General features: G+C 37.9%; 1 protein-coding gene across 1 annotated transcript; it reads left to right on the forward strand.

Annotated features, from left to right (window-relative positions):
* Positions 1-29,936: 29,936 nt before the first annotated feature.
* LOC140239206 (uncharacterized) lies at positions 29,937-47,617 on the forward strand. Its single transcript, XM_072319088.1, has 4 exons — positions 29,937-29,978; positions 34,636-34,728; positions 41,896-41,989; positions 46,650-47,617. Exons 1-4 carry the CDS (start codon positions 29,937-29,939, stop codon positions 47,609-47,611), a joined length of 1,191 nt encoding a protein of 396 aa, XP_072175189.1. The 3' UTR covers positions 47,612-47,617.
* The last annotated feature ends 13,331 nt before the right edge of the window (positions 47,618-60,948 follow it).

Raw genomic sequence — 60,948 nt, forward strand, 5'->3', positions numbered from 1 at the left:
TATAAGAGAGGAAGAGAGAGAGAGAGAGAGAGAGAGAGGGGGGGGGGGGGGTTAAGAGGAGAACCAGCACGCGATGTCAAAAGAAACTTGTTTACGAATCTAGTCCTCAAAAATCTATTTTTCTCCACAGACACACGTTCATAATATGGGTGAGGCGAAGGAGAAAAAAGAACAAAAATGCGTAGAAAAAGATCGTGCCGGCATTAGTGTAATTTTTCGCTCTATTGCCTATATCTATTGACAAATTTGGCTGACTTTTGTCGGATTTTGCATAGCGCGCATTCTTTCTAGTTAACCGTGGAGCGAGCCGGCATTGTCCGGCCCGGGCTCATCGCTAGAGTGAAGTCACGCCGGTGCGGCCGCGGTCTGAACTCGCGAGCGAGCGTGGGAACGGACTGCCACTGTGCCCCCAAGGAGAACAAGAGCGGCGACACGCGAATGCCAAACTCGGGTAATTTTCTGTATTCCTCGCGACAAACAATCATTTGCGGTTATTCATGAAGATATAGCTGAAGGTATTTTGCCGTTTTTCCTTTTGTCTGCAAGGATCTTCTTGATGCTAGGGCACAAATCAAAATCCCCTTGTGTCCGTCAGTTCCCCTTGTGAAATATTACTACTTCTCTTCTTTTTTTCTCCCTTGGAAGATTTTTTTTTGCTTTGCTTTGCTTTGTTTTGTTTTTGTTTGTCGGTGTTTTTTTCTGCAAGTTGCGAATCCTCATAAACAACCTATCCAAGAAAACTATAAATTGAGCCTTTTCAAGGATTTCTGCCTTTCTTTTTCTTAATCTTTTCATTTTTTTTTTTTTTTGGCAACGAGTAACCTGTTGTACAAAAGTGCTCATAAAGCTATGAGCCATATCAAATCTTACAGTGCACAATGTAGGAAAATTTAACATTCGATAAAATACGACAAATCAAAGCAAAATTCCTGCCCGAGTGTGTCCTTAACATCAATGTACCTACGAAAGCTACTGACCTACATAGTATATTCTCAGTTTTATGATCTTAATACTGTACAGAGATTACATTTCGTGAGCAAACCTGGCAAAGTTTTAAAGAAAGATAATAAACTTCATGTTTCAGAAGTATAATCGTCCAAGTAGACATTGCTGAGATTTCAAATTCGACCGAGAGCAACAAAGGGTGATTATGTGTCATTGTCGCCATCACTTTTACATTCTTATCATGGTTCCCATTCTCGTTTTATTGTTCCATGTTAGCACAGCTCTTGATTTTTCTTCGTCATGTAAATGTCAGTTTCTTTTTATAATATCCTATATACAGCGTGTACTTCTTGTATTTTGTTTAAGATTCAGGAAACAAAACAAAACAAACAAACAAATAAACAAATAAAAACTCGCACATGCTTGAAGTTGATATTTGGCGAGAAGACAAGGAATGGGGAACTATTAGAGGTATAGCATGATTTCCATACGACTGCAGAAACTGTCGATTTTTGCTCTAAAATGGAGGCATAATAGGGCATAAGAAATGTTTGAAAGAACGCTGTGTGGTGTAACTTGATTTTGACTTGAGTAACGACGAAAATGCGAAATATTAGCCAAAAAGTGCACGCCCACAGTATTGCAATCTGAGAGCATATCCGATGGTGGTTGCTACGTAATATTGTTTTATAATTGATTATCGATGAATCAACAGATCAGGTCATAGAAGTATATCCATCGATCTTTTATGCTAGAATGAATCGGATGCAGTTTGTTTGGAGATGCTTTTGCTATGGTACGATCGATCATCACGTAACCCACAACACAAGGCCTGGAGGGTCTCAGGAGTAAAATCTATATGCATACGATAGAAATTATCTTATACTCATAATCCGAAACAACTCATTATCCTTACAAATCGCGTCAGCCAGACAAGTTTCTTGGTAGACCCTTTCGATGTACTGCTAGCAAAGTCCAAAATGATGAAGAATGAATTTTGAGCCCTCTTCAGACAACTATGTTTTTCCTTTAAAGGTCCTGTTTACCTTTGGGGGCAGTGATTTTAAAAATGTTCGGGATATCACATTCGTTGATGCATATGTGTAGGTCAGTTGTATGACAAAACATCCTACCATATAAAAGTTTTGCAGTAAAACCTGAAGTATAAGGAGATATCACTGTTTTTCTCAACTGTAGACGGTTTAGTCTTGAAACATTTTTATCATAACTATTGTTCACATTTTTTATATTTAACAATACTTGACATCGATTATACTGATTCAAACTTTTACAATGGTTGTTTCTATCCCTAACTCACATTTTAGAACTTTTTTGAAGCACTAATGCTGGGTTTTTGTTTCATGTGCAAACGGTAAATTATGCTTTCAAGCCTTGATTGTTATGTATCATGACATTGTGTGTTCGCTACATGTGGTGATATGTCTCTTCTTCAAAACAAATGAATTATCCTACACAGTACGCAGCGTTGGTAGGAAGTACAAGTGTATATTCTGGTTCTTTGGTTCCACGCATCAGGTATAGTGAGATTGTCGATAAAGCCATGCCGCATACTGATGTCAGCACATCTACCGTAGACGTAAATGAAGGTACGTGTGTTTTGTGTGTGTTGTGTGTGTGTGTGTGTGTGTGTTTGCGCTGTGGTTGTTTCGCTCCATTTCTTCACGTGAGAAAAGTGCATGACAACGATCTAAAGTATGAGCTCCTCAAGAGGTGGAACGGGGGTCACAAAGTACAATTACGTTAGCATACAAACACACACACACGTACACACACACACACGCACACACACAAATAAAAGACTTATCTGTTCTTAGTCTGCTCAAAATCAGGAAACAAGTATGAATGTGATTCACTTTTATTATACACTATATTAACCCATCTTTGCACTAAACCTACGCATATCACCACAATATAATTATTATAAACATACATACATACATATGTAAACATATGATTATATATACACACACTCATATACATTATATATATATATATATATATATATATATATATATATATATATATATATACATATTATATATATATATATATATAATGATACTTGTAGTCCGCGTGTTGGTACCAGTACAAAAAAAAAATGACGAAGTAGGGTGGTAATGCATTTCAGTTCAACAGTGCTATTTTTTCAGAACAAATTTTCGACGAATACATTCGTCTTCCTCAGGGTCGACAATGACAATTCTGAAAGTAAACAAGATGACTATATAGAGAATAGAGTCATCTTATTTACTTTTTGGTCTGAAAAAAAAAATAGCACTGTTGGACTGAAATGCATTACCTCGCTACTTCGTCATCTTGTATATATATATATATATATATATATATATATATATATATAGTGAAAACTTTGAGCAAAGAAAATGGGTTTCCATCGGTATTCGAACCCGAGACCTCCGGATTACTATGGCACATGTAGAACGAACAAAAGTTAAATCAGTACGATATGGCTTGACTGATTAATTTTGACGATTATATAAAATGAAAAATTATCGGATTTGAGATAGAATACACATTTCATTTTCAAAATTCAACTTGAAAGAGTGACAGACCTGAGGGAAATAATCGGCGATGAACTTATATCATTCTATAAAAGTTGAAGTTCAGGAGCTGGATGGGATGGGACTGGGCTCGGCCTTTCTTGGTGGAATTTTGAATGTGTACACACCAAATATGAAGTAAAAAAAAAAAGAAGTTCACATATCGATTCAAAATTTAAAATTATGTGTGTATTTGATTTATTTTTGTCTGTCGGTTTGCTCGTTTGTTTGTTTTGTTTGTGTATGTCTGTTTTTATCTGTGTGTGTCTGTGTGTGTATGTAGTGTGTGTTATGCGAGACGTTCGAATACCGCAGGGTTTTACTTGTAAGAACAAAATTGAGTGCTTCTTTTCAGATTCAGCAGACACTATTTTCTCCACTAAAAGTAAAAAGCCACTCTGATAACTCGAGTCAGTGATCCGGTTAGGTTAGAAAGGAACCGTCACCTAATAGATTGTTGTCCAAGGCCGCTTGATTAGTGACAATAATTTGTATGTGTCAAGGTCAAATGAAAATGCTTTGCAGAGACAGATAACGTACAAAAAATAAAAAAAAAAATAGTTGGCAAGCTTTTGTTGTATCCTTCCTAATCAGCCTGGCATCCAGGTGATGACAAATATGCACTGGCGAACCAAATCCGGCCTTTTTGTGACAACAACTAATCTCACGTTCTAGAGGATTCCCAGACAGTAAACATTATTTGTAACAGTGCTTTTTCGTCTCTGATGACTGCGTACACATCCCAAGCACCTGGCAGCCATGTTGCCAAAATAAACAGGCGCAAGGATTCCCTATTATAAAACCACTTGTCCCTGTAAAACAAAAGCACAAAGCGACGTGTGAAGCGAAAGAGTGACGACAACAAGCAACAGCTAAACAGAGGTGCTGTCCCTTTGTCCACGTCACAGCTCAGTTCGCCTAGTTCCTGTTGACGAAACTTCGACTTGGTCGGCCCACGCGAAGAGCTTGCCGAAGCCACACGACTGGAATCCTTAAAGCGATCTTCGTCTGCTGAGAAACTCTTCCTCAAGTCTGGGTTCTTCTATATGGGAAAAGACAATTTTTCATCAGCATTCGTTAAGATGCGCGAAAGCCACAGCACAAATACACTACTTGCAAGTGATTGGTTTGCTACATGCGTAAAATTGTTGCCATTGGCGACGCTAGTGTTGTAAATTTTAAATCGTGAGTGGTTAAGAGGTTTTTCATTGTTGTGGACTTCAGTGCCTTGTGCTACCAGTGACACCAGTTGTGTGCATGAAGAAAGCGTCGCATTCTGAATCGTGCATCTCATATGTCACACGGGCTCAGGATGCACTGCTAAAAACAAACAAACAAACAAGCTAACTCCATTTTCGCTTAGTTCGTCTATAAACCGAGTCACTTTGAGTCACAATGGCCAAATGAATTATGGATGTCACTTTACGAAACTTAAAATAGACTGACTCACTTTATTTCTGGAATTGATTCCTTTTATGGCGAAACAAACACTCATTTCCGTTCAAAAAGAATGCTTTTCACGCCATTTAAACAAAAAACAACAAAAACTAAACCAAAAATACCCTCAAAGTGTAGTCAGTTCGAAAAGATGCTCCATGGATTAGATAATATACCAAGTAATATAAGTGACACACAACAATTAAGACATACTGGAGATATTTTTTCTTCAACGATATGTTTATCTTTACTGATTCATAATTCATTTCTTATATAAGCCTGAACCATCAAATCCAAATATATATGAGCATATTTCATACTATTCCCTTAACACTGTATACAATCGACACGATTCATTGATAGTTTTACCTCCACCAATGTGAATATCTCATCCGCTTGTTTACCTAAACGTCACAGTGCATAATTTTCTTTCAGAGATTCTTCTTATGTGTGCTTTGCTGATTTTTTAAAATATTTTTCTTGTTTTGCATGGATTCCCTTCGAGCGGCAGAGCAACAGCAACGCGGCTTGAAAACAATATTCCGAAGTCGCTTTCTTTTTGTACAGTGGAAACTCGATATAAAGAGATCAGCTATAACAAATACCTGATATAACGAAATTATATCTCCTGTCCCAATGAATTTATTTCCTTTGTTTTGTATTGTTTACTGACAACTGATATAACAAAATATCTGATATAAAAAACAAATTGTCTTGGTCCCAACGATCTCGTTATAGTGAGTGTCCACTGTACCTCGATAGCGCGGGATCCATAAGCTGTGACAGAGATCGTTAGCATCCGAGACCGGTGCTGCAGAATACATCGTGGCGTTTCTGATAGACACCCACGCGGTGGGTGCGCGGATAAATCCCCAAATACCGCCACCTCGATTGTTGCACGTGTCTCACCATGGACCCTACAAGGGTCCATGGTCTCACCAAACGTGGGCTTCCTTTGCTGCAAAAAAAGAAAAAAGAAAAAAAAAGAAAAAAAAGTTGTTTTGAATAACGACGACAACAATAACATCAGCAACAACATTAACCGATTTGAACAGATGTGTAACTTTAGCAACATGTTGGTCTCTTTGTAGCATGCTAGTGTTCTGAATGGTGACTGTATACCCGGTGGGTTGTATACCCGGTGGGAGCGCGGATAAATCCCAAAATACCGCCACCTCGATCGTTGCACGTGTCTCACTAAACGTGGACTTCCTTTGCTGCAAAAAAAGAAAAAGAAAAAAAAAGTTGTTTTGAATAATAACGACAACAATAACATCAGCAACAACATTAACCGATGTGAACAGATGTGTAACTTTAGCAACATGTTGGTCTCTTTGTAGCATGCTAGTGTTCTGACTGGTGACTGGTGACTGTATACCCGGTGGGTGCGCGGATATATCCCAAAATACCGCCAGCTCGATCGTTGCACGTGTCTCACCAAACATGGGCTTCCTTTGCTGAAAAAAAAAAATGCTTTGAATAATACGACAACAATAACATCAGCAACAAGATTAACCAATGTGAACAGATTGTAACCTTAGCAATATGTTGGTCTCTTTGTATAGCGTGTTAGTGTTCTTAAGTAAAACAAAGTAATCTTCGCAGTACAGCAGATAAAATGTAAAAATTTCCATCCAAAATTACAAAATTATGTCCCAGTGGGCGAGTCTATGAAGCCTTTAATGTATGATTGAGGTTGAAGCAAGACATGTCTAATGTTCAGAGATTATCTTTCTTGATGTCATTATTTTCAGAAACGTCATCATTTCTCACCAATATTGTTACCATCACTCCAACAAGGCTATACCCCTGAAACTTCATCATCACTATCGTGATTTATTCTTGCAATTGTAACACTCTCTTTTTAATGATTGGGTATAGCGTTCTTCACGTTGGTTAGCGTGGACTTTTGTAGGCGAGTGTTACTATAATATCTTACACAATAGTAGGCAACAAACTTTCCCACACAAGCGCTCAGTATACGCACTACACGTGCTCTTTATTCATTGTGAAGTGTAAGAATTACAAAACGGAATAATGTTATAAGAAATGATTATAAAACCCAGTGGAACATTATCAAAATGAAAAAGAAGATCTTGCAAAAAAGACTGTTTAGTAGTTTGCTATTAGTGGGACTCTCAAAAGAGGATATTCCAGCTTCATAAGATAAGTAAAGGATTTCTTAAATTACCAAAACATTACTACATTGTCCTCAGTGTTTATGTTGTGAGTATAATTATTTTATATTCTGGGCGTGAGTAAAATGTGTTATAATTTTGACATCATTGTGATAATAGACCCAAATTATAAGCTGTGCTTCTAGGGGCCATGGCCATCATTCAATCATTGTCTTGTAAACATACTTGTATTACAGTTAAGTACATCAAATTGTTACTCAGCACTGTTTATGATTGTTAATTTGTATTATCAATCAATTATTGATTTTGATAAATTAAATAGAAAGTAACTTTCACGTTAACACAAACTTGTATTCATGATAGCAACATTCATCCACCATTTTCATGCTTTTTATTACTACATAAGTCCTTCCGTATTTTCTTCATCCTTTTGTGGGAAAGAATACAATTGACATATCAGTTAAATAAAAAAAAAAGATGGAATTCAATGTAGTAATATTACCACGAAACTATGTGTGTACTACTTGTATGTTGGATCTGGGAAGACTATTTTCGGAAGGTTTTTTATCAACCAATTCTCTCTCTCTCTCTCCCTCTCTCTTTCCTTAACCCTTTATTACACGAGTATCATGTTGGACTCCCTTGTTTTCCCTTATTGTATTAATTTCATACATTATCGGTTGACAAACAGTCAATCTTTTTGCTTTTTCTTGGCAATGGTTCTGTATGGAAATTCAGATGTACCATATGTGATTATATTACAGCTTATACATGTATATGTTAATATATACAACGAAAACTTTTGAAATTGTCAAAAAAATAGCTATATTGCTGCGTATATACAGTGTTAAGGAAACTGCTGAAGCTTGATGTAATTATAAAAACAGACATCCAGAGAATAAATCAAATGAAATCAATTTAGTTCAAATCAAATCATATCAGGTCATTAAGATGATGTCCTCCAATATCAAAACGTCGTCACAGACTCGATGTTTCACACAGATGACGAGAAGAGTTTGACTTATTATTGCTTCTTTCAGTTTAATGACTGAGAAAAAAAAGTCTCCCAAATTTCTTGATCTTTATGTGCAATTGAATTATATGATGTGTGAAGCATAGTAATGAAATGTAGCAATCTTGATCAGTTTGGTCTGATTGACCAAGGGATTTTATATGATATTTCTTTTTAATTCAGTACTAAAGTTTTAAGAGCTTGAAAGGCTTTGTAATATCCAATTCAAATACAAAACGTACCTTAAAGAACTGCCGCGTTATTTTCCAACGATTAAATTTGTGCGCATCATTTTTGTTGTTGTGGGGTCGTCTGTTTTCAAGTACATCAAGTATTCAATTACCCTGTTTACAACCTTGAAACACCACCGCCTTTTTTATGTATTGTCTCGCCGACTTCCTAAACGATTGACACGAATGGAATGATACAAAAAGATAAGAAGGGGAGGGGGGTAAGCAGTAATCACAACTACACATTTAACAAAACAGCATCATCATTCGCTAGACCCTTTTGTTGTTGGTTTGTTATTGAAATATTTTTGCGCCTTAACGACACCGCGTCGGTTGTTAAAAGAGTCCAGTAGGTGTTGATCTATTAACATAGCTTACTCGCGGCTCGCTTAGAAGATGTGTTTTCGCCGTTCTGCTGGATGCACGCGCGGAAATTTTGTTTGGCGCTCAAATAAAGAAGAGTTACTTCAAAAGGCAACTCTCTAGACATCGTTTCTGGAGCGGTGACAAAAGCGAAGCAAGTGCTGTCGGAAAACAAATATAAAAAGGGATAATGATAGAGTTAAAATAACTATTACTATGAATATGTACGAGACAAACTAAAAACATTTTAGTTGTTTCGTAAATTCATCTGGCGGCAAATGTTCCCGCTCCGTTTGTAGCTTTTCTCTCTGTTTGTCTGTGAGACCGAACGGCGTGCTTTGATGTTCAAATATTCTTGTTTATGCCAATCAGACGAAGAAGTAGAAGTCCCCTTTGTGAGATCGTTAAAAGAACAATATCACCAGGAGCCAAACAAATCATGATCTGGGTTGCCATAATAATCACACCAATAACGATCAATAACGACCTTACACAAGAATTTGGAAAAGCCGAACCCCAAACACGCCACCGTTTCTTCAGTTTGAAAATCATTAAACAAAGATATCATATCGTAAACAGGTTGAACAGTACAAGCGTCCAGATAGGGTGACAATCCATCCGCTCTATTCAAATAAAATTTTCTCGTGATTATCTTATGAAGGAAATCAAAAGAATTCAAAACAGTCGGAATTCCCATTCTGTACAGTTGTTTTTAGGATGTGTTTTTGTAGATTGGCTAGATAACAGCTGGCCCGTCATAATCATTCCATATTGCATGATGATTCACAAGTTTGTACCATTCATTACACATCTTTGTTGTTTGTACCTCACGGCAATGTTTAAAATCGCAAGGCAATGGAAGACGATACCATCAATTATCATTGCAGCTTTACAGTTAGCATTCTTTTTGAAGGTGAGGAATTTCTTTCTTACATTGGAATGTGTAGAGGAGAAGCTTGTGACGCAAAGAATAAAGCTCCTTTTCTGTTTGACATGACAATATGAACTACGTGACATTTATCTTGTGATCCGACTTGGTGTTTCTCACGAGTAACCGTATGATGAGAGAATTAAAAGGCGTGTTTTCCATATTCACACGTATCTCCTCGGGAAAAGAAAGCTCAAAATGTATTCATGTGCTTACATATTTCCTGGCACAAACGTCTGGTGTTGAACCATTCATTCATTGATTCACTGCTTGATACATCGCATCTGTGCTGCTTGATATCCGTTATTCCTTCAAATTTGGAGTATGAAGTCAAGTACTCAATGACAATATGGAGAATAATTCATGACGAGAGGGAGAGAGAGGGGGAGAGAGAGAAGGGGGGAGATGAACGGGGAGGCAGAACTAAAAAGCACCAAGTTATGACTGATTATCCATTGGAACATCGCATATAACATCAGACTTGGAGGTAAGAACGTCTTAAAGAATACTTATACAGAAAAAAAAAAACAGAACGTGAACATTCTTGTTTATTTAAACGTCCGAGGAAACTTGTGCCTATTACTTAAACAAACTGCAGTCGGCAAATACAGTAAGCATCTTTTCTTTCCCCTTGAATCGGAGAATCTGGAATCAGTAAGTCTCGGAGAAATTGTCACGATCTCAGATAAATCCACTGTAAATCACAAAGTACTTTGGCATGAATATGACGGAACTTCAATTTGGTATTCACTCATTATTCCTTTCTCGTCATCTCATCATTGTGGAAATTGCCACCCACGTAGCTTCCTCTCTCACTTCAGTTCAGTTCATTTCAGTTTATTTTTTCCATCAAGCGAAAAGTGAAACAAAATATAATGTGGTATAAAGCATATATACGTAAAACAATCACATAACTGGAATTGGTTAATTTCAATCAAGGAAAACAAATACAGAACGAAAAGTGAATCGCATTTTATAGGATACATTAACATAATCAGATAAATGTAGTATAACTGAGAACACCTAGGCATGCTTTGAAGGATAACAAGTAAAGTAGGTATGAAAAAAGTAGTGGTCCACTAAAAAGCTATAAGCTTGTAATACATGGATCACTCAAAAACATGATCAATTTGTTATTGTGGAAAAGCTAATCGCGATATGCATCATGTAGCATGGCAATGAATAGACAGCGTAGGATTCTGCAGAGCAGTTCTTACAGGGATGATCAATTCACGAGTAGTCAACTCCAGTTGTTACACAGCACATTGACGAGAACTTTTCATGGAGCTGAGAACACATACTACATAAATCATAATGTATACCAAATTTTATTAATGTTTATATATATTGTATATAAGTAGAAGAAGGAGTCTCGAGTATGCCATTTGTAGTTCAAACAAGGTTTAAAAAACCTGTGTGACGAGCTACAAATGGCACTCTATAGGCTCCTTTTCTACTTATGATAATATTTGAAGTCCAACACGTGGAAAATTCCAAGATATATGTATATATATATATATATATATATATATATATATGAGTGTCTGTGTGTGTGTGTGTGTGTGTGTGCGTGTGTGTGTATGTGTGTATACACATGTTTATATACTACATAATCATTTAGTAATATATGAACTCATTATGGGATATGAGAGACAATATGATATATAATTTGTCAAAGGTATGTGACTTCATGTCAGAAACGAAACTTAATCACATTAACACAGATCACATATAGCCGTTGGAACTTCGGAGAGAGTAGATATCTTTGTATAAAATCTTACTTGTGTGGCTATCTATATTAGATATAAAAGGAGTGAGCAGCTCTGTAACAATTGGCCGGATGTTAAAATTCATTACCTCAATCTATCAATTGGTTCAAACCCTTTCGACTCGTTCCAATAGATTTTTTTTTTTCTGTCAGAGAGTCGATCATTTATTTCCATGGCACCGTGTCAATACAAAAATGTGTGTATTTGTCATACATCACTTCCTTTCCCGCGGTCGTGATATAGACGTATTGCACGGGGGCAGAATTGCCGAAAAGATATCACGTTTCCAAACCAACAACAAACAGAACTCCTTTTAGCGAAAGCTGTTTTTTTAGTCATATTTACTGAGCATGCATAACGTGTTGACCAAGATTTCATTTCCGTTCTCATCTGTTTGTACACGTTTTGCCCTTATCGTTCAGGCGTGTATATACCACGAGCGTTGCGCACATCAATCAAAACAGGGCGATATCGGCAACTGATCAGGTCTATTGACCTTTAGCTCATGTTTATCAATTTTTTTCTCTGTTTTTTTAAATGCGTGTTATATTCAATTTTTAAATGCGTGTTATATTCAAATCTTGCCAATCATTATACCAAATATACCAGACGAAAACTCCCGCTATAGATTAATCGTTTCCTGTTTATCATTCTTTTGAAGATATCGCTGCAGCTCATAATTATGATTGATTGCAATAATCAAATGAATATGATTTACTCTTCTTTTCACGTCGTATCCATAATGACGGCTTTCAGACTGGAAATATTGTAAAACCTGAATGTAAAAAGAATGCGTGATTGCATGGGAATTTGAATTGATATTGTTTTTGAAATACAGAACACGCAAACAGCAAATATGTATACACATTATTCTTTTTATCAAAACTATATTGTAAAGAGAGTACGTGGATCGCCTTTTTTTATTTTAGTAGAGAGAACGTAATTTAGCAACACAGATCAATGGGGCGGGGGGGGGGGAGGAGGAGGAAATAATGTCATGAAAGATTCTATTATGATTCCTTCATTGCTGTTCGGCTTTGATTAATTTTTGTTGTACATGCTTGAGGTGTTAAACACATTAACCAGACAGTGCAAATTTATATATCTTTCATTCCTTCTTTATTTGGGCCAATGTAATTTATTGCGCATTAATCAAAATCTTGAGTATCACTTGAAAATGTTGAAGGCTTTTAAGGAGCAGGTTTCGCCATTTCAAATGTTCTGAGCAGTAGGATCAAGATGAATATGAAAGCAGTCACATTCAAAATAATCAATGGGACTGGATGTAATCTAACTAATCATAACTTAAATTGAGTCAGGATGATCATGGACTGATCTAGGTGCAGGCGTATAAAGAGATGTCAAAAGCTGAAATGATAAAGAAAAAGAGATGACACAATAATAAAAACTGAAAAGACAGATATAGAGGAAGGGCAAAATACAAAAAGATGAACAGAGTAGGAAATGAGGGAATAAAGGTAAATCATTGAAGATAAATATTTGCAGAGATATCGACGAACTCTTAAGTACAATTGTTGTGAAGAGATACGAGATGCAGCAACACAAAATAAAAGTGAAAGAAGACACAATGATCCAAAGTGTTAAGGCCTCGTCACAAAGAAAAAATAATTGATAAGAAAGGGAACAGAAGATGGAAGAATGTTGAAATAGCAAGAGAAGAAAAAACAAGTGAGAAGAATAGCATGAATAGCTACTGATATCAGGAACCAACAACATCAGACAACAATTAAACGAACAGTAAGTACTATTTTCTGTCACTTGTACATTTACCACTCCATTCGTCCTCTCCTGACAATAACAAGGAGGCACATGTCACTGCCACACACCAACAGAATTTCTTCTTCGCGTCTATTTTCGTCCTCTCCCATTTTTCTCCTCCTTCAAACACCCCGGGACATGTGGACTATGCTCGGCCTCATATTGTAGCTGTATTTCATGGTTTTCAGTTGATCCTTACTAAATATAACACGTCTGCAAACAAAACGCAACCTTTACTATTTTGAGCTGTGCGACGGAACCAATCATAACAGTGCAGGAGCTGCGCACGCGCACAGGGCCAAAATCTCGGGCTGTCTACGGTGGGACGTGATAAATTCTGCAATGCGAACAAAATATTAAAACATTCACATGTAAGACATAAAATTCAGTTTTGAACATCTTCACTCTTGCTGCATGAAAACAATGAAACAGGCATTGTGTTGTCAAAAGAAGAAGCTTGCATTTTTCTCCCAAACAAAGTATGTTCTTCAACGAATTATCATCATCCAGGCACCGCAACGCCATGCATTCCTTCGCCCTGGCAGACGGCAAACTGTCCCGACACACTCGGCCCCCGCTACTGCGTGTCAGTGGGGTGCACTAATTCCGGTACATAGGGCAAACCCACGGGTGCGGGCGACGGCTCACATTTTGGTATTTGCTTTTCCCACGCTGCGACCATCGATAACACAGGAATTAAATAAAAAGTAAACTTCTCTCTTTCGAAACTTAGCTACGGTGCTCTTCGGCCACATCCCATTGTGAGTTTAAAAGGCAGATTTGCATTTGCACGCGTCCTCGACAACGCGAGAGATAATTCTAGGCCACGAGTAGCTCAGTTGGCCTCGGTGGTAGGACCGACCGAGTACCGCTCGTGCTGCCACGATGAGTGTCCGTGGTTAAAGATGTTTGACCATTTGGCAAGCCTCTTAATTTTCCAAAAGAAGAATTTCAAGTGGCAAATGGTAATCAGGATTAAACACCTTCTTTCTGTGTAGTATGAAGGATAATGACTTTTCATTAAAGAAAGAATTTTTCGTTATCTTTAACCTCCTTCGAGCTTAGATACCGTACATGAAACAAAACACTTTGACGCACTATGTTAAATGTGTTAATTGACGACTACAATACAAGCAATATCATCAACCAGGGTCACCTCCTTGCATCAGCTCAAACCTGTTTTACTTAACTGCAATACCGTTCCAAATATCCACAACTGCGTTGGGAAACATAATGGTCTTCCGCAATTTGCGTGTAAAATTATAGATTCGTTGACCTATATTATGCTTATAAATAGAGCATCTGAGAACTAAATTTGGACATACCTGTTCATTTGAAGGATCACACTTTTGCATCAACGAAAGTACACAAAACTTTTACATCAAGTAAATGACGGAGATCCCACTAGAATTGTCGAGTATTCCCTGCATGTGTGCTGGTTGAATGTTGCCTTTACAGAGTAGAACTTCTTCATTCTGTTTAATCAATCAATCACTTCTGTATGTACAGCTAAAAAAAAAACCAGAATATATACCTGATGTCTTGAACTGATTGTTTTAAAACAGAAGCAAGGGATGTCGGCTGAAATCACAATGCTTTAATTGATTGCAATGTTTGTTTCAAATCAGATGCAAATTATACATAGAAATAAGAATGTAAAACAGATATATGCTAAGCACAATTAAATTGTTAGGAAGCAAAATACCTGAAACATCTTTAAATTCGATGTACCATAATCATGACAAATTGTCTCTTTAAAAAAGAGAGCATTGACATACTTAAAAAAAATGTGAAATGCGTGAAATAAAGAATAGCTATTAGTATTATTTGTTATTATAATTAAAGGAGACCTCCGGACGATTTTCATATTTTTACATTTGAACAACTATAAATTAGTAATACTGAGGACAGAGTTTCAGAATTTGTGATAATTGGGATGAAGAATAAGAATATTTTCAAAATTTAGAACAAATTGCAATGAACAAGGATGATGACATGGCAGAGTCACCATAAGAATGCATGAGTTGGGGCTCAAGGAAGCAGAACAAAAGAAGAAGGCATACATAGATTATTCACAGGTGAACTCGCAAAGAAGCGGTATTGTAATGGAATTACACTGCTACATTTCTGAAATAATGTGAACCTCCTATGTCATCATCCTTGTTCAGTGTAATTTGTTTAAGGTTTTTCAAAGTATTTTTTCTCTGCTCAAGAACCGCAATAAATTCCACAAATCCATTCATGGAGTAGTCGATTTATGTACTACATGATGTGAAATTATGAAAACTGTCTGGAATGTCCCTTTAAATGAAACTCGATCGAGGGGAAAATTTTCAATATAGGGTTCAGTAGCAGACGACTATACAGACACTGAAGAGAAAATGATGACATGGACTTATGAAATATGCAGTAGAAAATGAGATATAAAAACGACATGAATTATATATACACACACGTGTGTGTGTGTGTGTGTGTGTGTGTGTGTGTGTGTGTGTGAACAGTTTGATCTGAACTGCACACCATTTCTTAACACTTTAAAGTATTAAAGTCTATAATGAAATAGAGCAAAATAAAAACTTACCTTATTATTGTTGCACAACAAGTGAGATTCTCAGAGATTTTATAAGAATATTCCAAATTTTCTTATTGTTTTAATTGTTTTTAAGCAGGTTTTATCGTCAATGTCTCAAATTGTATCTCCAAAAGTATGGAGTTAACTCATGTTGCCATTAAACTCTTCATGATGTATATATACAGAGGGAATGTAAGCCCGATCATTCATAGCATCTAACAATATCACATTGCACATGCACATACACTTTCATTAAGGTAATGATGCTATGAAAGTCACGCTTTAAAGGCATTATTTACCATTTGCAGATGAAACACAAACCCCGCTGTAGTGCTTCCAAACATTTCTTAAATGCGAGTTAGTGATATAAACAATGCAAAAATGTTCATCAGAATAATCAGCGTTAATTATTGTTAAATACATGTATACAAAATGTGAACAATAGTTATATCAAAATGCAATTACCTATACATATACAAATACCAGAAAAAAATGATCTATGACATGATTCCTTTTTGCAAAATTCAAGCGAATACAAATTATTTCACAGATAGAGAAAAGTAATACAAAAAGATCAAAGACCGTTCAGTTCACTGCGGCATCACTCTATTAATCCTGCGATTCCTCAGAAAATGTTATGTTGGTCGCACTTTGTGTCCAAACTTGTTGATAAAGACGAGATTATTGCTCGGATTTCAGTTACAAAATTATAAAGTACCTTTCATCTGAAGAAGTGGAAAACCCCACACAAAAACCCCAAATCATGCAGAATGAATGGGGAATCTCCCTACATGATGAGTAGTTGACGTCACGTTTAAGTCAGGCATCAGACAACTATCTGATTTGGTCGCAAGGTACGTTGTGAAGACGATGTTTATGAGCTATTTTCTTTTAGCCACGTGTAACCGCAATCAGAATCAACGACCCGTGTTTGCATTTTAGTCATGCATGCTGTTTATATTCTCCACTTCGACATTTTGTGTGTGTGTGTGTGTGTGTTTGTTTATTAATTTGCTTGTAGTCTTGTTGCAAGTTTCTATATACTGCACATCAGGACAGCATATACAAGCACTGCCATGAGACAATTTAACAGATTCAACAGATTGCTATCTGCTCTGCATTTGGTCAAATTAGCCTTATTTTTATCTGAAATCTTTGGAAACAAGATGCGACGAAATGCTATCAAAATTTGGCCGGTGCATTGACCTGCTGAGCAGAAGTTGACAGGGCATTCTCTTGGTAGAAAGAAAAGAATATGATCTCTCACGTATATGTTTTCCTGTTCATCTAAATCTCAGCATCCTTCTGGCGATGTCCCCCCCCCCCCCGCCGTTTAAATTTAAAAGTAACAAAAAAGAAGAAGAAAAGAAAAAAAGAGGGGGAAAGAACGCTCCTCCGTTACCCACTGAAGTCTGGTTTTCACGCTATTGTAGGTCCCCTTCTAAAGCGTATTGACATAATTATGATTTATGATGTTGACATAATTTCAGTCCGCGTATGTTCATTGACATGGCAGTCGCTGGTCGCTTGCCGATTTTTTTTTTTTTTTCATATCTGTCCTCCTTTGACGGGTATAGAACTAAATTGCCTTCCTACACCTTTATTTGAAAAATGAAATCAGCTTCTAGCTAGCTGGAGGTGGTCCATGCTCGAATTTAATGTCACGTTTGGTGACGTGAAGCGAGAACTCGTATGACCGCTTTTGATGGATGGGACTGTCGGAAAGGGCGTCGTTTTCTCGCGATGTTGCATCGATCCTTGAAGTCGACTACAAAACAAGCATTCGTCTGAGTACTCGTGAAGTTAAATTCTACTTAGTTTATCCCCCCCCCCCACCACCATGAAATATACAATTGATAAAACAATTGCTTCTTTGTCATTCGGAACGGTTTGTAGTCAATTCTGATCAAAGAATGAAGCCTGTATTGTTAAATGGGAAACAACACAAAATCATTGGAAGTGCTGCTATAGATCCAACTTATCATACATGATACTTATCTCTCATAAAGAGGCTATTGTTGCTATTGACACACTTCAGAACGAAGTACGATTGAGTTCCCAAAACTGTGTCGTTTGGAGAAACATTGACAACAATGACGAGGAAAGTGATGTCGAGTGGACTTCTGCTGCATGTTCGTGTCAAGCTGTCAGGTTGGAAAAACAAGTGAGGCATGAAATTGAGGAAAGAGTAACTCTGTTGTACTGAATGTCATAGGATTACAAAGTATGCAATGTCTTGGCGAAACCCTCTTGTATTTTATTATACTCTATTTTCATGTCAAAGCAAAAGGCACGGACATGGCTTTGTATTTCACACGCGATACTGAAATTGAAATATTTCAGAGGTGCCCTTCTATGTTTACGGGCCAAATTGCTACACACGTCAACCACCATTGACCCCCCCCCCCCAAAAAAAAAAAAAAAAAAAAAAAGAAGAAGTAAAAGAACTCCTGGAATTTTTGTCTTCCCTTTTGCTCTCGAGAAAATGTCCCGTAATGAATGGTGTGTCAACAGTTATAAATTGGGCTGGAAAGAGGGAAAAATTTGAGTTATTTCCTTTCGCTACTCTTGCAAATCGACGTATTTCAGCAATCATGTTTGTCATTCCCACGCTGGATTAGGATAGGATTTGTAAAAGATTAGCTTCAAAATGAATTCCCAAACCTCGAATCAATCAGTTTTTCCGTATTGGGTTCGTTTATACGAAACATTCCGACGTCAAACGCAAAGGAACCAACATCTCACCGGTTTCTGCTCAGCTGTTTCATTTTCTTTATCCTGACTAGTTATCGATTAACTTTCCATGAATACTGCCATTTCCTTCTTCCGTCCCAGCTCCTATAACCTTAGATCAAAGACAAATATTACCCTCAAAATTGATATGCTTTATTCCTTTTATGTTGGAATGAATTTGCGGGCCGTCAATTCCTGTGCTGTCAGACAAAGTTGACGTAATTAAAGAAACGTAGATGAAAGCATTTACACCTCAAAGAACGAAAAAGTAAGAATTATGTTAGTACGACTAGGACGACGATTACAATGAAGGTGATGTATGATTTCCAAAATCATAACTCACAAACCCCGCTTCAGTGCTTCCAAACATTTCTTAAATGCGAGTTAGGGATATAAACAATGCAAAAATGTTCATCAGAATAATCAACGTTAATTATTGTTAAATACATGTATACAAAATGTGAACAATAGTTATATCATAATGCAATGATCTTTGACATGATTTCTTTTTGTAAAATTCAAGCGAATACAAATTATTTCACAGATAGAGAAGAGTATTACGAAAAGATCAAAGGCCGTTCAGTTCAGTGCGGCATCACTTTATTAATCCTGCGATTCCTCAGAAAGTGTTATGTTGGTCGCACTTTGTGTCCAAACTCTCCAAATTTGTTGATAAAGACGAAATTATGGCTAGGATTTCAGTTACAAAAAAGTATCTTTTATCTGAATAATTGGAAAAACCCATACAATAACCCCAAAGTCAGGCAGAATGAATGGGGAATCTCCCTACATGGTGAATCTCCCTACATGGTGAGTAGTTGACGTCACATGGCATAAGATATGTTTCTACGTCTCAACGACTCAGTTAAGAACACCTTGAAGAATGTCTACAGCATGAGTCCATTAGTGCGATTTTATATACAGTTGTATTCCATGCATTGAAATATATTGAAGCAATTAACTGTTTATTTAGTGAAGAGCATAAAATCTAATATCGGCGAATAGAAGAATAACAAATTAACCGAATATGGGAATGTATTGAGGACCTTCATTAACATGATTATAGTCCTGCACTTGTATTTGAAAAGAGGTCACAGTGATCTGATCTGGGCCTGTTAAATCAAAGTAAACAGAAATAAACATGTATATCACAGAGATTTGTTAGTTACATGGCGATCTGTGATTACTTCCATAAGTTTATGTCGGTATTTTATGTTTGTTTCAACATAAAATTTCCTACATTATTTTGCATTCTTCTCATTTGCCGGTTTATTTCCCATGCAATGACAACACACTAATATGGTTATATCAACGAAATCCTAATTCTTCATCTTTCTTGTGTTCGAGTCTTATGTTGTGATCAGGATGTTTGCATCCTGACAATCACCTTTACTTGTAAATTTCAAACTATTGAATATTGTAAAGGAATGGTTTGTAATGTGCTTTGTTTAGAGCATCGGATTAAAAAAGGAAGACAGAACTTCCGTGTAACACATTCTTTAAAACAGTGGTGATAAATATAGTTAGGACTGCATGGACATTCTTGTGTGGTTTTATTACTCTCCACAACAATAATTCTTAAATGCTGTCGCTTGTGTTGATCGGTTTTTCTGATATTCGAAACAAAAGCAATCCCGTGTTTATTGCTTCCATTATTTGCAAGGAAGCTTTAATGAACATTATCGTCACTATCATGCTTGTGACCTTTCTTGAATCTGTATTATTATCATTACTACTAGTATTACTACTACTACTACTACTGCTACTACTACTGCTACTGCAGCAAACACAGGTGAGTTTTTTTTTTCCTCTGTTTTTTTTTTTCGAAGTAAATGCATACATCGAGCGTAGATTGGCAGACGACACCGTAAGTTGGCGCCTTTTTGGTTGGTGCACATCCACGCGCGGGACAATGTTTGTGGGCACGTTTCGACGGCGAAGCGAGACGTATGCCACAGAATTCAACCCCGCCGTGTGTCTCCATGTCTCTCAGGCGAACGCAGGTAAAAGAAGGGGGTGGTGCAGATTAAACGATCACCAAACAATATCGATCCTGCAACTGATTGACAAATTGCCCTACGTCGACGTAAATGTTATCGATGCTTTTATCAATCATAGAGTATTAGTTTGTTGTGACCTTTGTGATGCGCCTTGAACAAGGCTAATACCAATAAAGAGGTCCGCAGCAAGTTATCGCTCTCAGATCAAGACATGGCTTCCCAATCGTGGTCTTTTTGCAACGTTGTTGTGATGGTTTGGGTGCGATCTGCCAGGAATGGAGCGGAACATTTGATTGTCATGATGTGGTGATTGGGTTGAGTCGTGACAAATTGGGACCTTGTCCGGGAAAATGAACAGACAAGCCGTTTTCTTTCGCATGTTCCATGCGGATCGTGGTGAGGACTCTCACGTCTGGTTGTACACGTGTGCTGTAAGTACGTAGTGTATAGCGTCGATGGTGTATAGGCTCATGTCGTATCGGGCCTATGTACCTGCTTGCATGTAGGTTCTGTTAGGCCTCATGCGTTGTGGTGAGGATTCTCACGTTTGGCTGTACACGTTTGTTTTTAGTATGCAGACAAGTGTATAGCGTCGATGACAGGCTTATGTATTGGGCCTGCATTGTTTGCATGTTGGTTTTGACAGGCCACATGCGTTTTGGTGAAGATTTTCACGTTTGGTTGTGCACATTATTGTGTATAACATTTTTATGCTGCTTAGGCTTTGGCAGTCATTGACTGTGTTTGTAGTTTTTAGGCTACATTTTGTGTGAAGGCCTAGTGCAGATTTTGGTGAGGATTCTCAAGTTTGGTTGTGCACGTTGTGTATAACATTTATGCTGCGTAGGCTTTGGCGGTCATTGACTGTGTTTGTAGTTTTCAGACTACATTTTGTGTGAAGGCCTAGTGCAGATTTTGGTGAGGATTCTCACGTTTGGAACGTTTGTCGTTTTTGCATGAAGGTCTTGTGTAGACCGATTCAGTTGTGTGCGTATATAGTGCATAGCGTGGGTATTGCGCATTGGGCTCGCACGTGTTTTGTAGTCGCAGACGGTCGGTCTAGCGCGTCGTGTGTAGGGCTAGTGCAGTTTGTGAGTGTGCGTATGCTGGATGTGTATGTGTGGGGGCTTGCGTACACATTGGCTACGGGTCACGCCGAATTTTCTGGAAGATTAGCCTCGGTTAAAGGCTTTGATATATTTTCCTTAGTTTGCACAATCGTGCTATGTGGTCGTTTGTAGTGAGTGTGTATACTCATTCTATGTCCTTAGATCACATGCTAATGTGATGCCGTGGTGTTCTGATTGTATGCCTGATTCGAAGGCTTAGGGATTTTGATGTTTTCTGCTTATCGTAGAAAATTTTTGCCTGTTCTGCGCGTGTGACTGGGTTCATGCATACATGTGTACTCATATGCAGTGCATTTCTTTTGTTAAGGCTTTGTAGTTTTGTGAGGATTTGTGACTTCTTGCAAGTTTTGATTTTGATATTCCCACAATGGCTGATGTCGTGCAGAGCTTTGTTGATGAACCCACTCAGGAAGGTTTTAATAACCTGAGGAAGGCAGAACTGGTGGAAGTTGCTCGAATTTTAGAAATCCCGATCAAAACATCGGATCGAAAAGCAGAGATCAAGGACACAATTTCGGAGTTTTTTACCAATACTGGTATTTGGCCTGCCTCTTTGTCAGAGGATGAAGCAGGGACAGATGATGGTGAAATTATCACACCTTTGGTAACCCCTGCAGAAAGTGAATTGAAGAAAATTGAGATCCAGCTTCGGATGAAGCAGCTGGAAGTCGAGGCAAAGAAAATAGAACTCGAAATCAAGTCAATCGATGCAAAATCGAATGAACCTTCTTCCGGCAGTTCAGCAAAGTCATCAAAATTTGATGCATTAAGGCAATCTCAATTGGTGCCGAAATTTCGTGAAGACCGGGTAGAAGAGTTTTTCCAGCACTTTGAAAAAGTGGCTGTGAGTTTGGAATGGCCCAAGGAAGTGTGGCCGACATTGATACAGAGCTCGCTGGTAGGGAAGGCCCAAGAGGTCTATGCGTCTCTCACTATCCAAGAGTGTTCTGACTATGAGAATTTGAAGAGTTCCGTGTTAAGGGCGTACGAGTTGGTGCCGGAAGCCCACAGGCAACTGTTTCGGAATTATAGGAGAAGGGATGATCAGACATTCGTTGATTTTGTGCAACACAAGCAGACCCATTTTGAACACTGGTTAAGGTCGTCTGGTGTTGATGATTTCCACAAACTGAAAGAGTTGGTGTTGTTAGAGGAGGTGAAGAGGTGTGTTCAGCCAGATCAGCGGCAGTACCTGGAGGAAAGGGAAGTGAATGGTGCCAGGAGAGCTGCTGTCCTCCTTGATGAGTATGTGCTTACCCACAAGGGTACTTTCAAACTTTCTTCAAGCAAGAAAGGAGGCCAGGGTGTGCCAAGAAAAGGAGCTGTTGCTCCAAGCATTCCCAAGCCCGATCTTGATCAAAAGCCGAACAAGGCTTGCTTCTATTGCAAGAAGGATGGACATGTGATGTCAGCTTGCTGGAAGTTGAAGAAGAAGCGAGAAAAAGAGGGGATTAGCAACCCCAAAGCATTGCCAGATGCTTTTGCTATCACTCGCACAGAACATCTGCCATCGTTTGAACGGGTGGCAGAGAATTACAGACCTTTCATATCTTCAGGGTATGTTAGTTTGACGCCTGATAGTGAGCAGGTTCAGGTTCACATTTTGAGGGATACAGGAGCATCACAGAGTCTCCTGTGTGCAAAGACATTGCCATTTTCGGTTGAATCTTCTGTGAATTCGGAAGTGTTTGTGAGGGGAGTTGAAGGTGGGAGTGTCCGAGTGCCTCTTCATAATATCGAATTGAAGAGCGATCTTGTCAGTGGCTCAGTTGTAGTAGGTATTTTGCCTACATTGCCAGTCGAAGGTGTCACCTTATTGCTCGGCAATGATATCGCTGGAGAGAAGGTTTTGCCTCACTTTCTCCCAAGTAAGACACCCGTGGTTGACGAAGCCACAGAGAAATTCGTTCAGGATATGCCTGATGTGTTTCCCTCATGTGCTGTTACCAGGTCAATGGCTCGTGAACTGGAGAAAGAGGAGCAAGAGGATATCTTGGCTGATACTTTCTTCTCTAGACTTGAAGAGTCTAGCAGCAGTGATGATGCACATATGGACCATGGTCAAATGTCAGAGATTTCTCGTCAGAGTCTGGTTGAATTGCAGGGCAAAGACCCTGAAATAGTGCGTCTTGCACAGTCACTTGTACCTGATAGGAGGAAGAGGAGAAGACTCTGTCATGTCAACATGCTAAAGGAGTATGTTGAAAATGTAGAAGAGGCTAATGAAAAGCCTGTTGCTACGGTTGGAATCGGTTGTGAAGTGGATGGTGAAGACAGTGAGAGTGATGATGTGGAAATTCCACAGTTGATGTTGAAGAATTCTGAGGTGTTAGCAAATCTATCTGACACATTATCTCATCTTCCAGGAGTAGAGAGAGCTCAGGTGATGGATGTAGTCCATGAGTATGAACACCTCTTCAGTGATGTACCAGGTCGTACTAGTGTGGTGGTGCATGATGTTGATGTGGGGGATTCCTCCCCTGTCAAGCAACATCCATATCGTGTGAATCCATTGAAAATGGATGTTCTGAGGAAGGAAGTTCAATATATGCTTGAACATGACCTTATTGAGCCCAGTAAGAGTGGATGGAGTTCTCCCTGTGTGTTGGTTCCAAAGCAGGATGGTTCTTTGCGTTTCTGTACGGATTACAGGTTGCTCAATTCGTAAACAAAGTCAGACTCGTACCCTTTGCCCCGCATCGATGATTGTATTGATCGCGTAGGGAATGCCAAATACGTCAGTAAGTTTGACCTTTTGAAGGGGTACTGGCAGGTTCCCCTCAGTGAAAGAGCGAAAGAACTGTCTGCATTCGTGACTCCTGACGGATTCTTCCAATACAAAGTGATGCCGTTCGGGATGAAGAACGCGCCCGCTACATTCCAGAGACTCATCAACACCGTCACGTCTGGCTTGGTGGGATGCGAGGCGTATCTTGACGACATCATAGTGTACAGCCATACATGGGAGGACCACCTTCTGAGAGTCAGAGCACTGTTTGACCGCTTGACCAGTGCCAACCTTACGGTGAACTTGAGGAAATGTGAGTTCGCCCGAGCAAAAGTCGTGTTCCTGGGTCACATTGTGGGACATGGTTCCGTCAAGCCTGTTGAAGCAAAGGTGGAGACGATCCTGAACTTTCCCCGCCCACAGAGTAAGCGAGAGCTGAGACGATTTCTGGGCATGACTGGCTATTATCGGAAGTTCTGCCATAATTTCGCTGATGCTGCAACACCGCTCACCAACATGTTGCGGAAAGACTCGCAGTTCGACTGGTCAGATGACTGTCAAGTTGCTTTCAACCGGCTGAAGGCAATGCTAGCGAGTTCTCCGGTTCTTGCAGCGCCGAACTTCGACAAGCAGTTCATTCTTATGGTGGACGCGAGTGACACAGGAGGAGGAGGAGCCCTGATGCAGAAGGACGACAACGGAGTTGACCATCCCGTCGCGTACATGTCCAGAAAATTCAACAAACATCAGCGACGGTACTCCACTGTCGAGAAGGAGACGTTAGCGCTCGTCATGGCTCTTCGTCATTTTGACGTGTACCTGAACACTACAAAGTATCCAGTGCTGGTGTACACAGACCACAATCCGCTTGTGTTCCTGTCGCGAATGAGGAACAAAAATGGACGCCTAACCAGATGGGCGCTAGTGCTACAGGAGTACAACCTCGTGATACAGCACGTACGTGGAAAAGACAATGTCATTGCAGACGCTTTGTCCCGTGGATAAGATAGAAGTACGCATATTTCCACGGATAGGACAAAAGGACACAGATGTGCTTATTATCCATAGATAATAAGACTGGTAATGACTTGGAAACATGAACAATACGAGACAAAAGAAATGTGTTTCCATGCATTTGTAAGAAAATTATATTTCTCATGTTGAAGAAAGAGTGTTATTGATTGCTTTGAAATGATGACACAAACATTGTGTACACTGCTTTAATTTATTCTTTTTGTTCTTGTCTGCAGGGAAAAAGACAGCGTGTTTTCCAAATTGTCATGATTTTTGCACCAAAACAGGGCAAAATCATTTCAAGTGATATAGCATGAGTTTTGCTATGTTTTATGCTTTATATGCTGAAGAAAGGGGTTTTCAGTAATACAGCATATTTTGATACAGGGTATAATGTAGACGTTGTATTAATTGGAACTGCAAATTAAGTTGCATTGCTGTTTGCAGAAAGCACACACAAGCACACAAAAGCTGTTGTTGCATTTTTTTCAAATGCTTAATTTGCAAGAGTTGGAATTTGTGGCATCACAGAATTGACCAATTATACACATTTTCCATAGCATAGATATCGACTGAGTGAAATTATGACACTATGATATTCATAATGTTGTGAATGTGTAAGGTTCATGAGACCATACAGGTGTACAGACATAACCAGGTTATATTCATGTGATATCTTGTTTCAGAAACAGAGAGAGTATAACAGGTGTTCATAATTGCATTGTTTTGCTATACGCTAGTCACTGTACATGCATTTATTGTCTTGAGGAACAAAGCTTTACAGTATTTGAACAGAAGTGTCAAGAAATTAGAAATGTAGAGATGTTTGTCAGACCAAACAGTTGAGCTGAACGCGTTGTTATGTCAGTTTTCATCAAAGGTCAGATTGCTACAAGCTCACCATGTAAAAATGGTTACTAAGTATAGTGAATGGAAGATTACTTCTGTTATTGGTGACATAATACAACAACAAAACCGTATAAAGTTCAGTATTCAACCTGCATGATTGTCAGTGTATGCAGGTTAATCAGTGATATGTGTAGCGGTTTTTCTCAAGCATATGCACATCAAGCTAAGAGAGAAGTTTGATATGTCCATACTTATGGTATATTGTTTCATGATACAATTACAGTGTATTTTGTTCTGAACCAGCAGCATTTCTTAGATTTCGACTAGGTGTTGAAATGTTTGGCCATTTGATACTCATAAGCATTTCAGGAAAGCTAAAGAGAATACATGTTTCATGATTTATGACCAAGCAGAAAAAAAAAAAAGAAGAAAAGAAAACAAGGAATGTTGTGGTTGTAAAGTTTTGCGCGTATACGCACATGCTTGTTCCGAGCAGGTAGTGGATCTATATTTAGACTTAGCCTACGCTCAAGAAAGGTTTTGATAAGGCTCATTAAGTCTGAGCTTGTTTATGTGAAGAATCCACTTTAGTGTATGAACACACAACTGTGCATTTTGATGTATTGTGTTTCGGAACATGTTTGTAACGACTGTTTGCAGTTTGACTGGAAAGTTCTTCCATAACTTCCCGTCTTAAGGGGGGAGATGTGATGCGCCTTGAACAAGGCTAATACCAATAAAGAGGTCCGCAGCAAGTTATCGCTCTCAGATCAAGACATGGCTTCCCAATCGTGGTCTTTTTGCAACGTTGTTGTGATGGTTTGGGTGCGATCTGCCAGGAATGGAGCGGAACATTTGATTGTCATGATGTGGTGATTGGGTTGAGTCGTGACACCTTTACCTTAATTGGAAGCCGAGAAAAATTTAGGAAATACATTCTTTATTAAGGCTCACTGTCTCGCGTCTCCTACGAGATCTGATTGTTTCAGAACACCCCAACAAACTACAAAATTACTATTCGAATTCCTAAACGGTCATGTTTCAGGCCATGGATAGGAGAAAAGAGTGGGATATCCTGTTAAAATATATAAAGATTATATTTCCACACACAAGTAGACTGATTATCTGTCCATATGATCTTTATTTTCAAAGTATTGAAATAATTGGCCTGACATTAGATATGCACGAATGAGAAAACAAAACTGCAACTTCAGGGCATTACTTTTTTAAAATCCCGATTCATTCACGTAATTTTTTCTTTATTAATCAATGTCAATTGCACATTGTATTGGTACAACGGTGCACTTGGTATAGTGGTGATGGGTTATGGACAAATTTCCTTCATTTTCACAACGTGAAGCTCAGAATTGCATACCTCTCAGTGTAAACAAATGATTCTTTAAACATCTTTCAGCTTAGTCGAAGCAACGAATGGCTGGAACTTGACTCGAAATAGCATCTGCCGTCACCGTCACGATGTCATGTGACCATGACGTCATGATCTTGACCTTCCAAAACAATTTTGCCAACAATTTCGTATACACAATCATATAAATGGAAACTAGGTCCTTTATGACATTAAATGAAAGTATCAACTTCCCTCCATCTTTGAGTGTGCGATGACATGGAATATTTCACCTGCCCTTCTTTGAGTCAAACTATGTCCTTCGAGAAAAGAGCCATAACAATTCATGTCACTTCAAAAATGAATTAAATGAAAAGTATGACCTAATCTAATATCATAGTCACTTTTCCATGATAACCATTTTAGGAAACCAACTGACCATGGTGTTAGCTGAATTACCGGATTTTTCAGATGGTCAGGATTTTCTCTACTTTAGTTCAACTTCGCTCAGCATCTTAACTGATCCGTCGCTTTTATGATGTCTTTAAAGTTCCTTAATGTCTATTAAACCCTGTATCTTGGTGAATAAAAGAATACAAACAATGCAACAAAGCTTCAAGAGTTGGCTGCTTGTCTGCAACTATATTGATTTCATTTAGTATTTACGTACCGTACATCAGAACTGACAAGTAAAATAAGTTTAGGGAAACGATGCTGCCTCCACGTTCTCTTTTTCTTTGCAAATATCAGCACTCAAATTGATTCGTCACCTGAATACAGCGCACTTTTTATATAAATGCTGCCTTTTCGTCATAGTTCTATCATATTTCTAAAGATAATTATGTGTAATCTTTTAGGAGATTCATCTTTTCCAATATGAATCTGTACGTGTATGTATTTTCTCAGTGTTACAGAAAACAGCCTTGGCACAAAGTGAAAGTTTATATATTTAAAGTTACGGCGCGGTGTGTCGCGATGATATACATTACCAGTGAATGCCACAACTAAACTTACGATATACAAGCTAAAACATGTTGCAAAATACGCCCGAGTTTACAGCCACTCTCGTAAAGGAAATATTAGAGATACCAATAATGTTCAAATCAATGGGCTTCGCTGCAGCGTTAAAGAACTTGAGAAACATAAGACGGGCAGCGGAAGACATCGTCTCCTTTGATGTTTGAGCAGTTTTGAAGAAAACACTCTGCTAATGAAGGTAGTTTGTGTCATAACTCCTTGAAAACAACTCGAAATATGTTCTTCTAAGAAAGGTTTGCACAAATCTGACTTGTGGCGTCTTGACAGCGGAAGAACTACCTTCATCGCAAAGCGATCGGTCGTCGCGCGACTCCTGCTTGCTGGGCCGTCAGTGCGCGCCGACGCATCGAGGCGCGTGCGTCTTTTCAGGAGCCATGCGCGCCCGTTCGTGAGCCGCGTTCGTCTCTCGTACTTGCCTCCCCACCTCACCACCTCACGTAGTACGCTTGGAAAAACTCAGAAAGAAAGAAAGAGAGAAGAGACGTCCGTATCATCACTTTGTATTGTACCTGCGTGAAGTGTGGGTACACCGCGCACACCTGAATCGACCTACCTGTCACATGCGCCTTTTGTTTGGACGAGTGGGCCGGGGGAGTGAGCCACGCTTAAGCCGGCGGTGTATGCAGCGGAATTCAGTCGCGACTACCGTGGGAAAGCACCCCGGGTTAGCTTCTCACACTTATTGTTATAAATACCTGAGCGCATCGCGCTAAGACTATAAAACCTGACGAGGCTAAAGTATTAACTTCTAAAGAGGGAGAAAGAGAGAGAAAAGCGAGTCGTACTTTTGTACTACTCGTCCTTTTTTCCCCTTTGGCCAACCACAATTATCAAATGCGTCAGGAACACAAAGGGATGAATGTGATCTTTTCTTTGCGGATCCCGATGTTGACTCCAACGGGAAGGTGAATCTTTTTATGGTTTCATTCTCGTCTCTCGAGCTCCTTTTCAGGAAAATAAAAACAACCTTCCCTCCGCCGATTCATCGTTTTTAATACCTCTTCTGGTGACAGCGAAACTCCGAATGATAATTCATCACCAACAGGCGACCGAAGTAAGAAAAAGGAATTAAGTTAGGGATCTCGCGAACAGAAAAAGAATGTTTTTCAGGAGTGTGATCAAGTGATTGATGTAACTGGACCAAGGCTGGAAAGTTTCTTGTATCTTCCTCCACTCTGTGGAAGAAAAAGAGTTTGGAAAAAGCAGAGCGTGCCTCTTTGCTAGGCAACAGGTTGCGAGTATCGCTCAGTATCGTTCAAGTATCGGGTGTCCAAGATAGGTCGTCTGCGCGTGAGATTTAATCGCTTTTTCGGCGCACGCCGCGGGAAGCCAAATTCAACCAGTGAGATGTCGGCTGAAAAACCCAGCAGGAACCACGATGGGCGGAAGGTATGATATCATCCCCTTTGACACAACATAACCGGCATCCTTTTACAGTTTTAATCCCATATGTGAATATCGCTGCTTGATATTTTCTTGCTATTATTTTGGAATGTGTTTTTGGTTTTGTGAAAGAGCTGTCAGTCATATGGAAAGTACACATAGGTACGCCATTGACAAGAGAAGCAGCATTGGAGTTGTAAACGGTGTCTACCATCCAATAACTTGCGATTTTCACACAACTACAATGATTCAAAAGTTGTTTTATTTGTTTATTCATGTATATATGTGCAGACACACACCTTCCCATGTTCCTTTTTATAACAATATCTAAATTTTGTGGAGAAAAAAAAGGAGCCTTATTAAATGTTTCCCTGCCTGTATCTGTCAGTACATGTGTAATTCCCAATTTTGCAAATTGTACTCTTTGTCTGTTCTTATTGTGAGAGTTTGGTTTTGTAGGTACGTATACATAGATACATTTACGTGTACAATACTTGCTCTGCTCTGGGACTTTTGATTGGAAGCCGAAATTGAACTTCCTTGTTACTTTGTCCCAAAATAAAATCTTGTTGTTTTAAGTCACGTCTTGCCAATATGCTTCTTTCAATGCCACGAGTATTCACCCCAGCATTCATGGTTTATTGTTAATTAATCCTCGTGATATGAAATGGGGAAAGGATATAGCCTTAAGGTAGCAATCCTGTTTGCCTGTAGTGTTGAATGTATTCCTGCGAGCTATCCATTTTATTTTCCACAAGATGTCGATGACTTTAAAGCGCTTTAAAGGTCGTGTTTGGAAATGTCTTTATACCTGTTTCCAATTATTATGGAGTGTGACGAAATGCATTTTGTTCGATATAGATGACAGATAATTATGTAAGTGTATCATTCAAAAGTCACAATTTCAAAAAGAAAACGAAGATATCAATAAGAAATTCTGTGTATTCAAATATTTGCCAGTCTTTCGTATGACAAATTTAGATGCAGCTGTATTTTGATGTGATGACGAGGCGTTTTCAACTGACAACGTTGCGTTTTGGTATTTGATCAAAAATGGCGCTTCATTCCTTTTCTCCGCATAACGAGTGCATGCAATAGTCAAAACAGTAGTCAATATACATTCGTTGCACATATTTCAGTATTCTACACACGTAAAAACCAGAATGACTTACGCTTGATTACCCATTGTTAAATGTCTAAGCGCCCGTCGTTCATGGGCAGAGTGACTGCCGAGTTTCTGTTGATCATGTCCCCCAATCCACCGGCCGTGATTTTGTTGATTAGATACTTTTATTGCAATCATGCAGTTACTGTTTACGCGATGCATGATTTGATCTTCCAATGTTATTCCAGTACATGTACTGTTTTTCAGTCATTTGCACTTATCCCAACACTTTCTCTATTCCTTTTGAGAGAAACAAACGTAGGTAATAGCATTCTTTCTAAGGTGTAATTAACGAAATATCCAAATGAGACATGTTGATCGAATACCTCTCTCTCTCAATGTTAGTGTGCATAATGTTTTATAGTGGTAAATTGTACCTTAAATGTAGAAATTTGGAGTCGAACGAAATCGTATCCATCGCTGTGGTCTGTTCTCTGCTCGTTTACCATGACTCATACCAACATTAAACAAAGAAGGGCTGTGTTCAGGGATTGGTGGCGAAACACGCTTTAACAATAGGACTGGATTTCGACCAATAAGTTTCCGCATTCCCTCGATGCTCCCAATATGACATGTGGAAAATAGGCAGGTTCGCTTAGTTAACTCTTTTCAGCTAAATAAGACATGTCGAGGCATGTCATGACGTATCATTTTGTACTTTGATATGACACGCCAATAACAATGGAGACTCGTAACGACGTGATTTCAGGATACTAGGCCTACCTGCTTTGAACAGAAACGATATAATACTACGAGCGATTGAGAAGCAGAAAAGAAATGGCTGCAATCTTTAAGAATAAATTTTTCATCATTTATCCTTTTGATATCAACACACTCATACACATATGCATACACAATTATGCATATATGATTATATGAATATGTGTATATATACTGTAAATATACATACATAATTATATTGAGTGCGGACGTACACCTGTCATGTTTAAATCGTTATTCAGTGAAAGGATAGAAGTTAGACTTGAAACCATTGGTGAAAATGGAATTGCAACAGTGAAAATTAGATACTTCGTAAGCATGTTTCCTTTAGTTAACTGCAAAGTGAAGTTCAGAGTGTTTCGTTATTGTAACTGATTCTCTAACGAGAATCCTTTTTATAATAAAAATCAGGGCGACAGTTCATATCATTAAAACAGAACACCCCCTAAGTGACGCAGATATACAACATTCATATTCCTGCACAGGGGATAGAAGTCTTCCTGCGATAGGACTATGTGTGTGGGTTTCTTTTTTTTTCATCTCTTAGAATAGATAGCGAGATGTAAGATGGAATGATCCTGTAAACTCGGATAAGAGGCAGCGAGTCCTGATAAGTCCGATCAACTTGTTTTGTTGGGAATGTTATATCGGATAATGAAGCGCATAAACATCGAAGTCTGTCAAGAGAACCTGTTGTTCCTATTTTGTATTGATCGAAGTGTCACGGAGCCTCGGGCCTATCGTCGCGGTCTCGCCGAGTGCGTAATCGTCTAGCTTCCTCCACCGATACAAGGCTCACACTTTCTCACGGGTCTTTGACAACTATAAGGGGCAAGGATTACACTCTCTATCGATCAAGAACAAAGGGGTGCGTCTTGGAATCGATACAAGGCCAATAGACGAAACGGCTGCGGGTGAATAGGACTAGTCTACTTCTCTGGACCAAAACTTAAAGGGACAGTGCAAAAGGAGCTAAATTCAGTCATTACTAGTCAGAACTACACGTCCAATTGAAAATACCAACCAAACAGAAAATATCACATTATGGCACCGACGAATTGAAATTGGAAAACAACGGCGCCGGCGTGGATGCAGTGAATTCAACTCTTCTGAGCAGTGATGTCAAGGTCTCGATGTGAAGACTATCGATCCAGGATGAGGCGCCACGAAATAACAGACAAGAAAACATGGGGCTTCCTTTGATGGACAGCTTTTTGAATATCACCACCAGACAGCACTATGCAGGCCCACTTTGGCTCGGATTCTTGAGAACGGATTAAGGGTGGGAGAGAAAACAAAGTAGGGGAGAAACAATCGGGTGATGTGCACTTCATAACGATCCAATCAGATGATGGATACTTCTATATTTGTTTCCATGCACTCATTCACACAAACACGGACAGACAGACAGACAGACACACACACACACACACATATATATATATATATATATATATATAATTAGATATACATGTATATGTGTGTGTGTGTGTGCACTTATATACAGATACAATTAAGACAGACAATTAAATTTCTTTTCAAACCAAATCTCGTTACAGATTTAGTGATTGGATCATGACATCTGTCCACAAATTTCACATTTTCCTCTCAACAGTACTAAATTTACAAATAATGTCATTTGTAGGGTTCTGTAGTTAAGTTAGATATAGATTCAGATATAGATTATCAAATATTTTATTTTTATTTCCACCATGCAAAATTATAACATTCTGGGAATGGTTGATGTATGTCGGCAGTCAGAGAAGTAATTTCCTTCCAAGAGCATTCCTTCTTATCATGAACGAATGTGTAGGTGACTTCGTCATTTTGGTCTTAATTTGCAGATTTTTTTAATAGGATTACCATAACTTAGTTGTTGGCAGAATAAAATGAACATCTTTACATTTCGTTTAGATGGAAGCATTCTTATAGTTAGAGTCACAATTACTCGCGTTTCTTACAAAAAATCTTATAGGAAGTTCAATCGAAAATTAATTGACACCATATCATTTCGACATCTGAATTCCAAAATCGAAACGTAAATATTAATCCATTCATTGCCTCGTCCAACACAATTTAATTCAGAACATGATATAAGAAGATTACCACTAATCTTGAGTAAAATTTGGCTGACGCAAGATAAAATTGAATTGGAATCAACGAATAGAAAGCATGTATGTACAGCTTCAAACCAAACTTGTCATATCTAAATTGTGAGAAACAAAATGATAGGTTCACTTAAAATGAAAAGCTTGCATACTGTTGACCACTCACGAAAAGATAGGCGAAATATGTTAGAGACTGCCATTATATCAAAGAAAGCACCGTCATGCTTTTTAGCAGTCCACCTGGACGGGGGACAGGTATTTTGCGACTCCGAGTAAAAAGCCCTCTCAGCTCCTTAGGAAAATGACGCCTAAATATCAGAGGTCGTTATCCCAGGCAAGCAAATTGCATGTTGATGACGGTCTCATCCTCCTGGGATTAAGATAAAATGTAATATATAATATATATGTTTATATATGTTTTTCCTTGTATTTTGATGAGGATGCTGTTGATAATGCTTTCATTTGGCCGTTGCACAAGTGGAGACATAAATCACACTGAAACTAAAATGTTTCAGCTGCAAACTATTTATTTTACAAACTGTACCCATGTTAATCACCCTTTTTGAGTCCACGTGATGTGTGTAGTGATAGGTACGCAGATTCATTCTGTTCATTTCAATGATTATAACAGCAATTATATGAAATCATTTCTCTGCATTTTCTTTTGCAGTCGTCGAAGCCACTTATGGAGAAGAAGAGGAGGGCAAGAATCAACGACTGTCTCATGGAGCTCCAGTCCATTCTCGATTCTCTCAATCCCGAGGTAAGATTTTCTCCAGTTTTCATTCTATTTCCATTCCATTCTAGTCATTTATTTCCACTTTTAAACATCTTTGACTTCACAAAGTTTGCATTAACAACAACAGAAAATGGTGTCACTTTGACATAACTTTTCTCTTGTTTTCTTCCTGTGGGTCAGGCAAAGTTATGTTGATATTCTAACACCATAGTACTAATGCATCTTTCTAGACGTGTTAGATAAACTGTCTCGGAAAAGTCATGACAGAGGAACATGTAAGAGAATTCTCATTCATTGAAAATAATGGTAGCAAAACCGGTCGACGATTTGTATTTTCTACCACCCACAACAGAGTTTGTGCCGATATATTCAATTCTTTGTGTGGCAAATGATTAGCAACTAGGTATGAGTATGTAATTTAGCCAAATAGCACCACCAATTATGGGCAAGACCTAATTCTCTCATCTGAGACAACACTTACCACAAGCCAAGTCGGCTTTCGCATTATCTCCTCTATTAATCATTCTCAATGCTTCCAAGCGCTTTTGCTGATCATTTCGATTTTGAAGGCCACATCGATTTTAATGTCGTTTGAACATCTTCCCTTTCAGACAATGGCGACCAGTGTCAGGAAGAATGAGGATCGGTTCAAATAACTTCGCCGAATCTATAGCCCTCACTCACCACGTGAGCAAAGAAACGAGACATAATAATCTAAATGGATAGCACAAAATACAGAAAAGAGAAAAGAGTTCCGAATGATACAAGAAGTAATCAAATTTTCCGAGAAAATTACAGTCAAATCAATTCGAAGTGGCACTCGTAAGAAATTATATAACATTTTGTGAGGTTAAATGTGAAAAAATAGAGGCTTTTTTTTTTGGGGGGGGGGGGAACGGCACGGTAGCTTTCTGGAGCAGTTTGAGTATAAGTAAGCGTAACTTCAAAAAAAGAAGAAGATAAAAGAACAACTTTTTTGCTAAAATATTTGAGGTAGTGCAAAAGTTAATATGCACCATTTGAAATTTCGTTTGCTTTTTCATAGTAAAGTTGAGTAAATTCCACTTCATTTCACAATATGAACCTTAGATGCAGAGAAAGAAGTTAAATGGCAGCGAATGCTCGGAAAGCTGGTATATTTAGTACAAGTTTGCTACGTTTATGCTTTCACCATCACAATTTAACGTAAATCATGAAAAGTAGTTTTTGAAATTGCTCTCTCATGGGAGACACACAAAAGGCAAATAGACAAGATGATTTTGTTAAAACAGACGAGAAACACGTTTAGCTTTCTGTTTGGAACGTTACACCAGCGCTTCAATTGATTTGCGATGATTATTCTATAGCATTGGCTATCGTTTTGAGTCTATTACTTGCCTCAAGCAGGAAATAGATGCTTCATGCAGAAAGTACGAAAGTTTGTGCGTAATATATATGCGCATATAAACATCTACATATTATCTATATTCATCTATTTTTTTTTACTACTTTTAGTAGCATCAGTGATATCATAAATATTTTATAAGACGATATGCGGTATAGGAACACCACAAGCAAGCATTGTATCGTGTATAGCACTGCATAAAAATACAATGACCGTCGCCTGTGTCTTTGCATGGCTTCTTTGAAAGGGAAGATGTATTTTGAGTTTAAGCCATCCCATTCTCCGATGTTTACCACGCGTTTTCCGCCCGACTGGTCTGATCGAAAGACATAGGATGGCACTAGGGAAAAGAGAAAGGGCATAAAAACAGATTTACGTTTAATCCACCAAAAATGTAGCACTTATCCGTTAAAAAAAGGCCTCACCAATAAAGAGGGGCTCTTCGTCCAACGCTTGACTTGCTTTTATGGAATCTCGAGAGTAACTTGAAGACAGGCAGCTCAACCGTATTGGCGCGCTCATGGCGGTACTCCACCCGAGGTGTTTTAGACCGACAGACGACAGAGGGGTCGAGCACACCAGTGCCCCCCACCCCAGGGCCCCATAAAGGGGGCACTGGTATAGGACTGGTCTTCAACAGGACCGCATATTTTAAGGATGAGGGAAACACTTAACCGATTGTCTTCAAGAACATGGTGAGCACTGTGTAAAACATACAAGGCATTTAGAGTGCCGGAGAAAAAGGGTTAAGAAACGAGAGGGGCTATGAAAGTACGAGAAAGGACTTAAAATTCCTGTCTCATCGCGAGGGTTTTCTTTATGTGGCGTCATACCAGTGAACAGAAAGGGTATGGTCTTCGAATGCTGAGTAACACGAACTATCCAGGCCTACAGAATTATCCAAAAGTCTCTAAGCTGTTTTCCGGTTTGGCAACTTGCCTTTTCCCAATATTTCATCTTATTAATTTCTCAAAATATTGGTATTCGAGAAGTACCTTTCTTAGCTTGTCTTTATTCTGAGTTTTCTTGGCGAAATTAACGCTTTCCACTTTAATTGTATATCGGATACTTAATATTTGGATATAGAGGTGTTAATTCCACAATAAAAGCGATGAAAACAGTTTAGTTAATCGTTTATTGTTGAAATATAGTTTTAAGTTAGATCAGATCTTGTGAAAGCAAGTTAGTATTTACGTTAACACAAGCTAAACTATTACAGATTTTTATAAAGAGACATACATGTAGATATAATGTCTTGTCCGTTTAGGATTATCGAACATTTCCATTGAAAAGATAAGCTAACTCAATCATCATCATCATTGTTATCAGTGCGGACTTAGGCACAATTTCAGTAGATCTTGAGTGATTTAGTACGCTGAGCAATGTGTTTGACTATAACAGCATGCATATCCTACCATAAGTTGGGTTACATGGCGCAAAATGAAAGTACTCGCAAGATGCAAGCATATTTATTATCAAACGGCTTTAAATGAATATCTGAAAGTCACACACTGGGTGATATATATAACTTTTAGGGTGATATCGACGAAGAGATGGTCAAGAAAACCAGCAGAAAGATTAACGCCACGGGTCCTAACAGGTACAAAGTATTCCACTTCGCGATATATGGAGCACACTCAACGAGCCGCCACGTGGTTGGGCGTTAGCTTGTTTTGGCATGGTGGTGTCGGCATTAGGGATGTTCACGATCATAGGCCCCCGGCTTCAACGGCGCCACGCGAGAAAGACTTTAATTGTGTTTGACGCGCAGATGCAGGGGAATTGCTTCCCCCGCAAAACTCGTTCTGTTAATCACAGCTCGGAATGGGAGGAAATAAGATTAAACAATCGGAGTAATTACTCCCTTGCGAAGTATTAGATAGTGAATAGGTCAACGCCAATTATAAGTTGTACCAATCGATTGGTGTTACTTTTGCTTCTCTTATTCTTCAATTTCATCAAAGTCAGCCGCAAGCTAGAAATCAGACGGGCTTCTCAGTTCACCCGGAAATGGTTTCAGTGTGACAATCTGTTGCTAGCATAAAATCACTTCACGTCTAGAGAGATAAAATAGAGACTCATGATATCCATTAGCATTCGGTTTTGTAATTCCTTTGTAGAGCTGTTATCCCATTGTTCAAGATGTCTGCCTCGTGACCAGGCGTGCAGAAAGGAAAATGTGATTGTGTCGGCCATCTTGATACGTGAGGTGTTTATTTGTTATTTCTCTTGAAGTGTCAATTCTCATATATAAAAAAAGGAAAGAAAAGGAAATGAGAACAGCGTGCCATAGGTAAAGCCCTGATGAGCTTCGTTGATCACCTGAGTCGCAAACAAAGGCCGAACGTAGCTGAGGGTGTCACAAACAAAACACTTCAAAACTGTGCGTGTGGCACGGGGTACACGGGAACCTCTACTCCAAAAAAAAAAATACTCTACATGATTGTACTGTCTCGTGTTCCTCCAGTGGACAGCTTCGTAGAGAAGAAACACTGACGTAGAAGAGACTCTCCTACATGCTCTACATAGGATAGAAGTGAACTGTTTCCTTACACCATTCAGAAAATGGAATACCACATACACAATTTTGAAAAAAAATGGAAATTAAGCACCCTAAATTAGCAATAATGCTTATACACTTATCATGCTCATGGTGATTGAGTCTGTGCAATGTCATTGATGTTGGCATTCGCGGTGAATCGAAACTGAAATTAAAGATATCAGCAATTTCAGCAAAACCAGCAATGGATCTACATAGTTATGATATTGCTACATTCTATTCTATGTTTTATAACCATAACGCATATGGTACGTCAATAATGATATTCCAGCGACATCTTAATTTTTTGTCAAAATGTTGCGTAGAATATCTAAGAAGTTCATATTGTCAGTTTCAAAGTTTGTTTCATTTTGAAAGTTAATTCTTGCTACATAGACGAGCAATTCACATCTCAATTGATCTGTAACCTTTCCATATATCATGTGGCATATTTTACGTGTGAGCTCTAATATACATAATAAATTTTCTTACACAAAAATATGTGCTAATGGCGTGCGTTAGTTTAACGACGCTGTTTAGATTTAAGTATATTACAGTATTTTTAAATCACATTGCCTTTGTGGCTAATGATGTCGTAATCAGTTACGCATCATTATTCGCCTTTATCCGCTCTGTTTTGTTTACGTTACTTTTCAAATTCATTTTGTTCACGTTGGGCCCCCAAGAAAAGAAAATAACAAATAACAACCCGCAAACGGCTATGAAAAGGTGTCTTTGTTGCGAAAGTACCCGGGTCAAGTTACACGTAACAAGCAAGATTTCAACAATTCAAATTGACTCGTCTTTTTCGTCATCCCTCATTACTCTCCATAGAATCTCGGAGTTAGCGAAATACAATTCATAAACCAATATTTGGATTGCTTGTTGTCTTTTCAAAACCATGTCGGGCCAATAAGAAATGAACTCATACATTTCTTTTGCATCTTTTCTCTATCATCACTTATTTGCACTCATATCACGCAGAACGAAGAGTTTGTTTTCGTTTGAAACTGTATACGTATTCGATGGACATCCATTTGAATAATCGTGATTTATGAAGGTGAAGCGATGTTCTGCGGTACTGAGGCAGGCGTGTCTGTATACTTAATGAGCTCACCCCATTGAGTGTGATTATCAACGTGAACACTGATGTACGCAGTAGATACGACCCATATCCTATTAAGATCCTCATCTTCTGATGTTATATGATATCATGTCACAAGATGTGAAGCATCTATCACAGTGATTATAGCGGCACCTATTCACCTACACATCGCTTTTGTGATTAATGACCGACAGACGGGAATCTTCTTGGCAGCTGACTATACTTAGGGTTATTTTTAGTTACACACCACAAAATATGAATATATATATGTATATATATATATATATATATATATATATATATATATTCTTTTAGGATGCAGTCTCCATTGTAGCCATTATGATACAAGTTTTGTCAGGTCCATGAACATTTCAGGAAAAAAAATCGAATCTTCGTTTTCTACTTAAGAGTTTTTCTCATTACATTGTTTCTGTTATCGAAAAGCTTATCACATAGACAACTGGAAACAAACATTGAAATAAAATGGCATACAATTAGTTATGCATAGTTTTAGACCAATCATCATTTGTAGTTATGATTCATAACCTCAACGGAGATTCATCGGAGATGTTTGACGAATTAAACTGCTATATGCCTTTGATATACTGCTTGAATGTATATTTATGTACAAGAGAAGCAAAGTACTCTTTTTCTCGGGCAGTTTTTGATAACTTATTTTAATTGGCTTAATAAGTCAGTAGGTTGAGAAACGAATGGTAGATCCGATTTCGCAGCAGCGTCGTGCCAGAGGATCAAGTGAAGTCGCTCTCTTTTCATTAAAAACACTAGGTTTCGTTTGTTTGTTTGTTTGTTTTTAGTGGTGTTTATTTGTGTGTTTGTGTGTGTTTTTTGTTGTTGTTTTCACTTTATAGTGTTTTTATTAGTTTATATAAACCCGAGCCGAAATGGATGACACTGATATTTCGGCGATCCACCGATGAATCGAAACGTTGTCGTGGGAACACGCTGACCTTGATATACTTCGCAACGGGGTTTGGCCCGGGCGTGACCCGGTTCGAACGTGTCGGTGGCGACCGGTGATACATATCTCATCTACGCACCTGTTTTTAGGTCGCGTGAATCGAACTTGACAGTGACGAAGGAACAACTATTAATAATAAGAAACTAGGGTCTTCATACATGTATAATAGTAGGAGGAGAATCAGTGAGAGAGGAGAGAATATCTGGATCACAATGGAGCTTATATTTTGCGATGTCATTTAATCCTTGGAGTTTGTCATACGTCTTTCAGTGAAGAGAAAAATGGAATGGAGTCACACTTGAGATCTTGACCTCTTTTGGTTGCAATGCCCTAGGAATCTGATAGTTTTGACCACCTTTTCAGGGGCAACACCTTTTTTTGGTATGAAATTCCTCGCCGGGTGTGTTTGTGTTACCTCCTAATTTGTCATATCTAATTTAATATTTGAATGACTCCTTTACAAAGATTGACCGGAGAGGGGATTGTAAGTACTTGTTCCCATGTTTTCATGAAATCACTCACGTGAAAATTGATGCCTTAACACCGAATTCTGAGATCAGAAAGATTGTACTTTGAAGCTGCCCGAAAGTAGGGTAGTAGTGAACGCCTGCGTACGTGCCTAAATGGAGAGAGCGTACAAAACTAAAGCAGGTCGTGGCAATGAATCGTGATAATACCATTTGAAGACACCTGTAGACGGCAACCTTATGGTTTGTACTGAATCTTCTCTGCATGCAACAGAGGTGGACAAGCCTTTTGAAATGTTACAAGGTTGGAATGGAGCATATTTATGAAAATATGTCATATATTTGAATATCCTCCTACTCAGACGGCTAGTGACGGCAAATATGTTTCTGCTTTTTGATGTGGTATGATATACCTATATTATAACAATATAATCTTTACATATAGGATATATATATATATATATATATATATATATATATAATTATATACTTGCATTGTATATATTTGTACTCATATGTGTACCCGTAACCCATTATGCACGAATAGATAATGGTGTCATGCTGTCATAAATGAAAGACTGAAGTAACGATCGGCACATTTTGCTCCAGTAGAAAGTGAAAAGTATGAATTCGCTGTGATCTCAGCTTGCACTTTACCATAGTTTATAGATGATGATATTATGTCGGAATGTGTTTTCATTTTCTCGTTGACAGAGCGGCAGCTCAAGGCAGAACAAGCGGGAAAAAGCGGACATTTTGGAGCAGACCGTGAAGTATGTCAAACAGCTTCGCCAGCTTGGCAGCAGAGGTAATATATATACCAATATATATATATCTTCATTTAATTTCATCTTCTCTCTTCACTACATGTGTTATACTGATCATACCATTTTCCTTCAACTTTAGTTGTCGAAGTAAATAGAAATTACCCCAATGGCTTCATGCGTTGAGGACAATCATGGATCGCAGCTTCTTCCAGCATATTATTTGTTGAAGGCTTTTTACGCTATACTTTGTTTCACCATCGTAAGGCAGCAGTTTATAGTTTTGTGCCTGGTATGCAATAAACGTAGCCGTCCTTCTGAAATGAATGACATCATAGTCCTTCGCTACCGTCCTTTGTATAACGTTTAATACACACCGAGGCAGACGTAAATATTTTGGTAACCTGGGACTTCAAATATCAATACGCAATAGACCATAAGTACATTCTTGAACACACTTTTACGAAGAGATTCAATTTTTTTTTTGTCTTCGTCGCAAAAATCACACAGCGCGGGGGCGATGACACCTTACTGAATGAACGTCAAAAAGAGGGTAGGCATGAGTGTAAATAGAGGTGCATCAAGTCGTTTGTATACGTCAAATCTTAGTGTAACTATCTTTGGAGCAAGTGCCACAATATTGTGGACATAATGCGAACACATAACTGACTGCCCACGTAACAGATCACGAATTGTAAACATTCAAGCAGCCTGCAAAATGGGTTGGCATTTCACCAATAATGTTGGGGCGTCTCCTTTCTCACCGTTGCAATATGGATGTGAGAATACCAATATCAGACTTCTGAATTTTGTTAAATTGTAGGCAAGCGGATTAAAAAACATAACTCTAGAGGACTGAAAAGTCAATTGTGATGCGTAAAATCAGCTAATAGGTTTCTCACCATGACTCGGTGGTACACATTTTTCGCATATTTTGTTCTATTTTGTGAGAAATTGTGTAGATATAGCTAAATGAAGCGAGTCAGCAGTATTCACCAAAGCGATAAAGTTCTCTCTTGCATATGAACACTTACCGATTATATCCGTGATTGTTTGCAAAGAAAGAAATAATACGAGTTTATTTGAATAAGACAATATAATTATAAGAACCAGTACATTATAAAATGCTGCTGGTAGCAAATCAAAATAGGTCACGACCATTTTGGTGCAAGTGGCTGGTCGAAGAGAAGCAAATTGTATTCTATGTAGGAATTACCCGAGTCTGGACAATCTATTCTTGCTTTGTTGCATTTTACTTTCTTTTCCATTATCCATTTGCTTCAGATTCCCCTCCCCATGTTTTTTTTTTTCATACGTGATTCAGCCTTGACATATTTAAGACCTTTAAATACCAGACCTCTTGTAAGGTTGCGCACAGCCGTACCTCCTCGATTGTGAAAACACTGATTGTGCATCTCAGAGAGAATATATGGTTTTTAGTTTTACCTTTAATTCCGGTAACCAACCTATAATATCTACTGCACAGATGGTTAATTCGTCTTTGTGCTACTGGGTATATATATATATATATATATATATATATACTCCTAGATGGGTCATTTGGGAGACATTTCCATTTGTTTTATATGCAAATTTATTATTACATGTTCAATGGCAGTTTACGCAATGGAGACACGAAAATTGTCTCCTTAATGACCAGTTGTCTCCCTAATGAAGACACTTCCCCCCAATATGTCTCCCTAAGGTGCCAACTAGGGATATATATATATATATATACATTTTTTTGTTTTGTTGGACGGGGACGTTGGTTCCCAGGAAAAAAAAAAAAAGATCAAATAGCAAACCGAGCTAGCTCTCCGTTAGTCCCATGTCATGTCATGAGAGTCTTTCGTATTGCAATTTATCTTGCCATTAATGATATTGCAGTTTCGCTGTTCCCATAGCCGCGGGGATCAAATCGAGGATACTGCACAGTGTATTACTTGAAATGGCACGTCTTCTTAGTTCTAATTACAATAGATCAAAGCAATAGTGATGTCATACGTAATGCCACCAGTTACTGGTTATAGAATATTTGAAAGCTAATTTGCGTCGTCCCAGCTAAGCCATTTAGTTGCGTTCTATATGACAGGGCTTTACCTGCTGTGCGGTAATATTTTCTGTAATGCTAAGGGGAACCGGTGATATCTACAAGTGTGTTTTCCCTCCAGTAAAAAAAAAAAATAAAATAAAATAATAATAATAATTATTTCACAATTTAGAGATTGCCTGACTTAAAAGAAAGATCTATCATCCCTGCAGGTGTGAATATTTTATGATGTATCCAAAAATTATTTTGTAAACCTCCAGAGTAGGCGTTTAATTTTTGTTATATCGCTCAGGTAGAAAGGTCGAAAGTCACATTTGTGTTTCGAGTAAAAGTAACCAATCTCTCGATTATAGAAGTGTATGAATGTATGGATTCTGTGGAAATTGTGGCATTAGAGGATGAAGATCAAGCTCATTGAAATGTGATCCATTGTGCAGTAAAACATTATCGTAGGCAGGAATTTGGGCAAGCGAGAGGGCGAACGTGAGCGCGCGTGTGTGCGTGCCTGCCCCCAGTGTCCAGGTGAGCCAGCGATTGAGGGTTACCTGTTGAGGGTCGTGAGAACGTCTGGAGACGCTCCTTCATACCTTTACACACGGTCTACGATGGGAAAGACAAACATTGGTGCTCCAATCTGGTGTATCATAAAGACACCAATAAAGAGCAAGACACACATGCCTACAAAGGGCCTAATCAATTAAGGTCTTGCCGGCAGCCTGCCCCGTGACATAAAGCGCAACCCTTGTACCACAAGGACTAATTAACATGAATGTACATATTGACTCGGCAAATCTGTAGCCACGCAGACAGGGGAGATGGACAGCTTGCGATTTGATCGATAATCAGAAGATGAAGGACTTTTTTCCTTACAAAGAGACAGCAGAAGATCATCTCAGATGTTTCGAATTATAGGCAATATTGGCTATAACTCAAACAATTTGCACAATCGTCAGGAGAAAAGTGAAACAGGTTGTGGCAAAGCGTAGCGTCTGAAAACGACCGAAGGAAGACTCCCTTGAAAAACATTACTGACGTCAGTAAAGAATTTCAAGGGTGTGATAACGAAGGACCCGTTCCTCTTTAGGTTTTATCATCCGCAACGCAGCATAAACACACACCCACACACACAGGTTGAAGATGAACGTCTGAAATGCACATAGAGGGTACTTTGATTGTTTTTTTTTAAATACAATGTATTCTAAACCCGTTTAAATGAGAGCCATGTCTGTCCCTCCCTTTTCTGTTAATTGGTTGTTCAAGAGTTTCTTGGTGAAAGATTTTAGAACAACATTGTGAGATTTAATGGATATTTGGCACGCTGTGATACTTCGAATGATGTGTAGGGAATTGTACAAACTGTCACATGGAAGATAGACGGGGGGTAGGGGTTGGGGAGGGTGACCTCTTTGGACTCTGTTTGTGCCGTCATCGTATGCTATGATCAATGCACTATCCGTGAGTGGGATTAAACAAACAATGTGCATTACGTTCTGAGTTTGTTTGCCGGTTGAAACTTCTGTCAATCTGGAGCGTTGAGAGAACAGTTCCCATTGTGATTGGTCTACCTTGATATACTCAAGCTGATAAGATCTTGTTAAATCGCACCCATAATCGCATAACTCTTATATATGGCACGACCAGCGACCTCCGCCAAACACCCAAGGACTCGCCACTTTCCAATTTGAACATTCTGTAGTTATAGTAAAAAAAAAAAATAAAAAAAAAAATCTGGCATTGGGAAGGAATGAGTACATCTATCACATTATATTTCCCGATTGCCTTCAGAATGCTCGTTTACCACTATGGTGTTTACAGACATACAGCAATCCATCGCGTGTTTTCACCTTATCATTATCACTCTCCTACCCCCATCACACACACACACACACACACACACACACACACACATCGTGTAGGGGGTTGGGATTCCGATATTCGTCAGCTTATGGTTATGGTCTTACTCGTCACCATGTGTATTGATCTTATGAGCATTGATGGAAAAATCATTTGGCTGGGTCTCACATATAATGGTGTCACTACCCTCCTTGTTTTGTTTTGTTTTTCGCTTTGCAAATAGACATTATTCACCCAACTGCAATATGTATATGCACTGTTAAATAAAATTGCTGAAAAATGATGAAATTCTATAGCTATACCAAACAGAATAAATCAAATTTTTGAAAAGAAAAAAAAATGATGGTTAAAGACTTTGAAGCAAGACAAGCACGATTACTTCGAATGAGGTCCTTCGAGGTTTCGTTAAATGTGGCAACAAAATGCAGCGAATATCAATTGAATAGATATTGCTTGCCCTGATGTTATATTCAAAACTAAGTGGAGTTAAAAAAAAAAACAGCAACCACAAAACATGGCAGGTGCAATGCGTGTGCCTTCTTGAATGAAACAAACATAATTGTATAGATGTTTGCTACTTTTCTGTTATATTTGTGAATGCTCATGATGGATATTTGACCTCGATACAATCTCACAAAGACTGACGCACGAACCAAATGATAATGTGTACCTTGTTCTTAGAAAGACGGGCCTTCTGTACTTATTTTTGTGTATTGCTATTCAAAGAAGTCGATATAACTTAGTTTTAGTCGCGATCGATAGAGAAATGATAACTTTCATGTTGTTTGTTTGTGTTTCAGGGAATCCCCCAGATCCCCATGCGCAAGCACAGTTCAGAGCTGGATACAACCAATGTGTATCGACGGTGACACAATTCCTATCAGCAAATCAGAATTCGCTAAACGGCGAAGCGAGGACAGGCCTTTTATCCCACCTGGCTAACTCGCTGCAGAACCCCAAGCCGAATGTTGACCATTTTGCGTACCCTCGACGACGCGCGGACGAGTCAACCAATGGCGACAGTTCTCACAACAAAGTACCTGGTGTACCGCCAACTTCCAACCAATCAGAGGCACCCACGAGTTCTATGAACATTGTGCATCCAATGCGCGCCACTGCAGCGGTTGTGACCTCGGCGCCCGCTCATCCCCCAGTGGCGCAGCAACCTGCCGGCTTGGCAAACATCGTACCTAGTGCGATGCCAAGCGTCATGGCGCGTTTAGAACTAACACAAAATGGAGTGAACGGGAGCAGTGCAACTCGGCTTGTACCAATAGGTATTCCAATCAAGGTGCAATCGCCTGGGCAGTTCGTGCTTGTTCCGTCACAAATGTTGAATGGTGGTCAGATAACGACACCCGTTGTTCCCGTTCTAAGTCCTCAAACGGCCACCCTGGCTCCTCGCCCTGCCTCCTCAGCCGGTAGTTCAGGCTCTGTCGCCATATCTCCAGTATCGGGTCGTCAGTCTCCTCAAAAGTCTCCACCCCAGCCGCAGAATGTTGCATCCACCTCTGGACAAGGAGCAATTATGTACGCGTCATGTCCCGCCTCGATCGGAACGACTGGAGGAGCGTCAACCAGCGCATTACCTTCCGCCATGCCATATCCAGTAGCTTTCTTGGCAATGGGTGATCCCACCGAAAATGGCGCCCATCTCGAACAGTTTGTTTACCCATCGCGTCTTGAAAATCTACCAAAGCTTTACTTACCTTTGCAAGCAAACCCACCTAATGACACAGAGCCTGTGTGGAGGCCTTGGTAGTGTGTGTGATTATTATATTTTGATATGATGTGTACAACAAGACAATTTATGCTTTTTTTGTGAATTTCTCTGTCTTCCAGAAAATAAGTATCTTCCAGGAATGTATTACGGCTTCCTAAAGAATACATTGACAAAGCTTAAGTCTTTTGAAATAATTGCCAGATAGCTTCAATGTAGATATGGTACCATGCTTTAGAGGTGAAGATAAATGAAAATATTAAGTGTACAGGACGTGGAACTCGTTCTTACCATTTGGGACAGTATCAATGTACGGCATTACGCTCACATAATTATGATGTACACATAGTGTTGTGTGTGTGTGTGTGTATGTGTGTGTGTTTCTGTGTATGCCTTTACCAATTTCCCATTTCATGATAGATAATTATAACAGTGCTTCACGTCTAATCTTCACTTTTTCTGATTTCCAGACGCTTTCATTCCTCTTTATGTTTTGACCAATTCAGTATTCAGTTGTGACCTGAATTTCATGTTCTTGGTCATCAAATAGTGTTGCCATTATCTCACCGAATGAAAATTTTCCACTTCCTGCGTTTTTTTTTTTTCTAAATCAGTTACAGTTCTTTATCTCAGCCAAACTTGTTTGAAATTTGCAGTCGCAACTGAATACTCGGGTACTGTTTCGATCATTCTAACAGAAAATTTTCGCCAGCGCAAGGATATGCAGTCTTAGCTATTGAATATTTTTCTCTTCCACAACAGGTGAAAAAGGCCAAAAAGTGCATTGATTTCAAGAAATATTATTAGTTAACTGTGGCTACCAGGCAGTGTGAGGCTACGCGTAGTTTATGAAAGCGAGGTAATTAATAGATACTAAGGAAATACAGTAAACGATAGAATTATTCTTTAATATAGCGTCATATGGTCGTGTGGGCCATTCATTGGAGTAGCATCAATTCTATACTTTGTATTCTTTCTTCTTTAAGTCATGTGTGTGAGTTTTTGCGGGAAGATTTTTTTTTCCGAAAAAAACTAATGTTTATAGATCGCTGACGTTGACCGCTACATAATGTGAATGTTTAGAGAGTGACGTGAAATTAATAACAAAATATAAACAGCCGCTTTTTTTAAATAGTCATGAATATCATGTACTGTCTAGCTGGTCTAGTCATTATTTGTACGTGCCTCGTAAACCACTTTATACCTGTTGTAAGGCTTGTTCCTGCTTGAACTTTAAAAAGCTGCTCATGTGGATCTACGGCTATCAGGGAAGTTTGTTGGAATGTCCTTTTTTTTTTCTTGTAAAGAAATAAAACACTTGTTTAATTCTGAAATTGTGAAAATGCGTCCTCCGTCATTGTCGGTGACGTCCAAACAATTTGGCTTCAAATGCTGTCGAGCTCCGGATCAAATTTTCGCATTTTATATTTAATGATAAAACATGAAACTTTATAAAATACATATATTATATTTATATCGGTGGATTGATGTGTGATTTGTATATATTGAATTTATAAAGAGGTTTATATCCCAGTTGAAATGCTAATAGCACTGAATCTAATAAATATAATGATACGTGTTTGATTCCTTAATTAAGAGGTCTAAGAAGCCTCGGCAATTTTTCTACTTCCCCTTTCCTTGTTGACATGTACTATCATTGAGGTGCTTATATTGTCACTAGTTGTTTTGCCGTTATACAGCCTTTCATTGGGTGAACGAATAAACGACGCACTTGCTGTGCTCTGATCGACACGCATTATCCGAATATTGCAGTCATCTTCAAGACACTGTCATTTATGTAGTGACGCACGTAAAACGTAAAAAGAAAAGAGGCATAGTCGAACCATTATGGAGCTAGTAGCTCCATGACTGAACTTGGCTGAATGAGCTGAGATATGATTTTTTTTTTAAGTATATGAAGAAACTCACAGTCATACAGATGATTTGCTGTCACTATCAAGATGTCGAGCTTGCAAAACATTGCCAAAGTGATTTATTAATTTTTCAAACACTAAGACAAAATTTCATCCATAATATTTTGTCATCACAGTGTCACAAATATCACTATCAGTGATATTATATATTAGGGACATTTAATCAAGCGTTTTGTCAGACTTTTTTTTTCTGACAAACTGTTGTAAGCTGGGCAAATCTTTGCCTCTGTTTGGCTGAGAGCAAACTTGTCAAAAAAAAATCTGTCCAAACGCTTGATGAAATGCCCCAGAGGAGCTGTTGTAACTCCGTGGACAATGCCACGGACTGTTAAGCGAATGAATAAGGGCGAAGAGTATTATATTCAGACTCGAATAGATCACAGTGAATTTATTTATAACAACATCTAAAGGTGCTAACAAAATAGAAAATAAGCTACTTTTGTGCTTGGAAAATCATAATATTTACATAATTAAAAAAAAAAGTTCGTGAAGAATATAAAGAATCATTTAACCGATGTGTGATAATTTATCAAATTTGTCGAGGCTGAGATATTGCAACCAGAACAGAGGGACAAAGCCCGAAGCTAGTGATTATTTGGTTGTGTTCTTCGATAATTCCGTAACAAGTCTCTATGAACTCTCCTTGCCTCATTGTAAAGAGCAGTAAGATTAAGTAAGCAAACACAGAAACGTTTTATTTTTTGTCTGAACAAATATAGCCTTATGAAAATAAAATGTATCACTGATGAAAAAAAAAGTGTCAAATGAAGACAAATTCAGAGTGATCTATAGTCCATTGATCACGTTAATAGGCATTAATGATAAAAAACAGTAATGTCTAGCAATTTAGTTACATTCTTGTTTTTTTTATATGTAATTACTACTCGGCGTACTAGTAAATACACACTCGCACACACAATATACATATATAGGCCTTTATATATATATATATATATATACATATATATATACACACACACACACACACACATATATATATATATATATATATGTTATATATATATATATATATATATGTATATATATATATATATATATATATATATACATACACACTCACACACACACACAACTGGGCTTCACCGTACGTTCGCACGCCATCACCATCAAGAAATTAACAGGTTGATTCTGTTTGCTAAGTTTGTACCCCCTCCCCCACCCCCATAAAAGTCGCCGACATTTCTTAACTTTATCAACATAATACGTTTTCATTCTTCTGGAGATGCATTCAGTCAATTTGCATTTATTGACCCGAAGTAATCGAGTTCCATTTCCCACCACTGTGCCACCCAGGATTTAAATATCATAATGTATAGAAACTAACTTTAGTACCTGATGGGCTCACAGTGAGACTTCTATTCACTTTGGTGGGGCTGTAAAATCCTATATAATTAGTAGGAGGGATTTGGATGCGTTTTGATAAAGGAATTGATGGATTTTTTTACGTCTATAGAGATACACAAACACACACACACACAACTTCGTGGCCCCTTCAAAAGTTGCACTTGGACCTAGTTCTTCAGTTTTTGTCTTGGCGTGACTAGTGTGACTAACATCCAGTTACACCTCGTGATATATTGCTTCTTGATAGCAACAGGAAACGAGATTTTCTGCTTTCGTGAATCAATAATGTTTGTGTATTTGTGTGTGTGTGTGTGTGTGTGTGTGTGTGTGCGTGTCAAAATGGACTCGGTCTAATGCGATGAACATGTTATGTCATCAACCTGTAGAGAAAAAACTGAGACTTGTAACAGAAGCGTATATAAAAGGCTTGCTCATACCTACTTAACTTTACCGTCTGCAATCTTACCCACATCAAAGAAGAGAAAAGAAGCATAACTGTTGCATATAGCAGCTATAGCACCAATCAAGAAGAACAACAAACTTCTTGAAAAGATACAGTTTACAATACTTTTCAATATCTGAAAAACAACGACAACATCAACAACCAACTATGCATGAGATCTGTGGGTGCAACCGATCGACGTGACTGACCCGACACTTGAAAAGACTCCAAGAAGCAGCCAGAGTTCACGTAGAAGCCGTACGTGACAGATAAGCAGAAAGTTGAATTTCTTTCCCCCTATCAAATTCCAAAGTCACGTCAAACGCTCTTTATTAATACCAGATGGAATGCAAAGTTGCTCCAGCATCCAACTGCAGCAGCACAGATTTTTCTTTTTACTTGATAAAGGGGGATAAAAATCCAAGAGAGGTACAAAGAGCTTATCTTAACGAACACGATAAAAATTGTATTAGTGAAGTATAAACATGTTCGCGATAATCCCTTCGACAAACTCAAAAAGTATCTTTCTTTCTTATTTCTTTTCGCCTCTTTTTTTTTTCTTGTTTGATATTTTGTTGAATGCTGCATGTTATTGCTGGCTTAGGCCGTGGGAAAGCAAACCAAAATCTAACCTTTGTGATAGGCAGTATTGGTCTAACTTGTCTTTGGTAAACAAATCGAGTAAACAGCGCATGTGCCTCCGTCAATGCACATTAGTCTTGCCTACAGGAGATTTTCGCTTTTAAGTTTTAAAAGTTTTTTAGATCTAAAGTTCTTCAAAGGCGTAAACAGGTATTGGCATTTCCAGTTAGACTCTAAATGGCATGCACATAACATTCTAGATATCGGGTGTATACGTATATTGTGTGAGATCATTGAAATATGTAATATCAGCTATTTTGAAGAGAAGAGAAGAGAACCAAAATGAAACATCACCCTGGTTTATATTTTGTTTCTTTTTTGTCTGCTCTTGAAGGCGCAAAAGCTAACAAGTAGGTCTATTTTAGCTTCAGGTAATCCGTCGATATAACCATATGTATGTATGCGGAGATTTATATGTATATATATATATATATGCATATATGTATATATATATATATATATATATATATATATATATATATATATATATATATATGTATATATATATATACATATATATATATATATATATATATATATATATATATATATATATATATATATAGGGCCTATACATATTTCATGTTTCCCATAGCATAACGCCTTTACGGTATGACTTTCTTTCCGCTTTGTTGGTAATACATGATGTCCATCCAGCTTATTAAATTTAAATGTGTAACAGTCTTGATCAATACCTTACATGACATAGAAAGACACAAACATTCAAACGTTCCGCATGACCGAAAGCCACAGCATTAATCAAGTCTCGTGTAAAAATAGAACCAACCTATCGTTTTTATGCATCTCTTATTTGTTAATATGAATGGAAACTTACATGGACATTATTGTCTTGAAACAACGTGAAACAGCATAGTGTGAAACAATTTTTTCGTTAATTGTCCGGTGATAATTGTGCGTTGGACGCGTACACATTGATGTCACATCATTTCAAAGACCCCCAAAACAGAACATAAAACAGAGAGGCTCAATTTTTGGCCCTCTGTTGTTTATTTTCTACATCAACATTGCTCGTTCATCATTAAAATTGACTTCCATTCCTTTTGTTTTCGGATGACAGTAATGTATTATTTTCACATAAAGATATTAATGCTCCTATCGCCGTGTCAATCAGCTCTGTGTATAGCAAATGTGCAGTAATGGTTTGAAAGTAATAAGTTTTATTATATATAAATAACCCTTATTTCATGTATTTTCGAAAATGTTCATGCTCCACCTGTCACTCTTGGCAATAACAAATGGTACAGCTTTCACTTAGAAGTTATCTGTCAAATTCTTAGAGGTATAGCCGATATGACTTGGCATGATTATGTCAACAACGTATCTAATTCAATATCTAGAAATATTGGTATATAATATAAATTGACAGATTTTACATCTGTGCAATACAATATAATGCCTCCATTTTTCCGTTTCTGAACTATTGCATCATAGTTTAGGGAAACTGCTGCAAAACCAAGCACTTTTGTTATCACAAAAGAAAGCGATAAGAACATGCTCACTGTTCCACTACTTTGATCACACTACTCCTATTTTCAAAGATAGGAAAACGCTCAAAGCGGAAGACATCCACACATTCCAAACAGCCATTTTTATGTTTAGATATACCACACACTTACCTCCATCTTCATTTGAAATATTCTTCGCCTTTAATGTTAATATATACATTCATACCCCGTTCGACAATCATCAGACTTCCATCTCAAAAACTTTTGAACTCTACGCTCCTATACACGCCCTGACGTGTGGAACTTAATGGCCGACACACTGAAATCACGAACAACGCTTTATTCTTTCAAGGTTAAATAAATATTTACTGTCCAAATATACACCAGAAATTAAAAATATGTTTGACATTAGTATTTGAATATACAATCTTAATTTGTAGTATCATAATCATACACGTATTGATATTAATAATCATTCTGAACTTAACAAAAGTAACAGACATTCACTTTTTTTTTATTAAGTGCCTGAGCAAATTCTCAAACAGTACGATACAATGCAAAATTTCCCGCACAATATATTCCATTTTGTTTGCTGGTTTCCGCTCTCTTCAATACTCTATTCCCAGGCAGTCATCATTTTAAGCAAAATCTTAAATGGGAATGAAACCCCAAAATAAAAATAAAAAAAAATGTTCAGTGCGTGAATGCAGCAATATTAGTAGAATACATAAGGGGAAGTTTGAGGAAAATTGGACAATCGTTTCAAAAGTTATGAATTTTTGAAGTTTTGGTGAAGAGACCGCTGGATCAGAAGACTACCACTGATCATGACATCACATATGAACTACGATATGAAGAAAATAATTATAAAGAAAACTCAACATATTTTCACTTTTCTAGCACAATGAAAGAGCACTAGATTTACCTCTTTCAGAGAGAAGGGGTAATGATATTAGCCTTTAGTATGACAGTAGTAAGTCCATCGCAGGGAATGATGTGTTCTACTAATATTGCTGCATTCACTCAATCCAGAATTATGTTTGGGTTTCATTCCCTCTTAATATGTGCAGTCTGCTGTACTGATCCCTTGATGAATATTCCTTGTATTTGACATTGGTTATTCTTTTATATATACAGTTCACCTAATTCATTTTATACTGTGTTCTCTTTTCAGTAATGTGGAAAAAATATAATGATTTACAATGATGTTATTTTGTACTGACATACTTAAAATACAGAAATAAAACCAACCGATCAAACAAACAAACAAACAAACAAATATCGCTTGATTCGGTAGGGTAACACTGTTGAATGCCACTGTTGAGTAGCACAGTTGAATTACAATGAGTGCCGAGTTACGCAGTCGAGTAATTAACACCGTAGAGTAAGTTTGTTGGTTAACATTGTAGAGTAACACTGTGAAGAACACTACTGGGTATCACTGTCGAGTATTATAGTGAATAACACTTTGGAATAACACTGTTGGATAACACTTCGGAGTAACACTCTTCGGTAACACTGTCGAGCAATACTGTCGAGTAGCACTCTAAATCTATCTGAGAATAGAAACAGGTGTACTCCTATATGTCAGTACAATTGGATACAATGACTTCATAAATACACGGTGTCATGGAAATGTCATGTTTATGCATTAACAATATCGCATATATTTAACTAAGTGAACTTATAGTCACAGCACCTGGAATTTGAAGCCCTTTATCATGCCTGCCCGTTTTCACATAGTGATCATGGTTTCATCTGTTGATGTTTTATCAAATTATTTTATTTTTAACGTTTTTCTTTGTGTACTTCTTGGTCACAGAACGTGATATTTTTAAGCAATTTCTCAGGGTACCTGCCAATTTTCACGAAATCGTCATGGTTTATTTCATTATTCTGAGGTTTTGTTGAATTATAACTTTGTTTTTTCTCCCTTTTTCTCCCTTTATGTTTATAAGGTTGTTTTGTTTTGTTTTTTTTTTTTTTTTTTTACTGTTTAGCTTATTTGGGTGATATCTACATACATAAACACACACACACACACATTTATGTATATATATATATATATATATATATATATATATATATATATATATTCATACACATATATATTTGTATATATAAAGTAAAAAAGAGAAGCTTCTTTATTTATTTGTTTCATTTCTGTCAGTTTGCAATACATTCTTTGATCACAATGTTAGTCAGATAACCTCTGGGGATTTCAACACACTTTAGCATAATACATTAAGGCTTGCTTCTGTTGAATTAGGTATTTATTTTCATTTTGAATTTATATGCATGTGTCTAAATATCATTTTTGTACCTGCGCCTCAATGTGACAAGGTTACTTCTTTTTATTGATATAAATGGTCTGATGCAATGAAACAATGGGTTGAAATCCTAGTTTCTCTTTCTGTATGAAAAGGTCCACATACTCGTGACAACTACGGCTATTTTGGGGGACACCCATATGAGACCGCATCTTTGTTAACATCATGATTTCCGAATAGTTATAATAGTTTTTGTGTTTGCTTGAATAAGGTCGGCTTTTCATGGCTGCGCGGCGCTCCAATGTCTTCTCACTCTTTTTTAAAATCCTAAATATCTCTCTCCTTGGGTAAATTCTCCTCCATACTGGTATAAAAGCCGGTCATGAGACCACATACACATTAAACACGTTGCACAATATCCACATCCGGAGGAGCGCACCATGCAATCTTATTTTATTTCAATTCATGTCATGTCATGTCATGTCATGTCATGTCATTTTATTTTATTTCGTTTCTTTTCACTTCATGTCATTTCATTTTATTTCCAACAAAAGTATCAAGTACGATAATGACATTTGCATATATCCAAGCGTAATCAATGCAGTTCATTTATTTACACTAAGACAAAAGATAGTTTAAGGAAATGCATAGGCAAACTGTAACTGAATTGTATCAAGAAAAAAATGGAGGCAAAATGGAGGCAAGGCTTGTAGAATGCAGGATGCAGCTTGCGGTGTTTCATACAGCAGTAATTAAATTAGCTGCATTCATGTAATATTGTATCCATACATGTATACACCCCCCCCCCTCCCCACACACACACACACACACATATATATATATATATATATATATATATATATATATATACATATGTGTGTGTGTGTGTGTGTGTGTGTGTGTAATTAAATTATGCGGTATATATATATATATATATATATATATATATACATAATTAATATATAGTTATATATATATTTACATATGTATGTGTGTGTGTGTTTGTGTGTAATATATAAAGTATGACGATATTCTTTGACAAGACTAAGAAGTAAAGAAGTGATGCATATAGATTAGTTTTATACAAAATATAGATGAATACGATAACGAATGTGAATAAATTACCACAAAGATATTCTGCTTGAACTCAGGATTCCTCATGCTCGATCTCCTCTGCATTCTCCATCTCTTCTTTCCCCTCCCATCTCAATTTGTCTCGTCTACTCCTTCTGTTTCTTACTCCCTCCCCTTTCTCTTTCTCACAAGCAGAGCTTCAGCTTCAGTTTTTAATTCAAATCATTTAGGTATATGCTTTGTCATGCGTTATTTTTTTTTCCGGGGGGGGGGGGTAATTAAGTAATACAAACTGTGCCTTTGATTTAGTTCCCCACACTTTTGTTCTTATTTCCATTTTATATTACCATTTGTTGCTGAAGTATTCGTTTTGACTAACTTTTATGAAATTAAAAACAAAATGCCATGGCATTGTTATAATCATTGCAATCCAGTTATGTCTGTTTGCTTTTTTTTAAAACACAAAGTGGAAATGAATTCAAGTCAAATCAAACAAATAATATTATTTTTCAACTCGAACGTTCAACGCCCAATCACTTGCAAAATTATGCAACTGTGTATGCTGCCGTCGTTTCCTGAATCAGCATGTATTTTCATTATTAAACTAATTTTACATAAGACGTGTTACGGATTGTTTATCCCGTTTTTATTCTTCATACAGTACAAAGGTTAAGGATATGATTATTACATTTCATAGATATTTCATACATATTTTCAAGGCAATATCAAAAAGTTCCACCCCTCCCCTCTCAGGCAGCGTTGTAATCACTGGAATGGCAATTATTTCCTAGTTAAAGTTGGAGAATATGTTATCATTTCGGTTCCTGTTAATTTAGAACTTAATGAAATGACACTGCGAAGGGCAAAGGTCGTAACCAGTGCCTGGTCTAGCAGTCCTTTGACGTTCGAGGTGAGCTTGCGACAATGCTGAAGACTGGACAGGCGCCATGCAGACGACATGAAGTGCATCCAGGAGATTATTCCGGCTTAGAGGAGTGATGGCAAATAACCAGTCAGCCCGCGAACAATTCCTCGATCTCCCGCCCTGTGTAAGCATCTAGAGGGACAACAAGGTACTTCCAAAGTTATTCCTAAATTGTGGGCATTGTTTTCCTTCCACCAAACGGCTTTGATGGTCCCACTTCTTCAAATCCGCCGAAAATCGGATAACCTTTATTTCTTTTTATCGTTACGGCTATACTGTTGTCACAGTTAAGCTAACATATCAATTGCTTTTGAACGAGATTACAAAAGGGGTTTACCGATACCCATGTCGGCGGAAGATTAACGTGCGACAACCTTTTCTTTTTTTTTTTTTTTTTTGTAGGCTCAACTTCTTTGGAATGCATTCCTCTTCTTGGCATACAGCTCGCGAGCGAGATACACGAGCTCAATATCAGTCGAAATCGAGTGATTAATGACTATTTCGTGACCCGCAATCAAAAAGACAGGCACAAAGTCGACAATTGTCTCTGGTATAATCTGAAGTCTGTTGACCTTTAAAGGCAATGTAGTCACCCAAATGACGTTGAGATTTCATTTGCACAGATTAACCGGCTTTTTAACTGAAATTCTCCTAAAATCTCATTTCATTATGTCATTCATCCATCTATTTTCTTGCAGCTTGGGAACCATAAGTATAACTTGACAAAGTATATATATTTTTCTCTCTCTCTGGAAACTGAAGAAGTTCCAGAAACTTAACAAAAACTATAACTTACGCGTACATAGTATATCATCATGCCTTAACACGCCAAACTGTAAGCCAGTGAACAGCACCTGTTTGATATTGAAATGGTCACGATTATACATTACGATATAAATGTTTAACAAGGAAATAAGGATTTCATGTGTGCAATGTAAGCTGCGATCTTTGACTTGAATATTTCAAAAGAGCTACAATATAACGATATATAGGTGAGTAAAGATAAAAGCATCTTTTTAATTCTTATTGATCACTTCATAATTGATAACGTTTGACAAATGTGTTCAATAATCATAGTAAGGAAATCACTCGCAGTCACATGTACCTGTCATTTGCGAAGTCATCGTATCGTCAGTTGGTTTTGCTTTAAAAGAAAAATCCTTCAGGAAATGCACACAGGCCATGTAAAGCACAAAGTAATGTGAAGATAATGATTTCATAAAGCACATTATTCAAAAATTTTACAACATCGAAGTCCATATAACCCCTAAACAATGGTATAAGATACATTCTACCATCAGACTATGATAGACTGGGAATGTTGAAATCCTCACGCACTCTTACTGTCTTAATGACATGACAGACGACACAGGTGACATACCAATTATATCTGATTGTTTTGACAAGTAAATTGCTATTGAATTTCTACATCTTTTGAACCAATCAACGCATAATGGGACACATCATGTGTCTAATTAGCTCTGATTGACTAATCTAATTAATGATCCAATGAATTCATTAAAAGCTTTGGACAGATTATCAAATTTTCCTCAAACTGAAATCGATAACATCTGCTATCAAGATGGGGTATACATTCCTCTTGAATGAGATAGTCAATACATAGCGAGAACGTTTCCACACACAGCTCAAGATATACTAGAATGAGATGGTGACAGGAAAGTTCGAGTCTTAAATATAACTGCAGAAATGACCCTCACCCCGTCAGATCATTAAGAAAGAGTCAAGTGATGAATATTTGGAATTCGCTAGAGAAAATTCATGTAAAAACAGCGATCTTCGGTGAGCAATCAAAGGCGCTATCCCCACTCCCTCCAAGGACGTTCAACTCCCATATTCGATATACTCCAAGCAAACTAGTACTCGATGATCGAAGAAATTGTATAATATAGGATGTCATTATGGGCATATGAAAAAAAATGTGATGATGAAAAGGAGCTCTTGAAAGTAATTAATAATCTGAGGGTTACATACAGGAGAACAATAAATTTAGCTTGCAGAGGACAGATGCTATAGTGTAAAAGAAAAGAGGAAGAGTAACATTATAGTTATACAAGTGTCTCGTGTTCGTAACCCTTCCGTGACGGCAATCTGCAGGTCGTCATTGATTATCGATATGACTTGGGATTTCTTCAGATTAGTTCGCTATTCATGCAAGAGCTCATATGACTCAAGCATTGTTACTCACTCTTGTGACACACTTGAGTTAATGAAGTACCTTTGTCTTATTTCAATCGCTTCGTCAATAACGTTTCCGCTGCGGTTTGCAGATATTCAATATTGACGGGGTAGGCAGCCCATATCACGAGGGTTGGACACGCGATACAGGCAGCAGAGAGGCGTATAGTTTCGCCATCACGCGTCGACCGAGCGTGGCACACGATCACGAATGAATTCCCGTTTGTCTTTCTGAGATCGTTTTGTCAATAGCATTTCAGCTTTTTCGCTTATTCAATACAGATGAAAAAAAAAAAAGATGGAGAAAATCTATAGTGTGACAAAACGTCACTTAAGAATTCAACACGCCGCGTAAAACTGTTCAATCGAGCGTAGAAGACCACAAAATCTGCTGCGCATATGTGGAAGGACGAGAATGTGCAATACACACGAGCGAATATCCGCAAGAGTCGAAAATGGTGTATCGCCATTAGTGCTCGTACATAAAAATAAATGATTAAAATTTTATAAGGGCAGAGATCATCAATGCTTCATTTGTTGATCAAACAAGTAAATGGTGTGCCCTTGAAAATTGGGTCGTAGTGATTGCAGATTGGTAACTATTGAACAGAAGATTTATCGTTCCGAATGATTCCCTTTTCCTAGCTTCCAATACATTAATCATGATCTACAATAGCAACTGTATCTCAAATGAATGGAAGCAGAAGAGTTTCTCTAAGTCACGTTACAGAATGATTTCAACAGAAAAAATGTGTTCACACTTTCTGGACTTTTGTCCCTTTTTTTTCACTTTGTTTTGACTATGTTAGATAACAAGTACTTCATTCCTGCCAAATTTTCATTACATGCCAGCGTAAAACAGATTGTTTTTTTTTTTATCGTCTTCAATTGATGAATAATTTTCTGTGACGAGCAAGTCGTGTTCGTTCTACAAATAATTTATGATGTAATTTCACACACATTCAGTTCTTCGCCTGTACACATTTTTTTTTTCAGAAAAAAAAGAGGAAATAATCTCTCATTTGTTTCGTTCGTTTTCACTGTACATTGTTTTCGATGGGAGGA

This window comes from Diadema setosum, chromosome 15 (assembly GCF_964275005.1).
Source record: "Diadema setosum chromosome 15, eeDiaSeto1, whole genome shotgun sequence".
Taxonomy (NCBI): Eukaryota; Metazoa; Echinodermata; class Echinoidea; order Diadematoida; family Diadematidae; genus Diadema; species Diadema setosum.

What these genes read in the sequence shown, in the direction of transcription:
- LOC140239206 (XM_072319088.1), top strand. Translation starts at nt 29,937, where the DNA reads ATGTCGGCTGAAAAACCCAGCAGGAACCACGATGGGCGGAAG. An exon ending in GGAACCACGATGGGCGGAAG is followed by an intron (nt 29,979 to 34,635) that starts GTATGATATCAT and finishes TTTCTTTTGCAG; the next exon opens with TCGTCGAAGCCACTTATGGA. An exon ending in TCGCCAGCTTGGCAGCAGAG is followed by an intron (nt 41,990 to 46,649) that starts GTAATATATATA and finishes TTTGTGTTTCAG; the next exon opens with GGAATCCCCCAGATCCCCAT.